The sequence below is a fragment of the Miscanthus floridulus genome, chromosome 1 (genome assembly GCF_019320115.1).
Source record: "Miscanthus floridulus cultivar M001 chromosome 1, ASM1932011v1, whole genome shotgun sequence".
NCBI classification, from domain to species: domain Eukaryota; kingdom Viridiplantae; phylum Streptophyta; class Magnoliopsida; order Poales; family Poaceae; genus Miscanthus; species Miscanthus floridulus.
In genome coordinates this window covers 190,225,823-190,297,911 of record NC_089580.1, presented here as the reverse complement: position 1 = coordinate 190,297,911, position 72,089 = coordinate 190,225,823, and the positions used below count along the sequence as shown (strand labels likewise).

At 44.3% G+C, this 72,089-nt stretch overlaps 2 protein-coding genes, 1 long non-coding RNA gene and 2 pseudogenes across 3 annotated transcripts; 2 read left to right on the top strand and 3 right to left on the bottom strand.

The window, feature by feature from the left end:
- Positions 1-400: 400 nt before the first annotated feature.
- LOC136551887 (uncharacterized) lies at positions 401-4,589 on the top strand. The gene is made up of 4 exons (XM_066543424.1): positions 401-833; positions 1,059-1,097; positions 3,666-3,750; positions 3,846-4,589. Exons 1-4 carry the CDS (start codon positions 474-476, stop codon positions 3,926-3,928), a joined length of 567 nt encoding a protein of 188 aa, XP_066399521.1. The 5' UTR covers positions 401-473; the 3' UTR covers positions 3,929-4,589.
- A 51-nt stretch (positions 4,590-4,640) lies between these two features.
- Positions 4,641-7,909, top strand: LOC136551899 (uncharacterized). Its single transcript, XR_010782690.1, has 3 exons — positions 4,641-4,942; positions 5,455-5,556; positions 7,357-7,909. It is a non-coding gene; the product is annotated as an uncharacterized lncRNA (long non-coding RNA).
- A 121-nt stretch (positions 7,910-8,030) lies between these two features.
- Positions 8,031-10,812, bottom strand: LOC136551877 (cyclic dof factor 1-like). Its single transcript, XM_066543415.1, has 2 exons — positions 10,407-10,812; positions 8,031-9,399 (listed from the first exon to the last, which is right to left on the bottom strand). Exons 1-2 carry the CDS (start codon positions 10,497-10,499, stop codon positions 8,251-8,253), a joined length of 1,242 nt encoding a protein of 413 aa, XP_066399512.1. The 5' UTR covers positions 10,500-10,812; the 3' UTR covers positions 8,031-8,250.
- A 10,227-nt stretch (positions 10,813-21,039) lies between these two features.
- Positions 21,040-43,130, bottom strand: LOC136468688 (uncharacterized; annotated as a pseudogene).
- Positions 43,131-57,739: 14,609 nt separating this feature from the next.
- On the bottom strand, positions 57,740-60,589 carry LOC136468681 (probable glucomannan 4-beta-mannosyltransferase 4; annotated as a pseudogene).
- Between the last annotated feature and the right edge of the window lie 11,500 nt (positions 60,590-72,089).

Genomic DNA, 72,089 nt, shown 5'->3' with positions numbered 1-72,089 from the left:
GATTAGCTTCTGGTGAACGGAGAGGATTAGCTTCTGGTGAACGGAGAATGAATAAGAGAGGAACGGTGAGCGGTGGACTGCTTTTAATGAGATGTGGGTCTGCATTCGATGCATCCAGACGTCAGGTAAGCAACATTATCGTATTTAAAAAAGTACATGGCTCTCTAAACTTGTAACGCACCCACCCTGTGACCTCCGCATACACAGGTTTCCCATTTTGAATTTGGATCACTGAAAAAAATTTTAGACCCAGAAATTCTCAAATAAAAACTGAATTGCCATTGAAACTGATAAATTTGTTATTCCAAAAGCGCCATTCCAAAACGCAAGTTTCAAATCCATCTTATCCGGAAGCCCCACTTGGCAGCATCTCAAAAACTCCGGACGCCTTGACCGCAAGTCCGCAAGGCACACCCCCGAGCGGCTGCGGCTCCTCTACTAGAGACTCTCTCATCTACGACAACGAGGTAGCAATGGTGGGTCGGAAGCCGATGCGCCGCCGCCGAAGTGATCGGCAACCGCCGCCGCAATCCTTCGGCGCCACGGCTTGCGCAAGTTCCCCACGCTCGTTCGCCTCCACTCCTGCCTCCGCTGCCGCAGTCGCCGCCGACCTGGACGAGCTGCTGCTGACGGCGCCGCCGCCGTCCGCGTCGGAGCCCCGGAGCTTCTCGTACGCGGTGAAGCAGCAGTGCTGGGAGAAGGCGGAGCGGGTGCCCGGACGCGACACGGAGAGGTGGCGCCGCGATGCGCTCGGCAACATCGTCTTCCGCAAGCTCGTGGGGTGCCCCGGCTGCCTCTGCCACGACTACGACCACATCGTCCCCTACTCCAAGGTCCCTGATTCCAACGACAATCCCAAACCACGTTCCGACGCTTTCCTTTGGTGTTATTTTTTTTTGTGGAGATTGATGCAAAAGCCTGGGAACCTAGCGGCTCCTGGACAGCAATGAGACACACTAATATCTACTCTTCCAAATTTTAGTGCTTTTAGATGGTATATATGCTCTCTTTTTTTTGGCCATAGTATCAGCATATCACTGATCCTGTTAAATTGACAGGGCGGGAAGAGCACATTGGAGAATTGCCAGGTTTTGCAGGTACATCATATCTGTTCTTCTATACAAAGTCTTCTCATCGTTGTTGTTTTGAGAATCATTCCATTGCCCGTCTGTTGATTAAAAAACATATAAATGAGATAAGTCATAAGTGAGAACAAAAGCTTCCCGTACTCTAACCAATATTTTATTAAGGGATCATGATTATCTTTAGGCAGAAGAGCTATTTTCGTCTTCCCCCAGCTTTTGCCTGAGGCTTGGTTTCCTCCCTCAACTATGAAAATGACTGTTTTGGTCCTCGAATTTTTATTTTGGGCTTAGTTCTGTTCTTCAACTATGAAAATAACCATTTTGGTCCTCAAATACATGGCACCCCACGTTGCCACACCTGAAGACCCATAGGTTTTCATGATGGCTATGTGGACACAAGTAAAATGTCGCTTATACCCCTCCCTATTTAGCCTGTTGCGTGTTGACATTGCTCCTAGACGTGGGCCCACATATAGGGAGATAGGAGATGAGCCTAGTATGTGGGACCCACATGCCGGTGCCATGTCATCGTGCAATCGGTGTGCCACATTGGCGGATTAGCTCAAGTTAGAGTGATTTGGACCTCACTTGACACGATTAGTAAGTTTAGGGACCTTGATGTGCATTTTGGAAGTTTGTGGACTTGCATTGCACCTTGAGGCAAGTTAAAGGACCGGCGGTGCATTTTACTCTTTTATTCTTTTTTTTAAGAAACTGAAGGGCTGGCCTGGTGCAAGCGGTAGAGTCTTACCGCCTGTGACTGGAAGGTCCCGAGTTCGAGTCGTGGTCTCCTCGCATTGCATAGGCGAGGGTAAGGCTTGCCACTGACACCCTTCTCCAGACCCCGCACAGAGCGGGAGCTCTCTGCACTGGGTACGCCCCCCCCCCCCCCCCTTTTTTTTTGAAGAAACTGGAGGGGCAAAAAGCCCCTACAGGAAATTTATTGAATAAAAGAGATTAAAACAAAGTACAACAGGACAGTTACAAGACCGAAGCTTAGGAAACAAAGAAAGAAAGAAAGAAAATGAGAAACAAAAGGAAGATTACAACAGATTTGTATCCATAAGTCAAAAGTATCAGAGAGCCTAGCCTTAACCCTTAGGGAAAGGATCTTCATTTCTTTCAGAAAAATAGCTTTGGCCGTCAAAGGGTTTGGAGGGAGTCCCTTGAAAATTAAATCATTTCTCACCGTCCAGATGACCCAACACATTAAGGTTACCACCAACAGGAAGAAAACATGATGAGATTGATCCCTGATTTGGTTGACAGCTTAAAAATGTCAATATCAGCCTGAATTGATATTCCAATTAGATTCCAACAGTCCTTAGCAAACTGACAGTTCAGGAAAAGGTGTTGCATTGTTTCCTCAGCTCCATTCTGGCAGAGCACACAGTTTTTTTTCAAGTCCACAAACTTTTGCCTCGAGGCAAAACTGACCAAAAGTTTTATTTTAGTTAGCATACATATCATTCGCATTGTGCAGCTGAATGCGGATACAACACTGCCAAGCTTCATTTGATAAACAACAGGTCTTTAATAACCCTTTGGTCTCTACGAACACAATCTTGGTGTATTCAATAGTTGAAACCACAAGACTCCTTGACTTGGGAGCATGCCAAGAACCTCCTTCCTGTGTCTGAGCCTGACCAATAGGAATATAAGATTAGGTACATGACACGGGGGCATCTTAGCCCAATACCAACCTCCATGTCATTTGTATTTATTCAAGTAACCGTTCAAGCAACTTTTGGTCCCAACTTTTGGCGACGGATAGGGGTGGAGGCGAGGGCATGAGATGGGCTTGGGTGACAAATTGGGCCAGTGGGATTTTGGTTCGGTGCATGTTCGAGGGAATGAGTATAGTAGGGACAGGTAGAAGGGACATGGTGTTTCTGCATTGTCATCATGAAACTGTAGGAGTCTTTGGTTTTTGCTGATAAGGCTTGGCAACGTGGTGTGCCATGTAGGACGAGGGACGAGATGATCCCAAAAATAAGAGTTTGAGGACCAAAATGGTCATTTTGATAGTTGAAGGATGAAATTGAGCTCAAAACAAAATTTTGAGGACTAAAACAGCCATTTTAATAGTTGTTGGACGGAATTGAGCCTTGGGCAGAATTTGGAGGACTAAAATAGCTATTCCGATTATCTTTACATCTATAAGAAAGCACAGTGGGTGGTGATTGTTGGATCTACATGAGGGTCTATGCAAGAAATGGTCTGTGTATAGTGTGTGCCACATAAAGCATAGAGGGCCTTCCACTTTTTTACCTATTCGGTTTGTGGCTTAATTCTACACGTGAAATCCTGATAAAGATAAGATTGGAACAATGACCTCAATTGCTAGAGCTTATGGCATTAAATACCATTTTACCAGAAATCCATTGCAGCTCAAGGCAACCGACTAGTGATTTGCCATGGTAGTAAATTAAATAATGTGTGATTGAAACACACCAGTGTCATAGCTTGCTGGTTAAACAGCGTGGCAAGCAGTATGTATGACTTAGTGTGATGGACCTGTTTGTTTTAAGAAGTCACAAAACCACAACAGATGACTGATGTAGAGTTTTATGCTTGAAGGCTACAGTGAATCGATCTAAAGGCAACAAGACTGAGATATCCAAATCTGAGCTCATACAGAAGAGTGCATATTGTAGGGTTTCAGGTAAATAATATCTGTCTTAAAACATTCTTTGTTTTGGAGGAGCATTAGCGATTCAGGTTCTCAGCTTACTGAATAACCCTATTTGATATTGGCAGGACGGGATATGGATCTTGTTGAACTCTCTGCCTATGGAAATGTCCGGCGAGGGCCAGATTCAGGGGGCTGCAAAATCCAATGAAGTAGATATATCTGAGGAATGGCGTCAATCAGTTCGAAGTAGTTGCCTGAACCTGAATGGAGAAAGCTTGATTAATTGTTCTGTCAAATATCTCCAATCATGTTTGTACTATGTAGCTTAACACTTCAAGTGATTTACCCAAGAAAAGAAATCGTGATATATTTGAATCAATGATTGTCTCTATTCATACTCAGTAACCCCAGTCCCACCCGCCCTGAAAAACTGGACTGCCAGCGACGAATCTCCAGTGAAAACCACATTTTGATCTCCATCCCACTAATGACAGGTTGAGTGGGTAATTTGTCTGGATATTGCGAGATTTGAAAACATTAACACCTGCGGGCTGTGAGTCTTAAGATGACTACACCAACTACCCAATGAATGTACCTTTTCTCTTACCATGCAGCACGGAGAATTTACCATCATGGATCATCTGGAAACACTAATGACAGTACGAACTGTACCTAAGTTGTAGGTTCAGTTAGTTAATGTTGGGATACTGACAGATAACCAATAACTCGTGTGCTCAGTTTAAATGTTCTGGTGGTACTGTATATTCTTATAAGCTCCTATGTTCGCTTTATTTTTGCATTAATATTTCACTGATTTTGTCAGTATTCCAGAAGCTTCTGCAATCGTTGCCCACGTTCCAGGGATTGACTATCAAGGACGTTATGTAAGTTGGGTCAGCTTAGTTGTGCTGGACAGGATCATTCTTTTTGACTTCCATGCCCAGGTTCAAAGTGTGGTCAGGCCAAGCATGTAGAAGTGCATTTTGCTTCAATTGTGACATCACAATTGATCCCATTTCTTGCACTTTTCTGAATATTTTGTTTTGTAGGAGTGTGTACATGGATACTGCATTTTTTCTGCGTGAATTGACTGATCTAACATTTGTATCCACAGATGTATTAGTGGATGAGGACGCATGGAGCTGTATAATATTAAGTGGCAACATGCAGAGAAGCAATATCGACATCAGCCATGATGATGCCAATGAAGCGACAATGACTGGTATAATTGTGAGATTTTCAGCATGTCCTGAAATCTTTACAGTTTTATATTGCCGTTCAACTTTAAGAATGGATAGATTTTTTTCCTGAAATCTTTACATCTTTATATCGTTGTTCAACTTTAACAATGAGTATGATTCCATGCTTGCCCTGAATCATATTGTACTGTATAACAGATCTCATGTTTTCTGTCATTTTGAATAACACAGACCTGTATTGTATTTCTGTCATTGTGTGATAGTGTGTACAGATCTATGCTTTACATGTTAAGGCAGTCAACTAATCACGGCAAATGTATTTTGTAAACTTGAATTTTGTTGATTAACCAAATTAGTTCAATAGAAGTCAGTGTTGTTGACATCCATGAGACCATACCAGATATTTTTCGGTATGTGAAATTGAGATATGAAACTACATGCTAATTATCTTAAAAAACAAAATCTACTATGACATTATCCTCAGAGTTTATGCCACTAATGTGTGCTACATAGTGCTTTTATAGTTGTGTTACAGGTGCTGTGAAGATCAGCTGAGCGGTTTGGCGTGCCCATTTCCATATTACTTGGCCGGTACCAGGATTAGATAAAAATACCAAGGTCTCCAAGTTATAGCCAGGTTACAACCTACAACTTTCCCAGCCAAATTTTAGAATTGTCCCATATCTTATGCCCGTGGAAAATCACAAACCACTTACAGAATTACTTTTATGATATGTTGTTCAATTCATTGCCAAGATCATTTTAAGGACTTGGGAGTAGCTTAAAAATGGGAGTAGCTTAAAAATTGTGAAGGCAATCTGATGTCTTCAGATTGGAAGCCTTCAGGATTGATTTAGTTTTATTTTTATTTTTTATACATAGACAAGGATGGAATTAAATATTTGCCAATTGCATACTCTGGATTTTTCGTTGTAGTAAAAACAACCAATAGAGTTATCTGCTTAGACATTTCCTGTTTTTGAGGATGACGTGCCCACTGCTCTTACTGTGTCCATGGTGGATTCGTTGAAATCTCATTGTCATCTATCTTTTTCTCTTTTTTCTTTTCTTTAGTTAATCTTGACTTCATACATTAAACAATTTTCAAAGCAACCATGATAAATTTGTTAAATACTTATTGTGGACCAGAAGGTAGGTACTCTCTCAGTGACCATAGCATTCTAGTGCAACTTTTGTGTTACGTGCCTTTGATATGAAAGTGCACTAAAAAAGTTTGCCAAAGTTTATGTCCTTAAGGTTTTAAGCTGCCAATGGTATGTAGACACCAAAAGGCAACTGCTTATTGGGTTTGACCTTTAGATGTCAAAAGGGATCATTCACTTGTTTCATAACACGGCCGAAAGTCGCAACAATAGACATGGTGTGCGTCCAATACTTGCGAAAAAGTATGGTTTTACCCTATCATGCTGTATTGGTACAGTACAGAAAGTATCTCATCACATTAAACATGTTTTTCACATTGTTGAGACTTGAGATGAATAAAAGTCAGAAGTGTAGTCTAATTAGAGCAATGCTTAGTTAGAAAATTTTTATCCTTCATGCTTTAGACATGGAACAAAAACACAGCAGTTTTAAGCACTTTTCTCTTTCCTAAATCCAACTTTGTTTTTTTAACATTATTCTTTACCCACGGTTTTTCTTTGTCTGCAAAATTTGCATGTTCTTGTAATAAGTAGATTGGATATCAGATGGACATTGGAAGTTTCGATTTAAGGTCAAACATGCTGGCCTATTAAACTGGTTGACAATGGTCTAAGTGGAGTTGCCACTACCAGATGTGAATGAGTGAAAAAGTAGGATGAGTGGTGGTAATAATGCATGCTATGGAAATATTCTAAAGGGTCGAGTGTTACCTAACAAAGGGGAAACTTTATTTACTAGTAGTACCTATCAGCATATGTTTCATGATGAGTACCAAGATTTTGTTCGAATTTATGGATCCCAAATTTCAAGTTTCAGCTTAAGATAATTACTGTTGTGTCATACTGTCATATCAACATGCACGGAGCAGACCCAATACAGAATATCATTTTTTCTCCATACAAATACAAATACAGCTTCTTTGACATTTTAAAAAATTAGAGTCAGGCTATGTTATTGTTGATTTTTAAAACATAAAGACAAGGACAAGTGTGCTCTGTGCTACCAGTCAGTTAAGAAAAAGGTCAGCAATTAGGCTGAAGTACACTATAGTTATCAATTTGGGGGGGGGGGGGGGGGGGGGGGGGGGGTCAGAAGCAGCCACTTTATGCCTAATTAGAGACTAGACTTTTTTGCAGAAGCTTCTCTTTCTTTCAGATCGCATGGTGGCATGTTGAATACCGGTCTAATTTATCAGATAGTCAGACGAGAATTTGGTGTGAATTTTAATATTTTTTGTGACCCTCTTTTCTTATTGGTTCGATTTTTTCTGCAGGACAGTTGGCAGTATCCAGTTTGTGTGAAGGCAGAGCAATAATTTATTCCTCTTTGGCATTTGAGGTCAGTGGGACATTCAGTAGTTGTCTATCGCTTTCCTACTTTCTTCTGTGCCTTTGTCCACTTTTTGTATCACTTTCATGATCCTTTTATCTCAAATAAAAGGAATAAAGAAACAAAGGATAAGGCCGGAAGGAAAGATACTGACAACGAGGAGAGAATTGCACCGGAGGCCCCGGAACTTGCTTGATTATCTCACCAGCCCCTCAAACATGAGACAGTTTTCTTTCTTGCTCCCCCTTGAACTTACACGTTATCTCACCTAATCCCCCGAATAGGGACAAAATTTAAGCAGCCTCGGTGAGAGAACCAAGCAAGTTTGAGGGGCCTGTCAAGCATGCAAGCTCATGGGCTAGTGGATAACTACACAAATTCACAGGGTTAAAGATGCAAATTGTAAGTTCGGAGGTCTAGTTCAGACAAGTGCGCAAGTTTAGGGCCTATGGTGCAATTTTCTAAAACAACGACTCAGATATTGTTTCTTCAGCAGCTGACAACCGAATATATGCTAAAAAGTATCAAATTTCCAAGAATACGGTGGACCACTTTTGTCCACTGAAATGGGCCAACAGCCAATTGTTCAGAACATCTGATGCTATTGCTGAAAAACAATTTTGCAACCAAATATTTCAATCTTTATAATATTATTTATTATATCCACAAATAAGGAAACTTGCTCTCCTTATCCATCCCCGACCCATATATATGGTGAGCTATGTTATACACCCCTCCATTGCCCACACCTAGATTACTTACAATCCTCTAATGTACAAAATTTCAGCTGTGCCGCACTAAACGGCTCGTCTTAACAGAATTGAGGTTCATGTGATGTTCAAGATCCCTCCTGGAAGGTCAATGACCGTGAGAGCGCAGCTGGATTCCCCTGCAAGAACGGCAAGCCGTTGATGACTGAGTGAGTTGCCGTCCTTCCCTCTTCTTTCCGCTCAAAAACCCTTGCAAGCTTGCACCCTGTGCCATCTTTGCCAGCCTTGTCGCCATTGATCCCGATTAGCGACAAGATAGAACTCCTGGCCACCTCATCCACGTCATCGATTCGGATCGTCTTTGGCACCCACACCTTGCCATTTCCTTTGGTATCTCCTTCCTCGTTGCAGTCTCTAGGGCGCTTTCCTGGTGTGAAGCAATTGGACTTCGTGGATGCTGGAGAAGTAGTGCTAAGGGTCGAACCCATCTCGGACGGGGAGTGAGGCGGCCATGGGGCATTCCAAGCTCCTGGAACCATGCAACCCCAGTAGGCAGCAGCTGCTGGGTAGAACGGAATTGCTATGCTGCCTGGGGTGTAACAGGCAGGTGGTGGTGCACAGCTAAATGGCCACATGGCCACCCCGTTCATGCATGGATGCTGAACAATTTTTGCAGATTTCTCTGCTGTAACATTCTCCTTTTGGTTTGAGTCTTCTGCCTTCGCAGGTCCTTCAGTGCAAGAGCCAACTGAACGTTCATCGCCGTTCTTGATCCCCGCTATTGGGATGAGCTTCTCCTTCAGGTGCTTCATCTGTTCTGTGAGGTCTAAGCTGGACATGTCAGAGCCGAAGCTGAGCACCGTGCCATTCGTCTTGGCTGCCGTGCAGAGGGGATCGATGGGCAGAGCGGCCCTGACCCTCTGAAGGAAGTGGGAAGCGGCTGACGCGCTCTTGCTCTTGCGCCGGCCTGCACCCACAGGCACGTTGCGCATGGCACCGCCAGCAGTCCAGTACCTTTGGCAGTTCTTGCAGAAGTGGCGTGGCTGCTTGATGTTGTAGTTGTTATAGTAGCAGAACTTGGTGTCCATGCTGTTGCACCGGGGGCACGGCAGGATCTTGTCAGGCTTCTTGAGCTTCTCCTTCTGGTTGGCCGCCTCGCCCTGCTGTTTGTCTGCCGAGGAGGTCTTGGCAGCCGACGAGTCTTCAGTGTCCGCAACCTCCTGCTGCGCTTGCCCCTTAGGATCAGTGGTGCCGCTGCTGCCGCTTTGTTGGATGTCCTGCAATCATGCAGATAAGCTTGCTGAGTTCTTGGCCTACTGAAGTTCTCGCAAGAGTTTAAGTTTCAGCTTTATTGGTGAAAAATTAGAAGTTCACATCCTAAAGGGTATACAGGAACGGTTGTATCAGTGAATTTTAATGTTATTTATTTCCTTTTTAGCTCTTGATAGCTACCAAAACAGCTGTTGATGGTGTGATTTTAACACTAAAGCATGGTGATGTAATTGATCCGTATCATATGGCGCATGCATGATGTTTTGAATTAGAGCTCAAGAAACAAATTAGTGATGTTGCAATCGGTAGTGGTTGATATAGCAGCTTCTGGACCCAGTAGTAGTGTAATAAAAGATATTTGGTGGCAAAATCCTTGAAAGCAAGGGAAAAGCTAAATCCTGCACCACCTCTGAATAAACTACCAAGTGTTTCTTCGGCTGACATAAAACCATAGCCTATGTTGGACGAAAACAGCAAGAGCACTGCTGTTAGAGAGAGAGAGAGAGAGAGGTACCAAAAAAAAAATACGGTAAAATTCGCTTGCTAATGGAAGCCAAAAGTGGTAAACATGGAAAAAGGAAAAACAGGAAGAACAGAAAACCACCATCCTAAATATATATAAATCTTATTAAGGGAGCAACTGCAACAGAAAATCATCAAATCGTCTAGTACATGAGTTGCCACGGTGGAATCGTCTAGTTTGCCACGGTGGAACCTAGCAGGCAGTGGCGAAGCCACCGCCCGGCGACCCCTGGCGGCTCGCCGATGAAGTGCAAAGGAAAATATTTCCTTCTGTATGAACGAGGAATACTCTATTTTTCTAGATAAAATATTTTCGATCGCCGAGGCTCTTAAAAGTTTGTAGGTGGAAAACAAAATTCTGATTGCCCACTGATCACTGGGGGTGTTCAAGCAAGCACTCACTCCTACCGTTGGTTCCAATTCAAACATGGCTTTCTTTTGCTTGGGAAAGAGAGATGTTGGGAGGAGGGAGAAGAGAAACGAGACCAACCTTGGCAGCCTCGCCCACGGCGGCCGTCTCCGGCACGGGGATGGTCTTCCCGAACAGCTTGATGAGGCCGTCTCCTGCTCTGCCCTCCCCCATCTCTCCCTCCCTCCCTCTATGCTTCTCGTCTCTCCTCTCCGAAACTTCTTCTCGGAGTTCTCGCCTACTGCGTGCGTTCTCGAATAATTTCTCTTGGAGTTGGAGCAGCAGTCTTGTTTTACTGCACCACCACCACCATAGCAAAGCAGCAGCAGCGGCGGCGATCGGTCCAGGAATGAGAATTTATCTCCCTGGAGGCCTGGATGGACGGAAGTGTGGGCGATCGAAGGATGGATGGATCGATCGGAGCGGACGGGGAATTGGGGATAGTTTTAAGGGAGCGGGAGGCGGGGGTGGGGGCCACGTGGGCGAGCGGGCGGTGGCCGAGAGCCACAAGCTTGATTTGTGGCCTCCGGGGTGCGGTATTTTGATTCTCCCCACTATCTTGCTTTTGCCCCTAGCTCCCTCTCACCCCACCTGACTTGGCAATCAATTCAAACCCCCCTTCGCTGCTGACGTCGACGTCGAACACTAGCGCTTCTCCTTTGCTCACTATCACTACTACTCCTTTCTCGTCCTGTTTTTTTTTTTTTTTTTCTCTTCTTTCCCCAAGCTTCCATTTTCCACCCGGGCTGTGAGTGCTGCCATTGAACATGAAAAGGCCAGGTCCATGTCCATTTTCCACCCGGGCTGGCCTCAAGTGGAGGGGCCGAGCTTTCTTCAATGCGTGGCAGAGCTGCATTGTAGCCCGATAGAGACTGGCGTGCTGAAGTTGCGGTGCAGCAAGATGTGGTTGTCAACCAAAGAGGGAATCATGCTCACGGATTTATATTTTGAACTCTCTAGCTAATAAACTCCCTAGAAGGAAAGAAAAACTCGTGTGTGTAGATTGGGTCAGGATGAAGTTGGTTACAAGGAATTTGTTCGTGTTCACAGAGTTAGCGTGACTTGTTTTATTTGCTTTCACAAAAAGCAACCGGTTTTCCCTTAGAGGTAGCATTAGAAAAAGTTGGGCTTTAAAAGAACAGTTGCGGCTTATGCCATTTGATAAAACTCATACATCTGTCATCATATGTGTGTGCCACTTGATCTCTGAAGGCGATGTGCCTTTTATATTCAGGTGGAGAAAACATGAGAATGGCAGTGTTGCAATGTGTTTTAGTTTCCACTTGCATCGTCATCATCTCCTGTTTGAGCATTTTTCGGCTTAACAATAATAATTTGTTTTCCTTTGTAGTTTAGGTGCCTCTGCAGGTTTGGTTAGTTCCGTTTATGCGAAGGACAATGTGAGTGTGATGTAATTGCTATTGGAAATACTTGCACCTACATTTATAGTAGTCTTGGGTCTCCATTCTGCCAATGAATATCCAAAACCTATGCGATAACACACATGCTTCTATGATAATTACTCCATCCGTTCTAAATTATAAGTCATTTTGATTTTTTTTTCATCCATTTTACTATATATCTAAACATATTATTATATCTAGATGCATAGCAAAATGGAGGTACCAAAAAAATCAAAACGACTTATAATTTAGAACATAGGGAGTATGTGTCAAATGTCCCTTGTTTGAAGCAACGCTTTGCATCTGAAAGCAATTCTACATTTAGTGGCAGGAAATAGCATAGCAGCTCAGTTTTCTTATTAAGTCTATTACAAAACACTAACGCATGCATCTTGGCATCTTGGGAGTATGGGACCTAGACCCATAAGCTATATGTTTTGCTTTATGATTTGGGAGCGCTGTCTATCACTAGCTAGGCTTCAACTTAGATGGCACTACATAGAAAGTGACTCTGGCTCAACTTATTAGGGTGAGAGATATCGTGTGCTTCCCTACCAATATGTTTGGGTCTTCCTCAACTCAAATTTTGGTGTTTATTTGTTTCTTAGGATGTGTTTGGGAAGGCTCCGATTACACGTGCTCAAGTATCGGAGCCAAAGCCCCTCAACGGAGATCGATTTTGTGGCTTCACCTCTGTATGATAAAAACGGCTCCGGCTCCTCTCATAAGTGTTTGGTATGGCTCCATCGACTTCGGTGCACGAGCTGGTGCTGGGGCCATGCAGGAGCCGCACCAAACAAGACCTTAATGAAAAACTATCTAGCTATTAGTTTCTCCTGTGATGGGTCTTGTTTCTTTATAAGCTGCCACTGCATCATGTAACTTGCATTGGCAACGCCAATATTAATTTGATGTTGCCTTGCCGTTGCTTTCTAATTTTCTATACAGTCATAGATATATGATATGGAGAACTGTTACATCTCATATAATATACAAACAGGCTCATCCGGGGATCGTGGTCCCTGAGGCCATATGTTCCGTACGTGTGTGTGTAACACTCTTACATTGTACTGTTTTTGCTAAAACACTGTATGAGCATATACTTGTTTGTACATGTGTGTAATTTGGAGTATAAATTAAATACGGCACTTGAGACGTTTATCCGAAACGTGAAACAAATGTTACATTTCATGTTGTTTAATATTGTTTAGTATTCGGAGCGAATTTTTTTATCAAGCGAAAATGCTATAGAAGTTTATGTGAACTTTGATAAAGTTGTAGTGCGTACTCCGTAGTCGACAATGAAACAAGTAGGTTGGAATTGGAATTCGACGTGAAACCGTTCGAAGTTTAAGTTATTTCGCGTAAGTTAAAAACGGGTCGACGAAGCTACGTTTGGCAGTTTTTGTAGAGAAATCGGCTTAAGAAGTAGCATGGTGTCGTGGCATTGGTCGGTAGTCCTACGTACCCGCTTGCGTCTAAAAGAATTGGTTTGGCGTTTGGACCTTCGGAGAGGGTTTTGCGTCTGCTTTAAAAAACGTGCACGTCACCTACCTCGAACAAGTGCTGGGCTGGCCGCGGTCACCACTCCTGCCTCGGCTGCCTGCCACCGCACGCAAGCGCACTGCGCACGGGTCCTGTCAGCTCTGCCTCGCCGTCGTGCCGCGTGGTACCTTGGTCGCATTACACGCCATTCATCGCCGCGTCCGGCACTGGTCCTGTTGACTTGCCGTGGCTGCACTCGCGTGGGACGACCGCCTGCTGCCACCGTCACTTCGGCGTCGCGTCGCGTCCTGGTTTTCTTTGTCTGACGGCGTCCATGGTGACGCAGGTCCGTGTTCGTCAGTTTGTGGGTTCGGCCGTGCGGACAACCATCTGGAGCGCACCTCACTGTCCCTGTCGTTTGTGTGCGCTGGTATTTTGCGTTGATGACCGTGGCTGTGCTAAGCCAAGCCGCCATGACTCCCCTGTCTCCACTGTCGTTTTGGCCGGCGTGACCGTGTCCTTCGGTTCACCATCATGGCAGCATCGTGACCCAATTAATCAAGTTCTCAACTCCGCTAGACAGCCAGCAGCGCAACCGTCCCCACCTCGTCGCTTGTAGCGCCGCACTGTGCCTCAATTTTGGAAGTGCAGCTCCGCCTGCTCCATAAGACTAGGGTGGTCTACATCGTCATCCAGCCACGGAACTAGAGCTTGCCATTTCAATTCATTGCACTACTAGCCTTTCCTTCAGCTGCTCATCGCACTGCCCACTTCATTCAGAACTCCACCACCGTATAGAGTCTTCTCCGCGGCCGGCGAACCACGCGCGAGCAAAGCAAGCAGAGTAGCCGGCGGTGCGTACTGTTGTTATTAGCTTGTTGACGTCAACATGATGTCATCCCGGCGTCACTCGTGTTTTAGGGCCATTTTCGTGTAGGAAAAGAAATCCGTGAATACATTGAATACGCCACTTAGTGCTCTGTGGGCAGCATCTGCACGCCCGCCTGGGCCAGCTCGCGCTTGCGCCGCGCCCCTGCCGTGGGCCGGCCTGCCCGCCGTGCTAGGCCACGCTGCTTCCGCTCGCCGCCTGTAGGGCCGCATTCGCGCCTGCGTGCTGGCCGTCCGCGCGCTCGCGCCCGCTCGCGCCCGCTCGCCGCCTGTTGGGCCAGCTCGCGCTCGCTGCGGCCTGCGCTCCCGCCTGGGCCGCGCTGCGTCTGCCGCGCCGCGCACGCCACGCTGGGCCGCGCCCGCGTCCACGCTCCTGCCTTGCTGGGCCGAGCCGAGCTGAGTGGGCCACGCTGTGAATGCATTTGTTTCAATTTCCAGTAAATTGCAAGTGTTTATTCAATAAAGATTTTAGCTAAACTTTGGTAATTTGTAGTAAATTGTGTAGTGGTCGAAAAATAATGAAACCAAGTTTGTTAGGTTCACAAAAATACCATCTATCTGTTAGTGTAGTTAGTTTGTAGTTAGCTATTATGATGATAGGCTCATAAATTCTAATTAGAAAACTTAGTATTAGGTAGATTAATATTTGTAGGAATTCTTGTGGCAAATCGGTAATAGTTTTAGCTTTGAAAATTTTACAGTAGGTTTCCTAGGATATTATGTACTTGCTGTAAAATTTATAGGCTTAGAACGAGTTGCTAAATAAAGTAGTTATTACCCTTGCTTTATCGTATATAGCATTAGGAGTAAGAATATCTGTAGTTGCTATAATAATAATGAATATCATATTTTAGATAGCTTAGCACCGTGGTCGGTAGTACTAGCTTAGTAGTTAAATTGATGTACTATTATTTTAAGAGTTGCTGTTGTCATATTCCTAAGCATTGCACCGTCATTTCATGCATGTAGATCACGAGCTGGTAGACTTCATGCCCGTCGGCGAGCCGGAGTACGACGAGGTGATTGAGGAGTACGAGGAGGAGATCCTCATGCAAGAGGGAGCCCAGGAGCCTGTTGGTGCTGACCCTGCTGACTTGGCGCCTGCCCAAGGCATATATATATATATATATATATATATATATATATATATATATATGTGTGTGTGTGTGTGTGATGTGCATTTAAGTTATATGCATTTTATGGAAACTACCTGCATAAACATACTTGCCCATGAGTCATATTAGTACAGGTCGAGTAGCTGCTATGCTCAGGATACCGGTAACGTGAGTAACCTGCCGTTACTCGCAAATAGGTAATAAAATATGAACACTCATGATAAAATGGTGGAAAGAAAAATGGTGTCCGAGCAGGGATATGGATTGGGTACTGGTGGGTGTAAGGGGTTGTGTCCTGCGGCCAACAGGGCATGACCCGGTTACACTTTTCCCTATCCGTATCGATTAAGGACCGGTCGTTGCATATGGCTATAGGCAAGTCACAGATTTATTGTCCCGAGCGCATACTTGGGTATGGGCGTAGGGAAGACTTGTTGCTCTCTTGTCGCGGATCCGTCTCTTTTCGGACCGACTGATTGGAGACGGGGATGGTGGAGGTCCTTGCAACACACGGAGTCTGAGACTCAGGATGTGGGGGCTTGGAGTCTATGTTTGGACGGGGACCTGGACACCCGGGACAGGAGAGTGATGGGTTGGTCCTGCTTGTGCCTGGGGTACAAGCGGGGCGTGTGTTTTGGGGCACCCAGCTGGACACATTGATTCACGAATCACCAAGAAATCCGGTACGACTTGTCTGCGATTTAGCACCGTAGTAAGAACTGAAAGTGGAAAGGAGAAGAAATATAACTGATTGCTCAACTCTTGCTTGAAAATAGAACATGTGCTTATATAGACTGGCTAGATGATAACTTAATACGACTGTTAATAATAATACATAAATAAGGACTCACTATTAGTATTGCTTTCTGCTAAAGAAAACCAGCAAACCATAAAATCTATCATATCCCTTGGAGTCGGGAAATTATTCCCACTAGTTGGATAAGTCTTGCGAGTACATTGTGTACTCAGGGTTCATTTACCCCTGTTGCAGGTGATGCTTGAAGAGTATCCTTGTGTGGAGGATCCTTCTGGTGGGCTCAGACGGAATCCTCGCCCCTACCGCTAGATGTTATTTTTAAATTCCGTTGTTATCATTCCGCACTCTGGTATTTGGTATTGTAATAATGTACTTTTTAAGAAACTCTGATGTATGAAATGAACTGGTATTGTAACTCGTTCTCATTATTGGATCCTTAGAAAAAATATGGATCTTTCGGGTTCTCCCTCGGGGTGTGCCCGATGGACACCGCTCGTTGTAGCCTGCTTTCGAGGTGCTTAGTGTCTGGTGAAAGACGAGCGCCTCCTTAAGTATGTTATTTCGGACGATTCTGCCACAGTGTGTATTTTCATGTCTCTGTTCATTTGGCAAAACTTTTCGTTGCTACTTTTGGCTAGGGCACATGTTTCGTTTTAGAGCCATATATACAGCACAGGGAACTAGAGCCTAATATCTGTCTTTTGTGTGCTAGTGTGGTTCTTAGCCGTTCGTTCCATACCAACCTATATGAACTGCAACTTGGTACCTCCCGAGTTCCATCAACTTTAAAGTTAAAGATGGCAGCTGAGAAAAAGGCTTATATGCTTTCTCATGATACCTAACAACTTCATGTGTTGTGGCCAGATATCTCCTTGCAAATTCCATGCGTCGAAGACAAGTCTCAGATGAGAAGAATATATATACGAGACGCTGCAGTTTGCATTAGCAGAAAAGGTTTAACGAGTTTTTATGCTTTATGTTGACGTCATTGACGAGAAGGGGTCCATAAGAAGGATTGACAAGAGAAAAATCTTCTAAGTTATTTGTGTTAAAACCATATGTTTCATGGTACAAAAATGGAAATACATGTCCATAAGATACATACTCTAGCTGGTGGCGGTGTACCGTGTATCGATGCTTTTAATTTTCAGCAATTAATTTATGGACTGTAGCGTGTCCGTGCATTGCTACGGGATAGCTATCATTTTATACTAAAAACACACGGATCGCACGATAAGATAACAATACTGTAAAAATTAAATACCAACGTTAAAGTGACATTTAATCCAAAAAGCAAAGTTTATGAATTTAACACAGTCACGGAGTGCGCGGCGTCGCAGGCTCACAAACTCTACTTTATATACATTTTCGTGATGCGGCTAAAATAATGTTTTATATTAACAGGAAAAAATCTCCGATATCCATTTCTTCATGCTCACAGACTAATGACCCTGGTGCAACAATGGAAAATACAAAGGAGCCATCCTCCTGAACGAGCGGAACCAACGCCACTACGATTGTGCCATCCCACGACCACTGGTATGATGTTGTTTAACACTATTGTTCATTATTATCGCTACCTTGTTTCGTTGGTTTTATTCAAGTAATTTATGTTTATAATTATGCAGGTGCTAATTCGATTGATCCCATATTGGCACATGAGAAAAGTGGGGAAAGTCAACAAAACTCTTAGTTTTAAGAACATACTATGTGTAATAGTTACGAATGGTTACAAAACGAAATATTATGAACAAAACACTCAAAGTGTCATTTTTATAGCAATAATATAACACATGTTCAATTTTTCATTATGCCATCACACAAGTGTGTATACAACATCTCCGTGTAGAGTCTGATAAACCATTTTAAATACCTAGGAACAACAACAAATATGGCATTAGTGAGATATTATTTGTACAATATAAATTGAATGGAAAAAATGCATTGTATGCGTTAGTAACGTTCTGTTACCTCGCCTATGGCGTTAAAACCTCCTTAAATATAATATTCTTCGTGAAAGTTCCATCCGCTATTGGGGTCTTCTTATCCTTATCTTTTTTATTTGACGCATTCTTATTTTTTTCCCTCGGCATTGTTTTTAGCATTTTTCTTCTCTATCTTTTTGGCCTCCTCCTCTTGTGCCTCCGCATCAGGCGGGAGGGCAAGAATCTTAATATTGGTTCTTGACGTGGCTCTAGACATCGCAACGTACAACTGATCGTGAGAGAACACTGGTGCGGGTAGGTACACACCCACGTTCGGGATAGTTTAGCCCTGTGACTTGTTGATCATCATGGCAAAGCTCAGCCTGATAGGAAACTGCTTCCTCTTAAACTAGAACAGGAACATTTCGTCATCATACGAGCATAGCGGTATTCGAGGAAGGAATACCCGCTTCCCAGCATGCTGCCCCACCACGATTTCAGCGTCGATTATATTTCTTCAGAACCCCTGCACCACCAGCCTTGTACCGTTGCATAGCCCATTGGCAGGGTCAATATTCCTAAGCAATATGACAGGACACCCAAGCTTGAGCTTCAAGACGTGTGGAGGCAGCTCGTTGGGGGTCAAACTGTTAAGGAACTCTGATGGATAGTAGTTCTGTGGATCATCTACCGTGGAGTCAAACCTGTGATACACCGTCTCGCCGCCCTGGAACATATCAATCATTTTCATATTGATCATGTCCACCCAATCATTACGTGTAGATAAAATTGCTCTAGTGGTGATGTAGTCTTTGTTCGCCATGTTTGCATTTAGATCTGGAAAGATGATATCGATCAATGTATGAAGATCTTTCTCAGCATCTCCAGAGTACAGGACACATATCTCATCTAGAATACGTACATTGCCATCTTCGTTAACCTCTTCCGTTCCACCACCAATGCGCAATAGATAATCTACAAACCACGGGTCACTCTGAGCCCTCATGTTGCGGACGAGCTTTAGGTGGCGCATGGATTCCCAAAGATACGACCTTCGTAGAGAAGCACCGACTATTTGAGCTCTGGATCCTTTCCGCACAACAGGGAGGACCTATCTAAAATCCCCACCAAGAACAACAGTCTTTCCACCAAACGGTTGGTTTGACCAGCCCATTATATCCCGTAGGCTGTTGTCTAGTGCTTCCACATTTTGCCTCTTTGTCATAGATGCCTTGTCCTAAATTATGAGAGCTGCTTGCTGCAGCAACTTGGCAGTACCACTCTGTTTCGTGAAGCTATAACAACCGCCCTCTTGAAGAGTGAGGGGTATCTTGAAACATGAGTGGGCCGTCCTCCCACTTGGCATTATGGCTGCTGTGACTCTAGATGTAGTTGTAGCCACGACAAGCTTGTCCTAGCTATGTAGTTTTGCGAGAAGTGCCCTATACAAAAATGTATTTCCCGTCTCGCCAGGTCCATCCACAAAGAACAACCCACCTTGTTTGTTGCAAACAACGGCCATTATCTCATCATAGACAGACCTTTGCTCAGCGTTGAGTGAGTCGCACAATAACACATCTTTGGGATTCTGCTCGACGCTAGCTTCCTCAAATATCTCATGAGGAATATGGCTGGCATCGTCATATGAGTGATCAATATCTAGAAGAGGAAATGACCTTATGTCCTTCCCCATAGACTGCAGCATGTTTCTAATGTCTATCAAAACCATTTGTTGCACCAGATCTGGGGATGGATGATTGCGGCTGTAGTCCTCTGATATTGCATCGTAGTGTTTTTTCCACAACCCCATCACATCATGCGGCTCACAGAATACCAATATTGTTGCAAATAGCCTCTGCATAGAGGAAGGCATCTAGAATAAAGTCGCTTCAGTTAGACATTCATCCAGTGTATTGTCTTCTTCAATTAGACCCCTCCTTTCTGTAGCTTTATGGAATGAAGGTAGTAGCACGCCATCAACCATCCTTTGATGTTCGTATGAGGTAGCACCAGCAACATTGTTCAAGAGAACACAAAGAAAGTAACATTCTCCCTTAGTAGGATGAGCCGAGATGACTCTTCCTACTTGAAAAATGGTGTTTTTCCTTTTCTGCCAGAATTTACCATCAGGCTGCAGGTAAAATGCTCCGAGAAGTCCCAATACAAGATTCCGCGGGCTTCCTCATGATGCCTGTTTGCATCAAAGTATGCTGTCAGCATTGACTCTTCTACACCTGGCCTATTAACGATCCGTTCGACCTTATACTATTTATGAAATGCCAGCATGTGCATGTCGGGTAGATGAAGCTGCAACTGCTGTACTGGTGGATGGTTCTAGCTCAAGTCAAAGCCATATATCCTCCATAGTGCTTCTGGAGGCATCACCCATCGGGCATCTCTATACTGCTTGATCTCATCAATGTTCCCTTTCTTGTCTGCTTTGTCGGTCTCCCTCATCACCACCGATGCCATATCATGTCCCTTGTATATGTATTTGAATAGATACTTTACTGATTTAATGCTCCCACATGCCTCAACATTGATATGGCAGTTGAAGGTACGTAGCAGGCAAGGGTTGTAAGGCATGACCCATTGATTGTCCAGGTAATGGCCTCAAACTTTTAGCATGCAACCATCATTGCATCGCCGATAGATGGGGTATGAATCCTTTCCCTGTGATGTTGCCTCACAGAATGGGCACGGGTAACGGTTCTTGCATGACCCACGACCCACCGTGCATGGACAGTATGGATTTAGCGTCCTGCAGGGACCATGCATCATATGCTTCGTCACCATCTTGTAGAGCTCAAGGTACTTCTTCTTGTTTGGTAGCTCTGCACTGATAATCATGTCATATTGCTCGGGACATGTGAGCTTGTACTTCCGTTCCATTATCAGCAAGAAGTGTGCATTCGGCAAGCCCCTCTTCTAGAACTCCACTACATATATGTAGGCCTTCACCTTCCTAAGTATGTCTTTCTCCATCAACATTTTCCTCGTCGCCTCTAACTTTGCTCTGAAGACCCGTGTGACGAGATCTAGGCGGTCCTGTGGTGTCTGGCCTGGATAAAGTTCATTCTTGATCTCATCCCAGTTAGGGTTGCACGTCATTGTGAGGAAGATATCAGGTTTACCATACTTTCACACCAGAGCCATTGCATCCATGTATCGGCACCTCATATCATGGGGTCCTTCGATGAATGACGAAGGCAGGACAGTACGCCTTCCGACATTCTCAGCAGATCCTTCACCCGAATGCATGCTATCCACCAGGCCTTGGTATAGGCTAGCCCTCAAAGTATCTTGATTGTTCCTCATGTAGTCTAAACATGAGCTCTCAATCTTGATGTAGGTGTCGACGGCGAACTGCTAGAAAAGACACCGGCCATAGAGTATTGGATTAAATATCCCTGGCCGCATCTGGAACTTGTAGCAGTAGTAGTCGCGCACTGAGACACATGTATTCAAAATAGGTTCTACAGGGAGACATTGTTCGAATTAGTATCTTGCGTTAATAGAAAAGAGTTTATATTGCATTATTGAAAAGAGTTCAAGTTACCTCCATCATTATCGTCACCATTCTCAGCACGCTTTTTGCGGATTGATCGAGCTCGATCAACTTGAGCCATAGTCACACCCACTTTTGGAATGTAGTTGTGCCACCCGAGCTCACCCATTAGAAAGAACACCAAGTATGATAGTGGGTCGTAGCATGCATTATCTGAGCAGATGCCATGTATAGACCAATCCTTCCCTTGCAGGAGAACACTATGCTCAAATTGGCCATGACGCTCACTCCCCTCAACCAAGATGATGGCCACCTCTGATGTCAATGGCACATTATATGTTCTCTAGTCAAGCCGCTGGTCAAGGTTCAACTCGACCTAGTAATCCTCGAGGTTTTCAATGTGTCCCATACTCCTTAGTTGCTGGGAGTAGGGATTCCCATTAAAGATACTAACCAATTGCTCTATAACTTCTCTATCTTTTTGGGTGCATTGCTCACGGCACTTGCTCATCCGATGCTCGAGGGACGGATCGTCGTCATAAAAATAAAGCTCGAGGTGTCTCTTTTTGACACCATCCTCTTTACCAAATGATCGTATGTTATGATAAATCTGGCCATGGGCACGGAATGTGTAGACACCATAGATTTGCATGTTAGTGGTCACACGATCTAGGTGGTGGTACAGAGAAGTGAAAGAGAAGTGGCCATTGAAATATCTGATGTTTACACGAAAGTGCCTAGCATCAGCGTTTGAGCTTGACCACAACCTCATGAGCTCTGGTGGTGTCTCAGGAGTTGAAAGATGAATCTTTCCACCCTGACAATAGAATCCGGGCGGTTCACCCTCGAATTTCTTTGTGTTGTAGTGCTCACAGTTCGGCACCGACGGTAGCATGTGTGACTCAGACGGGACATTAAAGTAAACCCTATCATATGGATCTGGGACATTAGGCTCACTATTCTCTTCCTCATCCATGTCGAGAATGTGCTCGACGTCGGTTCCCTCCTTGTCATCTTCTAACAAATGTTGATGTGTTACGCGTTGAAAGAAAGTTTATGAAATAATGTTTTGACTATTACACGATGTACCTTGCTAGGCGAAAAAGTACGCCTCGTTCTCTTCCTTGTCCTCCTCAAATATGACATCCTCATCATAGTCTGTGCAACACAGCCACATATATGATGAGAGAAACATAATGGCATACAAAAAAACAAAAAAAGGACAAATTTAATAAAGAAAATACCATCCTTGGCCATAGAGTCTGGCGTATTAGCTTGTGCACTGTTTGGAGGCATTGAAGAGGTACCGTCAACTACAGACAGTTGTGTCTGCGTACCTGTGCAATTATTAGGTGGTGGAATTGGAGGTTCCTAGGTATGGCAGAACCGCCCGAAATAGCACACTTACGGAGGCGCTCGTCTTCCATCAGCACACCCCAAGGGAGAACCCGAAAGATCCACATTTTTCCCAAGGATCCAATAATGAAAACGAGTTACAATACTTGTCCATTTCATACATTAGAGTTTCTTAAAAAGTACATTATTACAATACCAAATGTCAGAGTGCGGAATGATAAACAACGAAATTTAAATAAACATCTAGCGAATGGAGTGAGGATTCCGTCTGAGCCCACCAGAAGGATCCTCCACACAAAGGTACTTCTCATGCATCACCTGCAACAGGGGTAAATAAACCCTGAGTACACAATGTACTTGCAAGACTTATCCGACTAGAGGGAATAATTTCCCGACTCCAAGGAATATGATAAGCTTTATGGTTTGCAGGTTTCTTTTGGCAGAAAGCAATACTAATAGTGAGTCCTTATTTATGTATTATTATCAGCCAGATTAAGTTATCATCTAGCCAGTATATATAAGCACATGTTCTACTTCCAAGCAAGAGTTGAGGAATCAGTTCTATTTCTTCTTCTTTCAACTTTCAGTTCTTACTACGGTGCTAAATCGTAGACAAGCCGTACCAGATTTTCCGGCGATTCATGAATCAATGTGCCCAGCTGGGTGCCCCAAAAACACACGCCCCGCTCATACCCTAGGCACAAGCCGGGCTAACCCATCACTCTTCTGTCCTAGGTGTCTAGGTCCCCATCCAAACTTAGACTCCAAGCCCCCACTCCTACGTCCCGGACTCAGTGTGGTGCAAGGACCTCCACCATCTTCGCCTCCAATCAGTCGGTCCGGAAAGAGCCGGATCTGCGACAAGAGAGCAACAAGTCTTCCCTACGCTCATACCCAAGTATGCGCTCGGGACAATAAATCTATGACTTGCCTAGAGTCATATGCAATGACCGATCCTTAATTGACACAGACAAGGAAAAAGTGTAACCGAGCGATGCCCTGTTGGCCGCAGGACACAACCCTTTACACTCACCAATACCCAAACCATATCCCTGCCCAGTCACCAATTACGTTTACACATTTTTGTCATAAGTGATCATATTTATCACCTACTTGCGAGTAACAGCAGGTTACCCACGCTACCGATATCCAGAGCATAGCAGCTACTCGACATGTACTAGTAGGACTCATGGGTAAATATATTTATGCATGTAGTTTCCATAAAATGTCTGTAACTTAAATGCACATCACACACACACACACACACACACACACACACATATATATATATATATATATATATTCAATGCTTATTAAAATAGGGGTTATGCACTAGGGCTTGCCTTGGGCAGGTGACGAGTCAGTAAGGTCAGCACCAACAGGCTTCGGGGCTCCGTCCTACACGAGGATCTCCTCCTCGTACTCCTCGATCACCTCATCATACTCCGGCTAGCTGACGGGCACGAAGTCTACCAATTCGTGATCTACATGAAATGATAATGCAATGCTTAGGAATATAACAACAACAACTCTTAAAATAAAAGTACATCGATTTAGCTACTAAGCTAGTGCTACCGACCACGGTGCTAAGCCATCTATTGTTACCGATAACAAGTTTGAAATATGATATTCATTATTATTATAGCAACTTCAGGTGTTCTTACTCCTAATGCTAATTTACGCTATATACGATAAGGCAAGGGCAATAGCTACTCTATTTAGCATTCTATTCTAGGACTACGAAATTTACAGCAAGTACATAATAACCTAGCGAGCCCACTGTAAAATTTTTATATCTATAGCTATCACCAATTTTTCACAAATATTCCTACAATATTAATCTGCATAATATTAGCTCTCTAGTTTTTGAATTTACGAACCTACCATTTGCACGGCTAACTGTAATCTAACTGCACTAACAGGTAGATGAAAAAATTTGCGAACCTAACAAACTTGGTTTCACTATTTTTGGACATCGAATTTACTACAATTTATCAAAGTTCAGCTCATAACTAAATTAGATAAGCATTTCTATTTTACTGGAAATTGAAGAAACCAATTTCTAACACGCGGCCCAACTCGCGTGACTCGGCCCACAACGGTGCGACGCGCGTGCGCAGCGCGGCCTAGCCGGGTGACGGCCCACGGCGGGAATGACCCGCGCGCGTGCCACATTATGCAAAAGAGCCCTCGGGTTCCCATCAAATGACAACGCAGTCCATTCCACTATTCCCTCCTCTCACTGACTCTAGCACTTAACCCCTTCATTTACTTCAAATTCACGTCGCGACGCCCCTATGAAAGCTCTAGTTTTGTTTTGGTTAATTGATGAAACCCTAAGTGCTAACCTAGTTTATCAAAGTGATTATGAGATAGGTAGCACTACTCCAAGTGATGAAGCAATGACGAAGATCATGACAATGGTGATAGCATGGTGATGATCAAATGCTTGAACTTGGAAAAGAAGAAAGAGAAAAACAAAAGGCTCAAGGCAAAGGTATAAAATGTAGGAGCCATCTTGTTTTAGTGATCAAGACACTTAGTGAGTGTGATCACATTTAGGATAGATAGCCGTACTATTAAGAGGAGTGAAACTCGTATCGGAATGCGGTTATCAAAGTGCCACTAGATGCTCTAACTCATTGCATATGCATTTAGGATCTAGTGGAGTGCTAACACCCTTGAAAATATTTGTGAAAAAAGGCTAACATATGTGCGCAAGGTGTTTGCAGGGTTGAGATGGGTTTGGGTCCCTCTCTCCCTCCCGCCGAGCTTGCGAGGTGGGATTCGGCGCTTTCGGGAAAATGAAATGTCTATTTTCTATTGCGCCGGATGCAAAATTCTTGGTGGTTGGCACACTTAAGCAAGGGTGAAGAAGTTAGAGTTGAAATGGAGTTGGTCGAAATGATGCTGGCATCGGTCTACTGACCGGACGCTGGGTCACTCAGCGACCGGACGCTGAAGGGCTGCGTCCGGTCAAGCTGTCAGACGACACAGTCGCTGGGGTTGAGCACCGGACGCTGGTCTGCGTCCGGTCAAGGTGGACCGGACGCGTCCGGTCGAAAAAACATGCCTCGGGGAGCTTACTGGAAACGACCGGATGCTGGGGCTTCAGCGTCCGGTCAGTTTTATCGGACGTGTCCGGTCATGCTCGGGAGCTTACTGGAAACGACCGGACGCTGGGGCTTCAGTGTCCGGTCAGTTTTGACCGGAGCGTCCGGTCAGCTTCGTAGCCGATTGAAATCTGACGAACAGCGTTTGAAGCTAGTGACGCGTGGCGTCCATCGGGCGACCGGACGCTGAGGGCCAGCGTCCGGTCGGTATGACCGGAGCGTCCGGTCAGAGCGTGTTTTGCCCAGTGAAGGGGTACAACGGCTCTATTTGATGGGGGCTCTATTTATAGCCCCATAGCCGGCTCAAGGGACAACTCTTGCACATTTTCATTGACATAGCAACCTTGTGAGCTTAGCCAAAGCCCTCCCACTCATCTCCATCATTGATCCATCATCATTGTGAGATTGGGAGAGAATCCAAGTGCATTGCTTGAGTGATTGCATCTAGAGGCACTTGGTATTCGTATTGCGCTGCGGATTTCGCTCGTTTCTCTTGGTGGTTGCCACCACCTAGACGGTTGGAGCAGAGGTGGAGGATCGGCACGAGTTGGTGATTGTTCGTGGCCGTCTCCGGTGATTGTGAGGGGAGTTGTACCTTCCCCGGCGGAGCACCGAAAGGTAACTCTAGTAAATTGCTCGTGTCATTGAGTTACCTCACTTGTGGGTAGGTTCTTGCGGTGTCCAATCGTGTGGATGAGGTTTGTGAAACACCTCTTAGCCGCCGAACCACCAAGTGTTGGTCGACACAACGGGGACGTAGCGTGTTGGCAAACACGTGAACCTCGGGAGAAAATCGATTGTCTCTTGTCTTTGGCATTCTCCCGGTGATTGGCTATATATTCATCTTGTGATTGGTTCATCCCCTATACGTCGGTATAATCACCTTACTCACTTATTTACATTCTTGCAAACTAGTTGACACAAGCTCTTTAGTGTAATTAGAATTGAGAGCTTGCTTTATTATTTATATTCATCTAGTTGAGCTCTTTAGAGTAGCAAGGTTGAGAGCTCTTAGTGAGTAATTACATAGCAAGTTTGTGTGCCTAAGTAATCATTGCAACTAGAATTGTTGGATAGGTGGCTTGCAACCCTTGTAGAGCTAGAGCAAGTTTGCATTACGCTATTTGTCATACTAATCAAATTGCTCTAGTTGATTTGTAGATTTTTAAATAGGCTATTCACCCCCCCTCTAGCCATATTAGGACCTTTCACCCTAGATGGACTTAACAGAGCCGCGACCTCACTGGCCAAACGCCGGCGAGCACCGACCACGCCGGCACACACCAGCATCCACATGCCATGTGCAACGGATTGAGGTAACACACGCTCAGAATGGCGCACCACGCAGGCGTGGCCACACGTCGTGGCGGTGACAGGCCGCGGTAGCCCAATGCCGGTGAAATCACCTATTTGAACGCCTCAAGTACTACTCGATGACCACCAGTAGGCTACGTTGAACAAAGTAGCAGTTCTAATTGGTTTGCTACTACCTTCAAATGCGTTGGCCATGAAAACGGCGCCTACCTACATCCACCGAGGATGGCCACGCGCTTCGATGCACTTCTGCCCTAACCAGGTACTCTAGGAGGAAGAGGACCTCACCAGCGGTGTGACGGATGGACTGGGCGAAGGCACGGGGCTTGGCAAGATGGTTGGCCATGAACACGGGGTGATGCTGGTTCCCAGCAAGCACAACGACGGTGTCTCTGGTGACCCGCTGCTCCACCGACGAAACCACTGCACGATTGTGATAACCAAGTCAACTATTACTCAAGGCATAGCCTAATTGAAACAGAGAAGCACCCCACGAGGCATTGGTCGTGCACCCACTCAGGCGGCCATGGCGGACCACCGTGACAGAAACGCCTCGTCTCACCTCGCTGAAGGCCAAACGAAAGTCAGGACAGCTTCACTCACATGCTAACTATTTGGGCTCATAGAGGGCACGGTTAATTGGAAAATGGTGGAGTTGTTGAGGCCAGTTTTAGTGGTGACTCCTAAGGACTTATGGTGGCCAGTGGTGATAGAATTCCAAATTGTCATCCTTCCCATGTACCACCGCCATAGTGACCAGTTTGGCATGACGCCATCCTTCCATGCGACCACCACACGTGCACAATACGTAGGAAAGGGCTGCACATCGATTTGGTTGCTTGGTGTGGCTTGGCTGGCCGATGACCTTGCAGGCAAAGTGACTGGCGCCTTTGGCATGGCCTTGAGCGCAAGCGCGAGAACGCGACAAGCTGGACGAGCCCACGCGCGTGCACAACCGACGTCAACAGGAGCAGTACCAGGATGGCAGTGCCAGACGGCACGCAATGCGAGCAACGCGACACGAGCAGTAGCCACGGTAGACGCGCTGAAGGGGAAGCAGAGCCACCAGGACCCGAGCGCAGTGCGCTTACATGTGTGTAAGTGTCGGGCAGATACATCCACCCACAGCAGTAGTGTGGGACCCGGTGCACATCCGGCCAGAGCAGGGCAAGGCGCGGGTGGCGCCCTGGACGCAATGCATCAGCCACGACAACTGAATTGCACGCCAGCATGTGGTAGCAGGCAGCCGAAGCTATAGTGCCAGGACCATGCGCGTGATGTGCTTGCACAGGGCGATAGTGAGGACACGGCCGGTGCTACAGCGCGGGCTCTGTTGGAAATAGGTGATGTGCACGGTTTTTAAAGTTGTCGCAAAACCCTACCAAAAGGTCCAAACGCCAAACCAATTCTTCTATATGCCAGAGGGTATGTAGATCTATCAATCTATGCCACAACATCATGCTACTTCTTAAGCCGATCTCTCTACAAAAATTGCCAAACGTGGCTCCATCGACCCGTTTTCAAACTTACGCGAAAAGACTTAAACTTCGGACGGTTTCACGCCGAATTCCATTTTTCGAGCTTCTTGATATACTAGCTAGCAAACCTCATCCTCGACCGTACATATTTCATCGTCGCCTATGAAGTATGTACTACCAACTTTTATTAAAGTTCGCATACACGTTCTACAACATTTTATTCGATAAAAATTTGCTTTGGATACTAAACGATATAAAGCGACATGAAATGTAACATTTGTTTCTTGTTTCGGATGAATATTTCAAGTGCTATACATTGATTTATCTTTACGTTACACACATTTACACATAAGTATGATGCTCATGCAGCGTTTTAGCAAAAACTGTATAATGTAATACCGAGGGTGTTACAAATCTACCCCCTAAAATAAAATCTCGACCCAAGATTTCATGTGCCTAGTGTGAGAAAGAGGTAGGGAATACATTTTTGGCGCAACAACTAACTATTAGAGTTGGTGAGAAGGTGGGGGTAATGCTACAATAGGTATCTCTCTCATTCCCATGTGGCTTCATCCTCTGAATGGTTTCGCCACTGCACCTTGTAGAACTTTACCACTGAAAGCTCTAGTTTGGTTTTGGTGAATTGATGAAACCCTAAGTGCTAACCTAGTTCATCAAGTGATCATGAGATAGGTAGCACACTTCAAGTAGAGAAGCAAATGAAGATCATAACATGACAATGGTGATAGCATGGAGATGATCAAGGGCTTACACTTGAAGAGAAGAAAGAGAAAAACAAAAAGCTCAAGGCAAAGGTATAACTTGTAGGAGCTATTTTGTTTTGGTGATCAAGACACTTAGAGAGTGTGATCACATTTAAGTTTGATAGCCGTACTATTAAGAGGGGTGAAACTCGTATCGGAATGCGGTTATCAAAGTGCCACTAGATGCTCTAACTCATTGCATATGCATTTAGGATCTAGTGGAGTGCTAACACCCTTGATAATATTTGTGAAAATATGCTACCACATGTGCACAAGGTGTTTGTAGGGTTGAGATGGGTTTGACACACTTGAGCAAGGGATGAAATGTCTATTTTCTATTGCGCCGGATGCAAAATTCTTGGTGATTGGCACACTTGAGCAAGGGTGAAGAAGTAAGAGTTGAAATGGAGTTGATCAAAATGATGCTGTCATCGGTCTACTGACCGGACACTGGGTCACTCAGTGACCGGACGCTGAAAGGCTACGTCCGGTCGAGCTGTCAGACGGCACAGTAGGCTAGGGTTGAGCACCGGACGCTGGCTGCGTCCGGTCAAGGTGGACCGGACACGTCCGGTCGAAAAAACTTGCCTCGGGGAGCTTACTGGAAACGACCGGACGCTGGGGCTTCAGCGTCCGGTCAGTTTTATCGGACGTGTCCGGTCATGCTCGGGAGCTTACTGTAAACGACCGGACGCAGGGGCTTCAGCGTCCGGTCAGTTCGAAGGAGCAGCGTCCGGTCGAGGCTGATGACCGTTGAGTCTGGACACGTGGCTGACATCGAGCGACCGGACGCTGAGAGCCAGCGTCCGGTCAGTTTGACCGGAGCGTCCGGTCAGAACGCGTTTTGCCCAGTGAAGGGGTATAACGGCTCTATTTGATTGGGGCTCTATATATAGCCCCATGGCCGGCTCAAGCTCATACTCTTGGCCATTTCTATTGACATAGCATACTTGTGAGCTTAGCCAAAGCCCTCCCACTCATCTACATCATTGATTCATCATCATAGTGAGATTGGGAGTGAATCCAAGTGCATTGCTTGAGTGATTGCATCTAGAGGCACTTGGTGATTGTGTTTCGCTGCGGATTTCTCTTGTTACTCTTGGTGGTTGCCACCACCTAGACGGCTTGGAGCAGCAAGGATCGTTGAGTGGAGGAGGTGATTGTCTCCGACTCCGATCGTGGTGATTGTGAGGGGTTCTTGACCTTTCCCTGGCGGAGCGCCAAAAGGTACTCTAGTAAATTGCTTGTGGCTTGTGTGATCCTCATCTTGTGTTGGTTGTGCGGCACCCTATTGAGGGTTTGGCGAGTGATGCCAATCAGCGCGTGAACCTCCAAGTGAGTGAATCGCCACAACGAGGACTAGCTTGCCGGCAAGCAAGTGAACCTCGGTAAAAATCATTGTGTTCATCATTTGATTCCGAGGTGATTGGTCTACATTGGTATTCATCATTGTGATCGATTGGTTCCTACCACTACACGGCGGTATAACTCTCTTGCTCACTCTTACATTACTGCAAACTAGTTATCAAGCTCTTTAGTGTAGTTAGTTGTGAGAGCTTGTTTGTTTGATTAGTGTTGCTCTTTAGTTAGTCTTTGAGAGCACACTAATTTAGCTAAGTGTCATAGCTATTGTGTGGATATACACTATTCAAAATAGAATTGTGGTAGGTGGCTTGCATTTTAGTAGGCTAGCGCAACACTCGCTTCGCCGTATAATTGTCTAACATATTTTGTTAAGTGTTGTTGTAGAATTTTATTAGGCTATTCACCCCCCTCTAGCCAGTAGGACCTTTCAACCACTCTGTTCCTCATCACTCTCTCCTTCTCATCCAAGATTTTGATAGGGTGACCCACATAAGTCAAATCTGGCTGTAGGGGAAGCTCTTCAATTTCCATAGCTTTCTCAGGAGCACGCAGACATTTCTTTAATTGCGATACATGAAACACATTATGTATCGCAGATAAAATATCAAGAAGCTGGAGACAATAAGCAATGGGGCCACACTGTTCCAACACCGGGTACGGGCCCACATACCGAGGGGCTAGCTTGCCATGGACACCAAACCGATGCACCCCTCTCATAGGAGACACTTTGAGATACACATAGGCTCCAGCTGCAAACTCCAAAGGCCTCCTTTGCTTGTCTGCGTAAGACTTTTGTCGGCTTTGAGCTGCCTTCAAGTGGCTTCAAATTTTGTTTACTTTCTCTCAAGCCACTTTTATGAAATTAGGCCCAAAATACCCACGGTCTCCCACTTCAACCTAGTCTAGTGGCGTTCTACACTTTTGCCCATATAGAACCTCAAATGGTGCCATGCAGATGCTCTCTTGGTAGCTGTTATTGTAAGAAAATTCAGCCAACTTCAAGCACTTGTCCCAGTTCTTAGGAAAAGAGATGGCACAAGCCCTCAATATATCCTTGAGCACCTGGTTCACCCTTTTAGTTTGACCATTAGTTTGTGGGTGGTATGCTGAGCTTCTAAGAAGACAAGTACCCAGACAGTGCTGCAGTTGCTCCCAGAAATGAGAGACAAGGATTGACCCCCTATCAGAGATGATAGTAAGGGGAACTCCATGAAGGGTCACAATCTGATCGAAATATATCTCAACATACTTCTTGGCTGTATATCTAGTGTCCACCGGGACAAAATGGGCAGACTTGGTGAGACAGTCCATAAGGACCCAAATAGAATCAAAGCCCGTGGATGTGCAGGGTAAACCCATAATGAAATCCATAGAAATATCCTCCCATTTCCAAATAGGAATGGGCAAGGGCTGCAAATATCCTGGGGTACGCATATGATCTGCTTTAACCCTACCACAAGTGTCGCACTCCACGACGTGTTGGGTGATGTCCTGCTTCATGTTAGACCACCAATACAAGTGGCACAGATCATGATACATCTTGTTGCTGCTAGGATGAATAGACAATTTTGAATGGTGAGCTTCATTCAAAATCTTTCTTTTCTGCTCTTCATTGGATGGAACCACCAATCTATCCTTATATCTCACTACTCCATGTTCATCAACACTAAAGTGAGGGCCACACCCTTCAACCATCAACTTCCTAATGTGTGGAATCTCTTCGAGGTCTTCCTTTTGCTCCTGAATAATCTGCTCCAACAATTCTGAGGTCAATGCAATGTGAGCCAATACCTCTGCATGGTTAAGAGACAAAGGTGCTTCCTCAACCTGATGTGACTTTTGGCTCAAAGCATCAGCTACAACATTGGCCTTTCCTGGGTGATAATAGACTTCCAAGTTATAATCCTTTATCAATTCTAACCATCTCCTTTGCCTCATGTTTAGCTCAGACTGAGTGAAAATATACTTGAGGCTCTTGTGATCTATAAAGATATGCACTTTATTACCCAACAGATAGTGCCTCCAAATCTTTAGAGTGTGGACAATAGCGGCCAGCTCTAAGTCATGAGTGGGGTAATTCACCTCATGCTTCTTTAGTTGGTGCGAAGCAAAGCTATCACATGCCCATCTTGCATAAGCACACACCCCAACCCTGTCTTCGAGGCATCACAATATATATCAAAGGGTCTATCAATATCTAGTTGGGCCAACACAGGAGCAGTGGTCAGAAAAGTCTTTAGAGCTTGGAAAGCTTCTTCACAGGCTGGACTCCAGTCAAACTTGGCTTCTTTTTGGAGCAGCTTGGTCATTGGCTGGGCTATCTTTGAGTAATCAGGAATGAAACACCGATAGTATCCAGCCAAACCAAGGAACTGACAAATCTAATGCACAGACTTGGGAGACTTCCAATCCAATACATCTTGCACCTTGCTGGGATCTACAGAAATGCCTTCAGGTGTCAACACATGCCCCAAAAACTACACTCGATCTAACCAAAATTCGCACTTGCTAAATTTAGCATACAACTTGTGCTCCCTTAGTCGAGTCAGTACTATCCGAAGATGTTGGGCATGCTCTTCATCATTCCTAGAATAGATCAGGATGTCATCAATAAAAACTACCACAAACTTATCTAGATCTGGCATAAAAACTGAATTCATCAGGTACATGAAGAAGGCAGGAGCATTTGTGAGACCAAAAGACATCACTAGGTACTCATACAGCCCACACCTAGTAGAAAAAGTCATCTTTGGTATATCATGTGGCCTGATTTTGATCTGATGATAGCCTGATCGGAGGTCAATCTTCGAGAACACCTTAGCACTAGCTAATTGGTCGAACAAAGTATCTATGCAGGGCAAAGGATACTTGTTCTTAACTGTTACCACATTAAGAGGGCGGTAATCCACACGCATCCGTAGAGTACCATCCTTCTTCTTCATGAAAATAGCTGGGCAACCCCATGGTGAAGAACTAGGACGGATGAAACTTTTGTCCATCAACTCTTCCAGTTGCTTCTTCATTTCTGCTAGTTCCCTTGGAGCCATGTGGTACAGGTGTCTGGTGATAGGGGCAGTACCAGGCTCTAGCTCAATGGAGAACTCTACCTCTCTATCCAGTGGCAACCCAGGAAGATCTTTAGGGAAAACATCTAGGAACTCACATACTACCGGAATGGAGGTAAGATCAAGAGAGGCTTCAACATGGGCAGCAACAGGCAAGACTAGATCTGAGGGTACAATAAGAGACATCCTATCCTCAGAAGAAGGAAGCCGTAACTCCACACTTTTTCTCTTCAAATCCAAAACTACCCCATACACCCACAACCAGTTCATTCCAAGAATAGCATCAATTCCTTGCCCAGGCATGACCATGGACTGTAGGCGGTAAGTGTGGGTGGCTAATACAAAACTTACTGTATCTGTACGAGTATTAATGAACATTTGTGAACCCACAGTATGGATCTTATAGGCATAAGATATAGCCATAAGTGGTAAGTTGTGCCATTCTACAAACCCCATCCTCATAAAGGAATGTGATGCACCAGAATCGAACAACACATAAGCTGGATGGTTGTCGATGGAAAACAGACCAGCCATCACCGGCTCCTGCTACAAAATTTGTTCAGCATCTATGAAATGCACCTAATCGGATCTGCTGGGCACTTTCTTCTTGATTATAGTCCTCTTGACAAGCCTGTAGTTCGCTGATGGTTGAGCGGGCGGAGCTGGCTAGTTCTGGGGACAAGCTTGGGCATAGTGGCCATCTTTGCCACACTTGAAGCAAGCACCTAGCTTGTTCCCAAACCCTAGATGAGGTGGGACCTGTTGTCGCTAAGGCTGCTAGGGCTGCACCTACTGCAGGGGTGCACAGTACTATGTGGAGGAAGTTTGAGAAGTCTGCTAGGGCTGCCGAAACGAAGGCCCGCCTGATGACTGATAGGGCCCCTGTCGGATAACCTATACCTTCTGAGTGTGAGGGTGACTAGAAGATCCAGCTACCACCCACTTCCTCTTCCACTCTGCCTGAGACTCTCGCTGAAAACCCTCCATGGCGATGGCGGCGTTCATCAGCGCCCCGAAGGTCTAATAGTTCGCCGTGTACAGCTTCTCCTGAAGGATGGAAGAGAGACCACGAAAGAAGCAGTCCTTCTTCTTGTCATCGGTGTCCACATGAATGCCAGCATACTAGGCCAAGTGATTGAACTTATTCACATAGTCCATCACTGTCATATTCCCCTAGCGTAGCTCTAGGAACTCAGTCACCTTCCAATTGATGACACCAGCAGGGATAAAGAACTCTCGAAATGCGGTGGTGAACTCCTACTAGGTTGCCGGCAGATCAGGCTACTCCATGGCATGGAAGATATCCCACCATGCACTTGCAGACCCCAAAAGTTGTTGCACTGCAAAGCGCACCTTCTGCTCGTCGGCCACATCGAGCAGCAGAAACTTCTGCTCTAGAATGCGAAGCTAGTGCTCTGCATCTAGGGGCTCATCCGATAGGGTGAAAGTGGGTGGGTGAGTCTTGAGGAAGTCTTGGTAAGAGGACGGTCCCTCAGGATGGCGAGCACCACCCCTGTTCCCACCGTTGCCCCCATGGCCTTCGCGGGCGAGGCCCACAACAGCTTGTGCCATTATGTCCATGGCACGAGCTGACTTTTAGTGAGTAGCTAACAACTCCACCATCATCTTAGTGTGGGTCATCGGAGGCGGCGGTGGCGGAGGAGTCAGAAGTGGAGCCCCATGGCTCTCCCTGTTGGGCTCATGGGCCCAACCACTCTCGCCGTGGCCCTCGCCAAGACCGTGAGCCGCCCCCGCACTGGTGCTCCCGCGTCTAGACCTTAGATTCATCTATAAGAGATATGAACCATCCATTAGAACACCCTCCCGATTAGAATGAAGGGATTAGAGAAATGATAGCACAATTACTACAACATTCCTTTAGTTAGTCCTATCAATTTACTAACTCAATTATACATGAAGGGGATTCCAATTTGAGGAAGTTGCTATTATTATGATGCATGCTTCGGCCTATACGTTCACTCAAGCCAGAATATAGCGGCATTCGTAAAACTTTTTGGCACATCGCACACTCACTTTCCATATACTAAGCGATTTCTTACGCAATGTAAGTCAATGTACCTGCAGAAAATCGTTAAGATAAAACCAGTGCCGCTATCCTAGATAGACCATATTGCTAGGGCTTAACTTATTTAACTTAACTTAATCTCATCCTACTTTTCGCAAAGCTTTTGTTGGTCAAATTTTTAGTTTTGAAACAAAAATGATGAAACTCGTGACCATTATTGGCTCTGGTACCAACTATGGTAGAATCTCCCGAAATAGCACAATTACGGAGGCACTCGTCTTCCATTAGACAATAAGCACCCTGAAAGCAAGCTACAGCGGGCGGTATCCGTCGGGCACACCCTTAGGGAGAACCCAAAATATCCACATTTTTCCCAAGGATCCAATAATGAAAACGAGTTACAATACTTGTCCATTTCATACATCAGAGTTTCTTAAAAAGTACATTATTATAATACTAAATGTCAGAGTGTGAAATGATAAACAACAGAATTTAAATAAATAGTAGAGTGCACCAGCGGTCCCTAAACTTGTACCGCTATGTCATCCCGGTCCCTAAACTCGCAAATCGACCATTTAGGTCCTCAAACTTGTTCATCTGTGTCATCTCAGTCTCTAAACTTATTCGGCTATGTCATCCTGGTCCCTAAACTTGCAAATCGACCGTTTAGGTCCTCAAACATGTTCAGTTGTGTCATCCCGGTCCCTAAACTTGGTTTTGAGTCTCATCTGAGTCAAACAATCTTGGATATTGAAATTTGAAATTATCAAACAATCTTGGATATTGAAATTTGAAACAATCTTGACTCAGATGAGACTAAAAACCAAGTTTAGGGACCAGGATGACACAACTAAACAAGTTTGAGGACCTAAACGAGTGATTTGCAAGTTTAGAGGCTGGGATGACATAGTCGATCAAGTTTAGGGACCGAGATAACACAGATGAACAAGTTTGAGGACCTAAATGGTCGATTTGCGAGTTTAGGGACCAGGATGACATTGCGGTACAAGTTTAGGGACCACTGGTGCACTTTACTTTTAAATAAACATCTAACGAACGGAGCGAGGATTCCGTCTGAGCCCACCAGAAGGATCCTCCACACAAAGGTACTTCTCATGCATCACCTGCAACAGGGGCAAATAAACCCTGAATACATAATGTACTCGCAAGATTTATCCGACTAGTGGGAATAATTTCCTGACTCTAAGGAATATGATAAGCTTTATGGTTTGCTGATTTCTTTTGGCAGAAAGCAATACTAATAGTGAGTCCTTATTTATGTATTATTATCAGCCGGATTAAGTTATCATCTAGCCAGTCTATATAAGCACCTGTTCTACTTCCAAGCAAGAGTTGAGCAATCAGTTCTATTTCTTCTCCTTTCAACTTTCAGTTCTTACTACGGTGCTAAACTGTAGACAAGCCGTACTAGATTTCCTAGCGATTCGTGAATCAATGTGCCCAGCTGGGTGCCCCAAAAATACATGCCCCACTTGTACCCCAGGCACAAGCCAGACTAACCCATCACTCTCCTATCCCGGGTGTCTAGGTCCCTGTCCAAACTTGGACTCCAAGCCCCCACTCCTGCGTCCCAGACTCAGTGTGGTGCAAGGACCTCAACCATCTTCGCCTTCAATCAGTCAGTCCAGAAAGAGCCAGATCCGCGACAAGAGAGCAACAAGTCTTCCCTGCGTCATACCCAAGTATGCGCTCAGGACAATAAATCTGTGACTTGCCTAGAGTCATATGCAACGACCAGTTCTTAATCAAAATAGACAGGGAAAAAGTGTAATCGAGCGGTGCCCTGTTGGCCACAGGACACAACCCTTTACACCCACTAATACACAAACCATATCCCTGCCCGGTCACCAATTACCTTTACACATTTTTATCATAAGTGATCATATTTATCACCTACTTGCGAGTAACAACAGGTTACTCACGCTACCGATATCCTGAGCATAGCAGCTACTCGACCTATACAAGTAGGACTCATGGGTAGATATATTTATGCATGTAGTTTCCATAAAATGCTTGTAACTTAAAGGCACATCACACACATATATATATTCAGTGCTCATTAAAATAGGGGTTATACACCGGGCTTGCCTTGGGCAGGTGACGGGTCAGTAAGGTCAACACCAATAGGCTCCGAGGCTCCCTCCTACATGAGGATCTTCTCCTCGTACTCCTCGATCACCTCATCGTACTTTGGCTCGCCGACGGGCACGAAGTCTACCAGCTCATGATCTACATGAAATGATAATGCAATGCTTAGGAATATAACAACAGCAACTCTTAAAATAAAAGTACATCGATTTAGCTACTAAGCTAGTGCTATCGACGATGGTGCTAAGCCATCTATTATTACCGATAACAAGTTTGAAATATGACATTCATTATTATTATAGCAACTTCAGGTGTTCTTACTCCTAATGCTAATTTACGCTATATACGATAAGGCAAGGGTAATAGCTACTCTATTTAGCATCCTATTCTAGGACTACGAAATTTACAGCAAGTACATAATAAGGGCCTCTTTGGCAGGGCTCCAGTGGCTCCGGCTCCCGCACCTGTCAGCCGCCCATGGGCCGATAGGTGCCAGGCGAAACCAGAGCCACGGAGCCTAAAAAATGAGCTTCTCCGGCTCCGCCTCTATCTGTGAGAGAGGAAAGGAGGAGAGAGAAAAACAGCTCTGGTGAACAGTAGCCCCCTATCGGCCCATGGGCGGCCAACAAGTGAGGAGGGGCGGGAGCCGGAGCCACCGGAGCCCTGCCAAAGAGGGCCTACCCTAGCGAGCCCACTGTAAAATTTTTATATCTATAGATATCACCAATTTTTTACAAATATTCCTAAAATATTAATCTGCATAATATTAGCTCTCTAGTTTTTGAATTTATGAACCTACCATTTGCACGGCTAACTGTAATCTAACTCCACTAACAGGTAGATGAAAATTTTGCGAACCTAACAAACTTGGTTTCACTATTTTTGGACATCTACCGAATTTACTACACTTTATCAAAGTTCAGCTCATAACTAAATTAGATAAGGATTTCTATTTTACTGGAAATTGAAGAAACCAATTTCTAACACATGGCCCAACTCGCGCGATTCGGCCCACAACGGCGTGACACGCGGGCAGCGTGGCCCACGCGCGGGCGCGGCCTAGTCGGACGATGACCCACTGCGGGACTGACCCGCACGCGTGCCACAATATGCAAAAGAGCCCTCGAGTTCCCATCAAATGACTACACAGTCCATTCTACTATTCCCTCCTCTCACTGACTCTAGCACTTAACCCCTTCGTTTACTTAACAGAGCCGTGACACCCCTAGTCGAACTTAATAGAGCCGTGACCTCACCGGCCAAATGCCAGCGAGCACCGACCATGCTGGCACACACCAGCATCCCCACGAGCTTCCATGTGCCACGCGCAACGGATTGAGGTAACACACGCTCAGAATGCCACACCACGTAGGCGTGGCCACACGCCGTGCCGGTGACTGGCCACGGTAGCCCGACGCCAGCGAAATCACCTATTTGAATGCCTCAAATACTACTCGGTGACCACCAGTAGGCTACGTTGAACAAAGTAGCAGTTCTAATTGGTTTGCTATTACCTTCAAACACGTCGGACATGAAAACAGCACCTACCTTCCACCGGGGATGGCCACGTGCTCCGGCGCACTTCTGCCCTAACCAGGTATTCTAGGAGTAAGAGGACCTCACCAGCGGTGTGACGGATGGACTGGGCAAAGGCACAGGGCTCGTCAAGATGGTTGGCCAAGAACACGGGGTGACGCTGGTTCCCGACGAGCACAGCGACGGCGTCTTCGATGACCCACTGCTCCGCCGATGAAACCACTGTACGATTGTGATAACCAAGTCAACTATTACTCAAGGCACAGCCTAATTGAAATGGCGAAGCACCCCACGACGCTCTGGCCATGCACCCGCTCAGGCGGCCATGGCAGACCGCCATGAGGGAAATGCCCTATCTCACTTCGCTGAAGGCCGAACGAAAGCCAGGATGGCTTCACTCACACGCTAACTATTTGGGCTCGCAGTGGGCACGGTTAATTGGAAAACGGTAGAGTGGTTGAGGCCAATTTTAGTGGCGACTCCTATGGACTTATGGCGGCCAGCGGCGACAGAATTCTAAATTGGCATCCTTCCCATGTACCACCGCCCTAGTGACCGGTTTGGCATGACGCCGTCCTTCCACTCGACCACCACATGTGCACGATACACAGAAAAGGGCAGCACATCGATTTGGTAGCTTGGCGTGGCTCGATTGGCCGATGACCTTGCAGGCAAAGTGACTGGCGCCTTTGGCGTGGCCTTGAGTGTAAGCGCGAGAACGCGACAAGCCAGATGAGCCCACGCATGCGCACACTATCAATGGGAGCAGTATCAGGATGGCAGCGCCGAACGGCACACAATGCGAGCGACGCGACGTGAGCAGCAGCCACGGTGGACACGCTAAAGGGGAAGCAGAGCCGCTAGGACCTGGGCGCAGTGCGCTTGCATGCGTGCAAGTGCTGGGCAGATACGTCCACCCGTAGCAGCAGTGCGGGACCCGACGCACATCTGGCCAGAGCAGGGCAGGGCGCGGGCAGCGCCCTGAACGTAGCGTGTCAGCCGCGACGACTGAACAACGCGCCAGCGCGTGGCAGCAGGCAGCAGAGGCTGTAGCGCCAGGACCATGCACGCAATGTGCTTGCACAGGGCGATAGTGAGGACGCGGCCGGCGCTGCGACGCACGCTGAGCGAGCCAGCAGCGGTCCCAAACCGAGCAACGGTGGTGACCGCGGCCAGCACAGGCTCTGTTCGAAATAGGTGACGTGCACGGTTTTTAAAGCTATCGCAAAACCCTACCAAAAGGTCCAAACGCCAAACCAAGTCTTCTATACGCCAGAGGGTATGTAGATCTATCAATCTATGCCACGACATCATGCTACTTCTTAAGCCGGTCTCTCTACAAAAATTGCCAAACGTGGCTTCGTCGACCCGTTTTCAAACTTACGCGAAAAGACTTAAACTTCGGACGGTTTCGCGTCGAATTCCATTTTCCGAGCTTCTTGATATACTAGCTAGAGAACCTCGTCCTTGACCATACATATTTCATCGTCGCCTACAAAGTACATACTACCAACTTTTATTAAAGTTCGCATACACGTTCTACATCATTTTATTCAATAAAAATTCGCTTAGGATACTAAACGATATAAAGCGACATGAAACGTAACATTTGTTTCTTGTTTCGGATGAATGTTTCAAGTGCCATATATTGATTTATACTTTACGTTACACACATTTACACATAAGTATGATGCTCATGCAGTGTTTTAGCAAAAACTGTATAATGTAATACCGAGGGTGTTACACTGGGTGACACCACCTGTAGTAAGAAAAGTTATGAGTTTTTGGAATAGAAGAGCGAAGGTGAAAGTACCAACAATATATAGTGATCAAGGCTAATTACCATTGTAAACCACACTTGGTTGAGTTGGGTTGTTCGAATCATTGCACTTTCAATCCGCACACCCTCTAGCCTTTCTTCCTATGTTTGCTTCAAAAGCCTGATTGCGGGATAGAAGGGCATTTCTCTCTCTAGTGGTCACTCGCTGCCTATGTATGGTCAGTGTCGTAGCTAATTTAGGGGTCTAGACTTTTGGATTTTGAAGTACAGTCGACGCGATGTCAATAGGTGTGCCCCTCGATTTGGGTATTTCCATATCGTATGAAGACGCTTCAGACGATTGAGGTGAAGAAGGGAAAATAAGCTGAGGGTTAAACTGAGGGCTCTCCATGGCGATTGAGTCCGGATGCAGATTGTTAGCTCGGTGTTCTCTCACCGCCGTATTGTATTTTTTGTTGATCTCTTTTCGTTTCAACTTCTTCTCTTGTGGAGTCATTTGCAGTTTTCTTGCAGCATTTTGTGTTGCATACAAGTCACGCTGCCTCTTGTTTATTAGCGTCTTTTGTTCAGGAGACAGTGCAGCCCGTCGTGCTCTATCTAGTTCACGCTTACGCTCTTTTAGACACGTGACAATATTGTCAATGGAATTGGATGCATTTACAACACCTAAATGTAATAAGAAAAAGTACGGTCTCAATGTCTCATCGATGAAGGACACACAATAATTCAAATTGTGTGATAATAAACTTTACACAACAGTGTCAGGTACAATGGTGTTCAAACTCCTTTAGTAATTAAAAACAAAGCCACGATTCTATAAAGGCGTACCCGTTTCATGAACAGTGTTGATATCCATCTCAGTTAAACTATCGTCAATATCACAAGGAGGGGGTGATTCCTCGTTTCCTCTGATGCTTAAAGGGATATGACCGTCTAAAATTTTATTGATATAATAAGTATCATACGGCACCACGGAAATTTTTACCATAAAGAAATCAATAGTTTTGCTATACCTATTGATTGGCAAGTCTCCTTTGGAGTCATTTGTAGCATCTTTGTAGACTTTTTATGCCTTTTTTGTGCATACAATTCACGTCGTCTCTTATTCAGTAGCGCCCTTTTTTCAAGAGATATTGTAGCTTTTCTTGCTCTATCACGATCACGCTTACACTCTTTTGGACACGTGACAAGCCGGTTGATGGGACTGGGTGCATATCTGGAACCTATATATCATGGAATGACATCTTAATCAACACACACTAGGACGGTGTCTAAGCACACCCGTAAGAAACAAACACATGCACGATTCACAAGAATATCAGGCAAAGGATATAAAAGTGTACCTGTTTCATGAATAGTACTGATATCTTGCTCACTATCAATGTCATGCACGTCATCAGCGCCACCAATGCAACTGAAAGGTTCCGTACCGTCTACAAATATAACCATATAATTAAAATTGAACCATACGATAAGCAAACTATGACGACACGATAATTTCAGGCGTCACACCAATAAATACTTTTATTAGCAGAATAAGTAACCTGATAATTGTTGTAAGCCATTACTATAGGTTAACTGCCTATAGAGCCAGTCACTATTTTCGTCTGTTTCATTATGTGTATTCGCATCTGCAAGTTTAAACATAGTAATTGTTATTAATTATAACGCGTATGGCAATTAAAATGACACTCAGCAATACCACCATACCTGTTGAATTGGCAGCCATATTGTTTTGAAGATCAACATTCTCTTGGTTACTCATCTTATACCTCTGACGGGGTTTCTTGTTTCTTTCACCCCCTTTTCATCAGACATTGTTGCATACCGTTCTCTCTCCCGCTGCCTCTTTTGCTCATTACGATCCCTATCTAGTGGCACCAACACCGATTGGGTATGATTCCCTTCAATAAAGTTTGGACAGGAGTTGAAAACATATAAACATAGAACATGTAGGGAGGTTGTAAAAGTTTATATACATTCATATGTTGTATTTGTAAGGTACCCGATAACAGGTTGGCCTTGGTGTGTCCATCAACACTACCCGTCACTTTTAGCACCACCCCAGATTAGAGAACACTAGTTAGAGAACAAATGGTTAGATACATTTATGTTTATAATGTTCAATATACCACCAACCAGAAAAAGGGGTATACATTTATGTTGCTAATGTTCAAGATTTTTTTCTTTCTTTTTAATTTTTCCAATTAGAGAACAAATGGTTGGATAGTTTCGAATACTTGCCTTTCAGGTTAGGCTCTTGAACCAAGGACGTATTATCTCTACAACTAAAACATTTATAACTATTCCGTCCACAGGTGCGACACCAAAGCCGCTCCATGTGATTAGATCAGGAAGGCAACGCGCAACCATGAGATCAGCTCAATCCCCATAACAACTGCAGCAAATCAGGAAGGTAAAAATCAATTCCCATAACAATCGCGCACACAAGGAAAGCCCGACGTCTGATAGAAACCTCCCTCAAAATGCCACTATTGGATTTATTGACGCATGAAATAAATGGATATTGAAGATTTATTCTTGCAGATATAAAACATTATCTTAGCCGCATCACGGAAAAGGTCTATACAATAGAGTTTGTGAGCCTGCGGCGCCGCGCTCTCCGGGATTATGTTAATGTCACAAACTTTGTTTTTTAGATTAAATGTCGTTTTAACGTTGCTATTTAATTTCACAGTATTGTTATCTTATCGTGCGATCCATGTGTTTTTAATACAAAAGTTTAGTTGTTCCGTAGCAATGCACGGGCACGAACCTAGTAATACACTTATTTAAATAACAATGGTATTAATTTATTTACCATAATAACTTATATTATTATTTACACATAGATTTAGAGTTATTTTTATTTATTTTAAAAATATAGTACTGTATGGCATAATATTTTAGTGGACATGTAATAAAATTATTTAAAATGACAATGGCTATTAATTTATTTGTCGTAATAATATTAGTATTATTACATCGACGAGCAGAACAATTACTTGATCTTGCTGAGCAGGGAAGCGCCTCGACGAGCAGAACAAGTACCTGATCTCGCCGAGCAGAGAAGCTCGTGATCTTGCCGTACAAACCTCACCTTCAAATTCTGATTTCGCCGAGCTGAGCAAGAACCAAATCTTCTTGCCATACACACGATCGACAAGGTTAGCTTTCTTACTGATTGTTCTGACGGCCGCACGCCGCAGCAGGTACTACGCGTTGCTCTGTATAATTCTGAATATACATACTGCCCCACCATGCATGCCATGTTAGGCTGTCAGCACTACGTGTCCCGTGTCTTGTGTGTCCTGCAGCGATTTCGCTTCAGCTGTCGCAGCAAGTTGGTGTGGTGCTGTTCCGTGCGATTTGCTTGCATTGCATACGATGCTACTATTATGGATTGTTAATTTGCATGTCAAATTGGATATAACTGGCTCATTGATGTGTTTACTCCATTCAAATTGGAGCTAGAATCATATTAACGCTGGACTGCTAAAACGGGATGGCAACCTTAAAGTACATGAAGATGGAGACTTCGTTACAAGGATTATGAAAAATTATCTAAGCCATGACATGGTAACAGATTTCTCCATATTTTACATGTTCCGTTAAGTTTAATATATTCGCAGGCTTCGAATCCTGATCTCGCGGAGCTGAACAAGTTCAGAAGTTCCTCATCTCGTCTTTGAATCCTGTTCTCTCCGAGCCGGACAAGAACAAAAGCGGATCAAGCAAGGTTTGCTTCTTGGTGTGGCTATTTCTTCCTCTTCACTGATTCTTTTGATATTCCGCTGAGTAGTATTATGTTTTTTTTCTGCTCTTTTATAGCGACAAGAGTAGTTCTTGAAGAATTTTGAAGATTTTAGCATATAGAAGTATACCGAGGATTTGCTAAATTTGGACATCCATTGTAGGTTCCATGCAAGTAAGCTGTTATTCCTCGATCAGACGCTCCTTTACTTGTACAAGTATGGAGGCAGCAAGCATGTCAGCATGGGTGCTGAGAAATGGCTTGACACTGAGATCTGGAACTCACCTGCAGAATGTTTCAGTTTGGATCTGAAAAACAAGGCTGCATAGCCTCCTCCACAATCATGTATGTAGCTTTCTTTCTCATTTTCTTCAGAAAGCACAGGTTACAAATTCTTCCCCGTTTTCCAAAATTATTAGGGTTCCTGTGGTAGGTTCCAAATTGGCAGCCTCGAGGTCATGGTGCCCACTGCTGTGTTGCCTGGCATCAGCTTCCATCCCCTGCTTTGGACTTCAGAGGGGTCTGAGTCTCTGAGATGCTCATAAAGGTGAATAACTGGATGAATTTGTGTTGTTGGTATTGTTCTCTTTTCTTAGAAACAATTATTGGTCAAATTTATGTCCTAATTGATTTTTTTCTCAAAGGCGAAAACTGTTAATGCAGGTTGTCCATTCTGTTTTCAGTTTGCAGGCTACCAATGCAGCTCGAATTAATTATCTATTTTCTGATCCATATACATGTGCGTACCACGTGAACTTTTCCCTTTAGAGGGAAATTTTGGGAAGGGCCTGGTATTAACTACAGTGTTTAAAACATGCAAATCGGTAATAGCACTTGACTATATTTTCACAACATATACCTGTCAAAAAAAAATTATGATGTTGGGTTCTATAGATCAGATGGTTTTCTTTTTCTATTCTTTTCTGTTGCCGATCTTTATATGCTTATTGAGAACTGCCTCATTGGCTATGGGAAGTGACTTTACCGTGCATATTCTGTAAGTGTTACTTGTCAAAGAAGTTACTGTAAACTTCATAAAGAGAAATATTTGTGGATTACAAATTTTGCTATGTGATTACAATATACTATATTACCTTTGTTTTTTTTAACGCAATGACAAGAGCTATATCTTTCAATTAAGATAGAGAAAGATAGTTTATGTACAAGCAAGATACTCGAGATGAGGGCTTCAAACCCCCACAAGCATGTAAAGGAGGGAAACGCACGGCCCAAGGGGGGGACAACAGCTAAACATAAGCGAGTGCTCTCTTCCTTTGCTTTATGTCTTCCTTTATCCTTGTGGCTACTTGCGGCACCGTTTCTATCTTGTTGTTAAAAATTCTCATATTTTTCTCTTTCCAAATATTCCAAAAAGGTGTAGATTAGTACCCCGTTAAGTCGTCTACGCTCAGATCTTGGCACTTTCCTTGCCGCCTCTTCCCACCATGACCTGATATGGACGTGGTCTACCTGGGGTTGCTGTTGAAGTTGAGTGAAGTTTTTCCACGAGAGGATTTGATCCAAAACCGTCTTAGCAAAAGGGCAACATAGGCATAGGTGGAGGCCGGTTTCTAAGGGACCGTTGCACAGCTCGCATTGTTGTTGGTGTGGCCACCCTCTCTTTTGTAGGTTTTGCGCCGTTAGAATTTTATCTTGCACTAAAATCCAGGCGAAGATTTTGCATCTGTTCTCCATATGCGCTTTCCAAATCAATTCCGTACGGAAGAGGACGAGCGAGCCTTTGAATTGAATTTTGTAGGCTGAGCGGGTGGAGTAAATTCCATCCTTGGTCCATCGCCAGATGATGGTGTCCTGGACGCCCTGTTGTAGGTGCACATTCTGTATTTGTATCCAAAGGGACACAAACTCCTCTATGTGGACATCCGAGGTGATTTTCCTTCCTAGCTTGTGTATCCAATTGTTGTTCTGGAGCTCTTGTTGCACCATTCGGTTTCTCCTTGAAACAAGGCGAAACAAGTTCGGGGCTAGGTACCTAGGAGCTTGTCCATCAAGCCAATTATGGTGCCAAAACCTAGTCTTTGCACCATCCGCCAAAGTTATAATGATTGAGGAGTTGAAGATTAGACGATCATCGAGCTCTGAGCCGCTCCAAGACTTGGAGACGTCCACCCATTCTTGCCAAAGCCAGTGCAACCGGAGGGCTCTCCCAAATCTATCAAGGTCAGGAACGCCTAAACCACCAAGGTCCTTTGGTCTGGTAACTGTTGGCCAGTTAACCAGGCAGTGTCCGCCATTGGCATTCTCCTCCCCCTTCTATAAGAAAGATCTCCTGATTTTATCGATTTTTTTCTTAGCCCATGCCGCCAAAGGAAACAGTGTTAGGTGGTAGGTTGGCATGGAGGAGAGGACAGATGTTACTAGAGTGAGGTGTGCCGCTTTGTTTAGCCATCTACCTTTTCATTTGGGTAACCTTTGTCCAATACGGTCAATGAGCGCACATGGACCCTTTGCAGTGATCTGATGTGGAGTTGCAACCCCAAATATTTGCATGGGAAGCCCCCTCTACTACCGGTGAAAGGTGATAGGACTTGGTCTAGGTCGACGTTTGCACAACTGATTGGATGCACTGAGCTCTTTTGTCGATTAATATGGAGTCCCGAGAATGTGCCAAAAGCCTGTAGGATGATTTTGACAGCTTCTACATCGTCTTTTGTTGGGCCGATAAAAATAGCTGCATCGTCTGCATACATAGAGGTTCTCCATTTTGCCGCCGTGATGGGTAAGGGGGTGAGTATCCCATGTTGGGTTGCTTGGTCAAGCAAACGTTGCAGAGGGTCCATAACTAGGATGAATAGCATGGGTGAAAGCCTATCTCCTTGCCGGACGCCTCTGGCATGGCTAAAAGTGGCCCCCTGCCGCCCATTAAGCAAGGGTGTTGAGGTGGATGTACATAGGAGGATAGAGATCCATTCACGCCATCGTGGTCCGAAGCCCAGAGCCTACAGGATCTCAAGCAAGTACCCCCAATGTACCGTATCAAAAGCTTTGTGGATGTCTAGTTTCATGAACAAAGCTGATATCTTTTGCTTGTGTAGCCTTTGTACCGCTCCCTGGACGTAGAGAAAATTATTATGGATGCTTCTCTTTTTTATAAATGCGCTCTGGCAGTTGGAGACGAGGGAGTTCAGTCGAGGAGCAAGTCTGTTAGCTAACACTTTGGAGAAGATCTTTGCAATGCTATGGACGAGGCTGATGGGTCTAAAATTTGTAACTCTTGTTGCCTCTATTTTTTTGGGTAGAAGGATGATGCAAGCCGAGTTTAGCTATTCAAAACCCTGGGCATTCAATGTGAATAAGCTGTCTTTAATGATTTCCCAGCAAGCTTTGAAGAAGGCACCCGTGAAGCCATCCGGGCCTAGCGCTTTGTCGGAAGGCATGGAATATATAGTATTTTTTACCTCATCATGGGAGAAAGGCACCTCCAAATCGGAGAGATCATGTTGATTGTAGCCAAGGGATTGCCAATTGACTGTCGAAGTTCTCGGAACCGCGAAGCCAATGTTATTTTTAAAATAATCTCGTATCACCTTTTCTTTCTCTTGATGAGCCACCGCAATCCCCCCATCCGTATGAAGACAATGTATGTAATTCTTTCTCCGGCGTGCATTGGCTCTTCTGTGAAAAAATTTGGTGTTAGCATCTCCACACCGGATGTATGTGAGCCTCGATCTCTATCTGATTCTTGATTTTTCAATGGCTGCGAGCCCAGTGCTACGGGCTTTGAGGCGCCGACATAGGTGAAACTCCATGCCAGTGAGCAACCTATGCTCTTGGGCAGCTTCTAACTGTAACAATACTTCTTTCACTATGGTGAGCTGCAGCCTCGTATCCCCTATCTTGTCTTTCTTCCAACGCTTGATTCCTTTTGCCACACGCGCCATTTTGATATGCAATCGTTTCATAGGAAGAGCAGAGACGACCGGCCTATTCCAAATGTTTTGGACAAGATCTTGGAAGCCTTCCATCTTAGTCCAGTAATTTTCGAAGCGGAAGGACGTGCTCTGATGGTGGTCAAGCTCTCCCTGGAGTAGCAGCGGGGTATGGTCCGACATGAGCGATGGAAGGGAGTGTAAGAAACACGCGGGGAAGAACAGTTCCCACTCGGGGGTACATAGTAGTCTATCAATTCTAGTGAGCGTCGGGTTCTCCTGTTGATTGCTCCAAGTGAAGCGGCGTCCATTTAGCTTGATTTCTTTGAGCCTCAAATGATCGATCGTCGCTCTAAATGCCCCCATGAGGCGCCGGTTTAGATTGGAGTTGTTCTTGTCTTATGCCTGGTAGATGAGATTGAAATCTCCTAGGATGAGCCATCTATTGTGTTCCGGCGGCGGAATGTTCTTCAATTCTTGGAGGAATTGAAGTTTGGCTGCCTCTCCTTGCGGGCCGTATACCACTGTAATTTGCCACCTTGTTCCATCCGCCCTCGTGTTGATTTGCGCGGTTATAGTGTTCGAGGTAAGTACAATGTCGGAGAGGTCGAAGAAGTCTTAATTGACAGCAAGGAAAACGCCTCCTCGAGTCTGTTCCGCCGGGAGCACAATATAGGAGTTTACAAATTTCGCTCCTACTGTTTGGCGCACCACATTATGATCCATAACTTGCATCTTCGTTTCTTGTAGACATACAATGTTGGCACCAGTGGTTCTCACTAACTCACTCACCGAGTCTTGGCGGGCGCCATCATTCAAGCCCCTGACGTTCCAGTTAAGTATTTGACAATTCAGCTGTGCCATAAGGAAACCAATGGACCCCTATTTAAGATTAATCTGTGGAGGGAGGCAAGCAGGAAGCCATCTGGGGCTGTGGTACTGGCAATAAGAACAAAGATAATCACACAGAGATACATGGTCATGAAAGCAGCAAATTGGAGTCGCCGATACATTTGAATGCCAGTGGCTGTCGTATATTACCTTTGTGATCTAGAGAAGGTGATTCTTTACAGTTTCCTGAATGAACTGGATTCATATAATTTTATGAATGCTGCAGACAAAGGCCACCATGCTGTTCGCACAGCTCACGTTTCTTCAGGTAAGAAATATTGCTTGGTTGCTTTTGACCAGGACGCCAACATATTTATTGTGCTCCCCTCCCAAGCTCCTATTATAGGACAGAAAAAAATGATCATCTTGTGGTTAGGTGTATGAAAAGTATTATTGCTTCAGCCAGCCCTAATTATTCGACTGGGGCTTGTCTCGTGCTACATGCACCATAGGGGATCAGCTATGATTTTATCCCACCACTCGAAATTCTTTGTCTGTTGCTGTGCTGGACGAGTGGGAAAACGAACTTAGCTGACTCAAACCTTGGCTTGATACGATGAACTATATAAAGAAAGCAAAAATGTTACCATCACTCACATCCTCTCCTTATGATTAGCCAGACTAATGGCTTGGTGTTTTCTCTTATCGATTTCACTCAAGTAACTTGGGTTTAAAACTTTTTATATCTTCTCCTTACTATAGTTTTTGCTGTTGCTTGAGGAGGTGAGATTTGAGTGCCATCCTTACCAGGTCAGTTGATTATTATCGGCCACCTGTTTACGATATTTTTCTTTCTGTTGTTCTTGATAAAGCTGGAATGTTAGATATATGTTCTTTAAGTTTCATACATTTATCTGGTTATTCACATATTCAGTTTGTAAGTTGAATTTACCAATCAATCTACCACTGTATCTTCAGAGAAAGATGTCCCTGCACACATATGGGATGAGGAGAAATTTGTCTAAGTTAGCGTCTCTTGGCCAAGCAACTGGAGTATGCAAACTCAGCCTCTACATGATATGGTTTTTGCTCATTATAATTATAATCTTATTTATTATTACCAGTTAGTTAAATTTTCTTATGGACAGAACACTTTTTTGTTTATTGTTAAAGTAATAGGATAACAGAATAGAACACTATACTCATTTGGTCTGTTGCTGTTCCTGTACTAATTAGTTCAATTTGTGAAGACTGGCTTTTACTCCATTTGGCTTGCAGGTGAAAAGGTCGTTGAGCCAGTTCGCTGCTGCACAATGGGATAAAGATCAGTGGCATCCTTTCATGGAGCCACTGTGGTTCATCAAGTCCTGTTCCTATGTGTTGTCTTCATGACCGTGGAGCTTAACATATTCTTCCTCAAGTTCTGTCTATGAATCCCTCTAAGGAATCCCTTGGTCGTATAGATTGAACCTCTGGTGGTTAGCTGATTGCTGTTCCAACCATCCGTGAGTACAACTCCTACTTACAAGACGGGTTAGCCTAAGAATACTACTCAGTCTGGATTACTTCTACCAAGTCTGGGTTTTCATCACAGCAAACCAGTCAAGAAGTTTGGAGCCTTTTGTTTGTTGTCTGTGGCTATATATGCAAGAGCTTCTTATCTCAACATCTGCATGGCAGATCATCCTTCAGAGAAAGCTTGGGATTGCACTTGTCATTTGTTGCTTTCATGGTCATGGAGGAGTCACAAAAGATTCAGGAGAAAGAGACTGTGATATATAAATTTCGGGCCATTTCAAACTCATCTTTCTCTCTCTTTTTTTTCTAGAGGTGATATACATATATATTTTATATGTGATGTAACTTATGAAATTTTAAGCAATTCTAATCCCTTTTCCACCGGAACTCCCTTAACTATATCCGCTTGTAGTTTGTTGTTTTGGGTAGAAACAAATGTGGTAACTTAGCTTTGTTCAATATAAATATTTAGCAATGGTTATACTGATATCTTACTGGTTATCAGTTGGACCATATTGGATGGCCACGCTTAGAAAAGCTTCCAACTGAATTGAGACATACATACGTCATAGGAATTTTATTCCTTATTAAGAAGTACTTCCCCAATTTGGCTCTTCAATTATACGTACGTTGACTTACTACATCTGTTGTGCAAGCTGACACTTATTGGAGGTTGAGGTTTGATAACCTTTTTTTCTCCGGTTGCCATCGACAGAAATTTAAATTATTCTGAGAGTACAGAAAGCTTGATACGGTTGATGCAAATGATTTGAAGTGAAAGCATGCCCAATTAAACCTTTTTTTATATCACAATTGCTTACTCGATTTACTGGAAATCAAAATCCATTTTCTACAAAATTTATTTTGGCTGTACTAACATTCTCCTAGCAGCATGATTTCAATTTTCCTTAGCTCTTCATTTTCTTAGCCAAAACCAATGTTTAAAGACCAAAAGGCTCAAACTAAATAGATCTACTCTGCACACAACCAAAGAACTCAAACAGAATTCGAGCAACCAACAAATTTTTTTAGATGGGGTTACTCCATTTTTTTAGTAGATCGGGATTGTGCAGACGTTCTGCCAGGTGACTTACCGGCAAGGTGCGACGTGGGTAGCCACGGAGCATGAGGGCGAGGGGTGGTCGGCGGTCGAGGGCTGGGGCAGTCGTGGTGCTTCGACGTCGTCCAATTGCCCCGGGCGGCGACGCTCTCTTGCGGCAGCGGTTCGGCAAGGGCGGGGGCAGTCGTGGCGCGACGGGATCTCCGGCGGCGTTCGACGTGGCGAGGTGCTGATGCAGGCGTAGAGTGGTCTCCGGCGCGATGGAGCGGTCCTCCTAAGCATAAAAGTCCTCCTAAGCCTCCCTTTAATTTAGTACCCATGGAAGCTTAAAAGGATGGATTAGAGATGGAAGATAATGGAAGAAGCCCTACCTAACCTATTTTGTTGGACCCGCCACTGCTAGAGAAGAAATGACTAATCACTAGTTTCGTTATGTCATATATATTTAAATTTCTAGTGTCTTAGACTTTGAAACATAGAATACCTTGTTAAATTATGAAGAAAATGGGTTTTCTTTAGTAATAATAATGAACATCTCTGTAAATCTTTGTTTGATGCAGTGGCTAGGATGATTTATTTCTTTATGAAAAAAATGCTACCCACTTAGAAAAATAGAGTTTAGAGCGGGTGTAGTGGTATTGCCACTATCTCCATGAACTGCCAAGATTATTTCTTTTCACCAGCGGTCCCTAAACTTGTACCGTTGTGTCATCCCGGTCTCTAAACTCGCAAATCGACCGTTTAGGTCCTCAAACTTATTTATTTGTGTCATCTCGGTCCCTAAACTTGTTCGGCTGTGTCATCCCGATCCCTAAACTTATAAATCACCTGTTTAGGTCATCAAACTTGTTCAGTTATATCATTCCGGTCCTGAAACTTGATTTTGAGTCTCATCTGTATCAAAACAGGGTGATCTAAAAACTTTATATCAAAAAATAATTCATAACTTTTTTCATATGAACTATAACTTATGTCAGTTATGTCACTTATGTCAGTTTTGATTTATGAAGACAAACTTTATATCAAAATTATAGCCCTCGACGCGATCTACGGCTTTGTAGTTGAATTTTTTTTTGAATTAAAATTGTTTAGGGTCCCAAATATTATTGTATGTTTATAGATTTTGAAATTTAAAATTAAATTTTAGGACACTAAATGACTTTAAACAATAAACTTTTCAACTACAAAGTTGTAGATCGTATTGAGAACTATAACTTTCATATAGACCATATCAATATCCAAGATTGTTTGATAATTTTAAATTTCAAATTTTTAAATCTATAAACATACAATAATATTTTGAGACTCTAAACAGTTTTAATTTAAAAACGTTTTAACTACAAAGTCGTAGATCACGTCGAGGGCTATAATTTTGATATAAAATTTGTCTTCATTCGAGTTCATATGAAAAAGTTATGAATTATTTTTTGATATAAAGTTTTTAGATCACCCTGTTTTGACCTAGATGAGACTCAAAACCAAGTTTAGGGACCAGGATGACACAACTGAACAAGTTTGAGGACCTAAATGGGTGATTTGCAAGTTTAGGGACCGAGATGACACAGCTGAACAAATTTAGGGACCGAGATGACACAGATGAACAAGTTTAAGAACATAAACGGTCGATTTGCAAGTTTAAGAACCGGGATGACACAGCGGTACAAGTTTAGGGACTGCTAGTGCACTTTACTCTTTCTAGAATCCTTTCTCAAAGTGGTGGTACTCTGTTTTAATTGGTTCATTCACCCCGGCCCTCCAATTATATAACCGATTGCATGTTTGTCAATTCTTTGGTAGAAAGGGATGTTCTGGGTACTTTTGCTTCTTTTTGTTTTTTGATGAGAACAGGAGGGACTCGCCCCTACTGTGATTTTATTAAAAGAGTTATGAAAGAAAAACTTACAAACTTACAGAGCTAACAGGGTTTTGCTTCTTTTGTTCTTATTATCATGGCTTGGTTTAACTAAAACACACAAAAAAAGACTACTTTTCATAGTACTTTCAAAAAATCCTTCATAGTATCCTAGCAACATATGATCGTGTTATGTGACATACATCAAATGGTGTCTATGTTAGACGAAAATTACTGCAAGGCTGATTTATAGTAGTAGTTAAACAAATTGAGGCGGGTTCTGGAAAATCGTTCCAAACAAGAAAAAAATTTGAAACAAGAGGAATCTGTGAGCAGCTTTATATTCCCTCTCGGTCATTCCATTTGGCATATGCATGGCTTTTTGGCGAGGTGAGCCAATACCCTCTCTCAAAATTACTGATATTGGAGTCGCAAGTTTCAATCAAAGTGACATGATTGCTGGTTTTGTGGTCGACACGCATGTATCAACTTACGGAGTACACTATTAGTATGTCGTGTTCGTGTCTTTCATTTCTTGTTTAATGATTTTGTTTTATTTTATTTATATTATAAGCCTAATACCAACTTTGGTCGGCGGATTTAGGGTACGTGAAACTTAATGTATCGCAAGTACCTTTTATTTCAACGTGTCAAACGTTGACGATGGACCTTTTGGCGCTGGGCCTGGACCCAGATTTTTCTTACGAAAGAAAACGTCGAAGATATCTTCACAGAATCACAGGGCTGATGAGGATGTTTCAAAAAAAAAAACGGGGCTGATGAGACGAGACATGTCCTAATAAAAACGATTATCCGGACTCGAAAAGCTCCCGCACACCTGTCCCAGGCGGGCGCAGCATATCCTGACACGCGTGGCGGGACCCACCTGTCAGTGACCCTGCACCGTCCGATCGGGCCGGTGACGACGCAGATCAGGTCACGTCGAGACCGCGCTGGTCGGCCTCTTTTTCCACCTCTGCTCCTATTTTCTTGCTCTCGTGGAGTACGGGAGAAAGAAACGGCCGTGGAATTGTGGAAAGCGACGAGAGGGCGCTTGGATCGCAGGCATCTGTAGAAAGCGGGGAATCCTCCGCGAAAAAAAAAACTGGAGGACAGGTGTCCATCAGAACAGGCGACCTCATCATCTCGTAGCAGAAGAGTAGTACGCCTTCGTTGAAAAAAGAGCGCAATTCTGACTCTGTTCTTTCTCGGTAAACTTTCTAAAGCTTTGATTAAGGTAAAAAAATCAATATTTATTTCATAGTACAAAATACGTACTCCAACGAATTAGTAAACCAGTTTTTTTTAAGACTATGAAGTCTATGTTAGTAAAAAAATTTAAATGGAGGGTGATCCCACCTCATTTGAAGACATGAGAAGTGTTTACTCGTTTAAATGGCAAGAACCTATGAAAGTTGAAATGAATTCGATAATACCAACGATGTTTGGGACTTAGAAGAAATTCTTAATGGAGCCAAAACAGTAGGCTATAAAAAGGTCTACAACACAAAACATGACTCCAAAGGGAATGTAGAAAGATATAAAGCACAATTTGTAGGAAAAGACATTACGCAAAGAGAATGAATAGATTATAATGAGAGTTTTCTCTCCAGTCTCATGCAAGGATTCTTTTAGAATCATAATGGTGTTCATGGCATATTATGATTTAGAGTTACATCAGATGGATGTAAAGACGACATTCCTCAACGGGGATTTGTATGAAAACGTTTACATGGCACAACCCAAAAGATTTTGTCATAGAAGAAAAGAACATATGTGATACCGTCTATAGAAATCCATTTATGGGTTAAAAGTAAGTCTCTAGACAGTAATATTTGAAGTTGATGAAAACAATAAGAAAGTTTAGGTTTTAAAGAAAATGAAAAGGACAATAGCGTTTATACGAAGTTTAAGAATAGAAAATTCATTTTCCACATCCTGTGAATAGATGGCATTCTACTCACTAGTAATGATGTTAATCTATCATTGGAGAAGAAGTTTTGTCCTTAAGTTTCAATGTGAATGATCTTGGTGAAGCGTCATTGGTTCTAGAAATCGAAGTTCACCAAAATAGAAGAAAATAGGGTATTAGACTATCACAAAGGCATACTTAGAAAAATTATAAAGAAATAAATTATGCATGCGAGTAAATCTACGCTACTCCCATAGTCAAGTATAATAGATTTGAGTATTTTTAATGTTCTAGGAACCGATATGAGATAGATCAAATGAACATAGTTTCATATGCTTCAGCTTTTGGAAGCTTAATGAATGTACAAGTAAGAACTTACCCTGACGTAGCTTACGTATCCGGGATATTTTAGCAGAAGTCCAGTCCAGATATAGATCACTAGAATGGAGTTAAGAATGTCTTGTAATTTTTACAAAGTATCATAAGCCTCATGCTAAGTAAGAAAGAACAAGTACTCTCAAATAGTTGTGAGTACAAATGTTAAGTTTTGGTGAGATGTATAGTAAAATTCACTGTAGTTGCTAACAATCGCAGTTGGAGTATTATTATGGAAAAGCTCCAATGAAACAGTTGTGGTGTCATCAATGATGCATACCATAGTATAGCTTGTCATGAGGCCTCAAGAACAGGCAAAACTGGTTAAGGGAATATGTACCCGGATTTAACAATAGTAGTCAATAGTAATAACAATTTAAAGTAGTTAACTCCTAACATAATAGGTCAAGTGTGCTGCCAAACACATTGACATTAAGTTATATGTTGTAAAGAAGAAAATCCAGAATCATTTTGAAAGCATTGAGCATATAAGTACCAAGCAAGTACTTGCGGATCCGCTTACCAAAGGCTTACCACCCAGTGCGTTCAGAGAACACACAGTCGGCATAGGTTTATGGAAAAGCCTATGATTTCTGGATACTAAGGGTCTAGTTGAGTATTTATTTCAAAATAGAGAGGTGCATTGTAGCTGTTAAATCTAATGGCAACTGACCGTGACGATGAGGCACGCTCTATGCAATGATCTGGGATGGAATGAGAAAAAGAAAAAAAAAGTTAAGTTTAAGTCATAAGGTGAGATCAAGGGAGAGAATGCTAGGTTGATTTCCACCAATTGGTCCAACGGTCAATTGGGCCTTTGATCCGTACTCTGATCGGGGGCGCTCAGCCTTTCTATTGGCTGATGCGCCTCTGTCGCGCAGCGTAATAAATAGGAGGTGGAGGCTGGGGCTCGAGACATAAGGTTCACCGCAGCGGCCAGCCCCTCACCGATGTCCTATCCTTAGACCGATCGAGAGGGACGCTCTAAGCGACGGGAGGCTCCATCGCCGCCACAGCACTGCGCTTACACTGCTGCTACCTACGACGACCTAGCAGGCGCGTCACGGCTACCTCTACTCCGAGTCTCCGACCCGCTGTGGCTACTATTTCACCGGCGTCTTGGCCGCAACACGGTTTAGTGAGGTACATCAGCAAGTCATCTCATCTAAATCAAGTTTTACCCACTAGATCTGCACATAGAGATCCAGTAAATCCTATCAGAAGGTACTTGGGAGTTCACTCTTAACCTGTACAAAATTGTTACAGGAATAGACAGATATAGGCAGATGCATATGCGTATCGAAACATCACCTCTACTACAAGCGTGCAGAGAGACGCACCCTTATATCACCAACATACAGGAATTGCCATCCCTTGAGGGTTGCTCGCACAGCAAGTCCATGTCTTCCACAGTGGTGCGATCCTTCCATCCTCCTGCTTCCCTAATAGCTGATACCCGCCACACACCAGCCGTGCCTGTAAAAGCTTCAGTCAGATATGATTGCAAACTCACATGATTGCTTTTGACATAGGTTCTTACGGTCGTACCGTTGAAACCAAAGAAGGCATGCATAGATGAGCCTGATTCCTGCTTTACCTTGAAATGATAATCTAGTGACATCTTCTGTATCCTTGTCAGTAGGCAAATATTGTAGTTCACTGCAAAATTGCCCGGCAAAGGCCAGGTCAGGAACATCCTGTAATCAGAATGAACATAAGTTCTCACTTCAAATTATAGACACAACCACATTACCCTTCGTAGGCAGAGCAAATTACATCCAACTATTAGCAGTAATGAGCCTAACTCAATGTTTTGTAGCTAAAAACTGTACGTAGTCTCACATTACAGAACACAAATGGAAAGCTTGCTTACCAAACTCCCAACGTGTCTGTACCAAAGCAATCTTCGGGTTATGCACAAGAAATGGTATAGTTCTTAAAAGGAAGTCAGGATCAGGCTGAAAATCTGCATCAAAGATGGCAACAAAATCACATTCTTGGGCATAACTATGTTCCATGCCCTTCTTCAGGGCTCCTGCTTTGTATCCCTTCCTACTTTCCCGAATTTCATATTTTATGTTGATTTTCTTGCTGGCCCAATCCTTGCATTCAAGCTCCACAAGTTCCTGCATTTCATCAAAATTGATAGAAACAAAGAAAACAGTCAATTCAATGAAAACTAACAGAAAGCTTGTAATAAGCTAAAGAAAGATAAATGGGGTCTTTGGAGTTTGCTAGGCAATAACTGATTATTGATTTTACAGGAAATATTTTGGAAAAATCATATTGTTAACTGATTTCGATAAGGGTCTACTCATTGTACGGTCGTGGCTGCTAATTAACTGAGTCCTGTTTGATGAAATTAATTTCTTGCAGTTGAAGTAGAGAACAAGTTCCAGGAAAAAAACAATTGACTTTTCAGATAGCAGCCTTCACTATGAAACGTATAGCAAATTGCTCCACTTCCTTACAGCTTGATACAATTGCACACACACTCTTGCAATGCAGTTCATTAATGCTACCAGGCTACCACCGAGTTGTATTCTCCAGCAACAGTTAGCTCAAGAAAAATACGAGTAAGCAGTGCTAAGCACACATATATGATCTCATCATATGCTTACCAAGCTGATCCAGTGTTTTATTTATTTTAGGAGAGTGTTTATTTATTTATTGATCACGAGAACTACTAGGTAGTACCTGTTTGACATGTTGCATCACATGAATGCATGAACTACATCTTAGATTCAAAACCTTCGTATAGCACATGTGTCTTTAGAAATGCTTGGATCAGTCAAGCAAAAAAAAAAAAGAAAGAAAGAAAGAAAAAAAAACAGCTTATCTTGCAGCAGTTTGGGTTACCATAATGAATGGATCGGTGGAATCATCCAAGACTTGGATTATAATACGGTCAGGCGGCCATGTAAGGGCACATGCCGCTCCAATAGAGATCTTGTAGACCTGCAAAAGAAAAAGGTATACACATCACCTTCATCGTCATATGCTCTGTTTGTATGAACATATTGTCTAAAAAAATTGTTTGTATGAACAGGCTGACCCCCCGGGAATAAAATTAGGCGCATGTCAGGCAGGAAACATGGCGACTGAACATTCTGTCTTTCACACGGTTCCACCTATCAGACGCAATCGTGGGCTGCAGCTTAACATATTGTCCAGGCTTACCTGGGACATTGCTGAAGACAATGTGCTCTGCATTTTTGGCATGTTAGCACTGTGGGCCCCGCAACAGTTTACAAACTAGCAGCAGACACATCGTTGACAAAACTCCACATCGAAACAGAGCCCCAAGTTTCCCCACCACGAAAGAAAAAAAAAACACAAGCAGCTTGAATATAAGAGAAATTCGGACGCGGAGCACCACAGAAAGTTAGAATCTCCGAACTCAATCTAGAGCTAAAAGCAGTTGAACCTAGTACCGTCGCATTTCGAATATAAGAGAAATTCACAAGAGCTAGAATTGAAGCAATGCTTGCATGGCTGAGTGCCGTCGCATTTTGAATGTGAAACCTCTTAATGAGTTGGTTGGATGCATCTCTTCATACAGAAGCGGGTGGCGATCGATAATGAGATTCACGGGGGCGGGGCCTCACCTCCCTCTCGTTGTGCGTTGGGATCTGCACGAGCACCATCGAGTACGCCTCGCCGCCGCCCAACGCGGCCTCCTCATCGTCCTTCTGGCCCCTGGTGGTCCCGGTCGCGGAGGGCATGGGCTCCCAGCAGTACTGCCGTTCCGGGGTCCGGCGCAGCAGGTTGACGGCGACGAAGCTGGCGACGCTCATGTAGCACACCTCGAGCACGAGCATGACCGACATGGCGAGGCACGCCCACACCGCGGCCTCCAGCGCCGGCGCCACCGCGCGCGCCCGGTCCCACTCCCATGGCGCGGCGGCGGAGGCCGCGTCGTGCAGCACCCGCGCCCACAGCCCCTCCCACTCCCATGCTGCAGCTGGCTTCGGGCCTTGGGCTCTCGGCTCCAGCCTCCACTTCGAAATGGGGGGATGCTTTGCTTTGCTTGCCAGGTAAGCTGAACCCAGACCGGATGCGCGAGCACGAGGAATAACGCACATGCTGGGCTGGGCATTTTCATATGCTAGAGCTGCCGAATAAACCCTCGCCCTCGGGTTTTTGCTTGCTCACACGGGTTGGGGATTAGCGAAGCGAACACGTTGGTAAAGGGTTGTAGAGTAATTATTAAGCGTACAAAGCTGTGGATTATCTAGAGCTAATGACCGGGCTCTTCCGGATTCTCTAATCCGAGGGCCGGCCACGGGCGTCAAGAACCAGAAGATGGCTGTGGGCCTGTGGGAGAGTGGGGTGGGCCTGTCCCAGTCCCAGTCAAGGGGGTGTTTAGTTCGCGAAATGAAAATTTTTAGATGTCATATATGATGTTTTGGAGATGTCGGAAGGGTTTTCGGATACTAATAAAAAAATCAATTACATAGCTCGCCTGGAAACTACGAGACAAATTTATTAAGCCTAATTAATCCATCATTAGCGCATGTTAGTTACTGTAGCACTCATGGCTAATCATGAACTAATTAGTCTTGAGACAACTAATTAGTCTTAAAACATTCGTCTCGTAATTTCCAACAAAACTGTGCAATTAGTTTTTTTTCGTCTATATTTAATACTCTATACATGTGCCGCAAGATTCGATGTGATAATTTGGGTGAAAAATTTTGGGAACTAAACCGGGCCTAATCTGATGTGGGCCTGTGCTCGTTGTCTGGTTGACTATCTGTCGGACATACTTGCCATTTCCGCGCCGCGCCTGGGCCCAAATCCAGACGTCTCTGTGATTCTATAATGTGATCGCATGCGCCCTATTTTATATTGGGGCGCGTTTAGTTGGCCGAAATTTAGATGTGCAAAGTTTATATAGTGCCAGATTTTTTACTGTAGTATTTCGTTTGTATTTGGTAATAATTGTCCAATCGTTGACTAATTAGGCTCAAAATGTTCGTCTCGCAAAGTACAACCAAACTGTGCAATTAGTTTTTAATTTCGTCTACTTTTAGTATTCCATGTATGTACCGCAAATTTGATGTGACGGAGAATCTTCTTTTTGCATAGTGTTAAAGTTGGGAACTAAACAAGAGCTTGGAGTAGATGTTAATTGTTGTTATAGGTTACGTTATGTATGCATAAACACGAGTATTGTAGTGGTATTTAGTAAATCAGTATGTGATACGCGTATTTTTTTCAGCACACACTGTTGTCACGCTCGTTCCACTTGTATTAGATTATTGGCGTGGCTAGCGCCGGACGTGTGGACACCAGCCCCCGGTCCGGACACCCTAGCTGTTGCCGCCTGTCTCGCCTGTTGCATGCTCGCGTGCCTACGCACGCCATGACGCTGCGCATGCACGTGGGGACTGCCTCTATATGCGCTCATTTCCTATGCCTGCTAATGAAAATGCTTGTAACATAAAGTACTTGCTGCAATATATATATACATACGTCTGAAACAGGTAAAACATTTGAAATATGCGCTTGCAACATATGTATATAGCCACTGCAACATATGCAACATCCAGATAAAACACTTACAGCATACTCCTGAAACAGCTGAAACACACACTTACAACATACGTGTATAACCACCGCAACGTATGCAACTTCTAGATAAAACACTTATAACTTGCAACATGAAATACTTGCTGCAATATAAGATTGAAACAGATGTATTTAGAATATACTCTTGCAACATACGTGTGAGACATATGCAACATCCAGATAAAAAACGCTTGCAAACATATGTCTGAAACAGATGAAACACTTTTTAACAAATGCTTGCAACATTCATCTGAAACACTTGTAACATCCCGATCTACTTTTACAACATCCATTTGAAGTTGCAATGTATCTCTGAAACATGTGAAACACTTGAAACATATGCTTGCAACATGCGCTTTCAGCGTAGCGCAACATCTCCTTGCTGCTTTAGAGAATGCAGGTTCGTTGGTGTGTGGAGTTCACCAGAGGCAGTGGCCCAAAGGCGCTTGTAGGTTACGGGCCGGCGGCGGCAGCAATGCGGCGCGGCAAGGAGGCAGCGCCCACACGACTGTGGGAGAGTGAGCTAGATCCGTCGGGGAGCCAGGGTGCCGGGCCTGCCGCGCTGGTCCGCCCGTGACAGGGGCCGTTGGCGACATGCGCCTTGCCGAGGGCCACTCGGGCCTCCACGTCGTGGCCTGCTCGTGCTGAGGCCACGTCGAGAGAGAGAAAGGCGGAGGTAGGGAGCCACAAGAAAGAGAGGAGCGGTGGCTCATATTTTTTGTGGCACGCATGCGAACGAGAGAGAGGAACAGGTGGCTGATATTTTCTAAGGCACACAAGACGAACGGATGTCCTCAGCCTATCATTATCGTTAGACTATAAGTTCAGACAATAAGATGCATATATGATATATAAGGGCGTCCGCAATGGTAATTTGTAAATAGCTAGCTAGATGAGGCATAGAAATAATAAAAAATGAACACCAGTGAAGAGTTATGTCAACTGTGAGAGAGGTATTTATGGGAGATCGTGCTAGATTAGCTATTTGGAAGTCGCTGTTGGCCGGCGGCATTGCATCGACGACGGACGACGCGGCGACGATAGCGATCGATCGGTTCATGGGGCGGCACTGTTGGCCGGCGGCATTGCATCGACGACAGACGGTGCGGCGGCAATAACGATCGATCGGTTCAGGGGGCGATGGCCGCCGTGCTGTGACAAGGAGGGCGTGAAGAAGGGGTCGTGAACGCCAAAGGAGGACTTGGTCCTCGTCTCCTACATCCAGGAGCACGGCCCCGACAACTAGCGCGTAGTCCCCACCAACATAGGTGGGTGTGGGTGGGCACACTAGTTGTTTCGCTCGACGTCGTACGCTCGCCCAAATTTTTTATTTTTAGCCCTTTTTTGAAAATTTTTCACTAATCTGCCCCTAGAGGTAAGATTTCAAAATCTGGACCCTTAGCTCGGCACCTCGGCGCCATCGTTGTTGGCGCCGAGCTCTAGGGCTCAACGCAGACATGGCGGTGACATGACAGGCAGCTTGGCGCTAGAGACCCTGGCACCGAGCTTGGCGCCATAGATATAGGCGCCAAGCTGCCTTATGTATAGGTCCTCCTTTCCTTTGTCTCTTGCTCTCCCCCTCTCTATAGCGTCGCCGCCCACGCCTGAACCAGCGCACCGCCGCTGCCCGTGTCGCCGCCCGTGCCCTCTCCCGCCCCCGGTCGGCCGCGCCCGCGCGCCCTCGTCCTCACCCGCACCCATGCGCCCTCGCCCTCGCCCTCGCCCGACCGCCCTTCCCGGCGCCCTATGCCCGTGTCGGACCATGCGCCCGCGCCATGCCACCCATGGCCGCCCGTCGTGCTGTGCCGCCCGAGCTCGGCCTCGCCCGCGCCACACTGGCGCCGTGCCACCACCGGCCACGCCCGCCATGTGCTGCACTAAAACTCATACCTCCATCCACCGACGTCTTGAGCTCTTGTCTATTTCTTCAAATCCCTCATTAAACCTATGAGCCATTGTCTACCTTCTGCATTTGATACGGTTCTGACCTGCTCTAACTTTTTCTGAAAGTACTTGTCCTCAAGTAGTCGAGCAACCTCCTAGAACATATCAAAGTTGTCCTTCACACCATTCTTCCGGAGTAGATTCTCGGCAAGGTGCTAAGTACACCAACAATGGTGCTAAGTACACCAACGATGGTGCAAAGGTGCATACCCCTCTATCTGCTCTCGCATGACATTAAGTATGCCCCGGTGCCTATTAGATATGATGCCAACCTCCCTGCCAGGCCCAACCACATGTATCTAGAGTAGCCTCAAGAACCATCCCCAACTGTCATTGTTCTCCTTATCAACTAAAGCAAATGTCAAAGGAACCAACTTGTTGTTCGCGTCGCAGGATATGGCTATAAGAAGTGTGCCTTGGTATTTGCTAATCAAGAACATACCATCAATGGAGAAGATAGGGCGACAGTGCCTAAAGGCCTCGACACACTGAGGGAAGCACCAGAAAGCATGGAAGAATATCTGCCTCCCATCCTTTCATGCATTTGGTTTTGGGATATACTCATAATACATGCCTGGATTCACCGCTTTGATTGCATTGAAGAGTACTGGCAGCTGCTTGTATCCATTCTCCCAGTCCCCATATATCATCTTCCACGCTCGTTGCTTAGCCCTCCAAGCTTTACCATAAGTTATCACATAACCTCCATACAACGTCTCAACGGTCTTGATAATTGTCCTAACCTTCATGTTAAGTTCTCCCTATAATATTCCCATCAACCGCTTGGCAATAAGGGTAGATGTCAACTGCCGATGCTTCAGTGTTAGCTCATGGTCAGCACAATTGTGTGGTCCGACAACTTTTGTGATCTTCCACTTTTCGGTGACCTTTTGCTTCCTTACACAAACCCTCTATGGGCAGCGTTCCTTATCACACACAACTGTGTAATGGCGCTCCGCATATAAATGCAAGACCTTGTAAGGTCTCTTTCGTATCACTACAAACGCCTACAACCACCTCTTCAATGCAGGGAGGTCCTTGAATACCCTCCCATTCTCAATTACTATGTTAGTGCCAGCCTCAGGAGCTTCTAGGAGCTCATCATCATGTCCTTCTGCATGCGCCTGATCGGAATGAGCAAGATCGCTAAACTTGTAAACTCTTGGATCATGGCGGTCGGAAAAGATACGCCTCAGTATCTCAACATCACTCTCTGTTAGCTCTCCAACAAGGCGATCATCATCAGAATCAAGAGCCCTTGCCATCTCATATGGCTCTAAATCATTCATAATTTCAACACTATTGGAGCCACAGAATCCATCTCCACAGTGCACTTGCGTAGCAATAGGGGGCACATCCACATTCTCAAGAATATCTCCTGCAACATAAGTAGAGAAATGAGGAAAGAATGAAAGAAATGGATGTAAGGAAGGGGTAAGCTCTGAAAGCTCTAGTTTGATTTTGGTTAATTGATGAAACCCTAAGTGCTAACCTAGTTTATCAAAGTGATTATGAGATAGGTAGCACTACTCCAAGTGATGAAGCAATGGCGAAGATCATGACGATGGTGATGGCATGGTGATGATCAAATCCTTGAACTTGAAAAGAAGAAAGAAAAAAACAAAAGGCTTAAGGCAAAGGTATAAATAGTAGGAGCTATTTTGTTTTGGTGATCAAGACACTTAGCGAGTGTGGTCATATTTAGGTTAAATAGCCGTACTATTAAGAGGAGTGAAACTCGTATTGAAATGTGGTTATCAAAGTGCCACTAGATGCTCTAACTCATTGCATATGCATTTAGGATCTAGTAGAGTGTTAACACCCTTGAAAATGCTTATGAAAATATGCTAACACATGTGCACAAGGTGATACACTTTGTGGTTGGCATATTTGAGCAAGGGTTAGAAACTTCACCAGCAGAGTGCGGATAGTCCGACGATGCCACCGGTGCCCTATACAGAAAAGACAGGGGTTCACAGAGTGACCGTATGCTGGTGGTGCAGTGATCGGACGCTGGGGTTCTGAGTCTGGTCAGTAGCAGCAGTGAGTACGCGCCTCGGTCTTGTGACCAGATGCTAGCGCGAAGAGTGACCGGACGCTGGCAAGGTGCGTCCGGTCAGTGCTGATGTACGCTGACGTGAGGCGCACAGAGGAAACGTTGAGTGACCGGACACCGGGTGAGTCCGATCGAGCATGACCGGACACGTCCGGTCGTGAAATTTCACGTTTGGAACCTTACTAGAAATGATCGAACACTGGGGCCTGCGTTTGGTCACTTTCTAATTGACGTGTCCGGTCATCACTTGACCGTTGAGATCGAGCGATCGGTGTTTGAAGCCGATGACACATGGCAAGCATCGGGTGATCGGACGCTGGGGTCCTACATCTAGTCGAACTGACCGGAGCATCCGGTCACCCCGTGTTGTGCCCAGTGAAGGGGTACAACGGCTTTATTTCATGGGGGCTTCTATTTAAGCCCCATGGTCGGCTCAAGCTCATGCTCTTGAACATTTTGCATTGACATAGCAACCTTGTGAGCTTAGCCAAAGCCCTCCCACTCACCTCCATCATTGTTTCATCATCATTGTGAGAGAATCCAAGTGTATTGCTTGAGTGATTGCATCTAGAGGCACTTGGTGTTCGTATTTTGCTGCGGGATTCACTCATTGCTCTTGGTGGTTGCCACCACCTAGACGGCTTGGTGCAGCGGAGGAGGATTGGCATGAGTCGGTGATTGTTCGTGGGCATCTTTGGTGATTGTGAGGGGATTTGTACCTTCCCCGACAGAGCGCCGAAAGATAACTCTAGTGGATTGCTCGTGTCATTGAGTTACCTCACTTATGGGTAGGTTCTTGCGGTGTCCAAATTATGTGGATGAGGTCTGTGCAACACCTCTTAGCCGCTGAACCACCAAGTGTTGGTCGACATAACGAGAACATAGCGTGTTGGCAAGCATGTGAACCTTGGAAGAAAATTGGTTGTCTCTTGCCATTTGGTATTCTCCCGGTGATTGATTTAATATTCACCTTGTGATTGGTTCACTCCTCTACACGGTGGTATAATCACCCTACTCACTCATTTATATTCTTACAAACTAGTTGTGGTAAGCTCTTTAGTGTAATTAGAATTGAGAGCTTGCTTTGTTATTTTAAGTTCATCTAGTGGAGCTCTTTAGAGTAGCAAGATTGAGAGCTCTTAGTGAGTAGTAATATTGCAAGTTGTGTGCCTAGTAATCATTGCAACTAGAATTGTTGGATAGGTGGCTTGCAACCCTTGTAGAGCTAGAGCAAGTTTGCATTTCGTTATTTGTCATACTAATCAAATTGCTCTAGTTGATTTGTAGATTTTTAAATAGGCTATCCACCCCCCTCTAGCCATATTAGGACCTTTCAAGTGGTATCAGAGCCGTGGTCACCGTTTGATTGAAGGCTTAACAACCTCAGTGTCAAAATATGGCTCAAGTTGTGTTCAACCATGTGGGGGGTAAACCACCGTTCTTTGATGGCACATGCTATGATTATTGGAAGAGAAAGATGAGGATGTATCTTGGTTCAATCAATGATCCTAAGTATGGGAGGTGACCGAGAATGACTATGCTATCATTGATCCCGATGACCCTACCAACCAAGACAAGACCAATAAGCAATGCAATATAATAGCTCTCAACACCATATACAATGCCATTGATTCCAAAGTGTTTGAGCAAATCAAGGATTATGAAAGAGCTAATGAGGTATGGAAGAGATTGGAGGAAACATATGAGGGCACACCAGCGGTGAAGAGTGCCAAGTTGTACATCCTCAAGGATAAGTTGACAAGCTTTAAGATAAAGGATGGTGAGAGCATTCCAGAGATGTTCCATCAGCTGCAAGTAATTGTCAATGACTTGAAGGCTTTGGGAGAGAAGATCAAGGATGATGATGTCTCTCATCGTTTCTTAATGTGCCTACCTCCAAGATTTGAGATGTTGAGATTGCTTATCATAAGAGGAGGATTGAAGGAGATTACCCCTAACCAAGTACTAGGTGATGTCATGACACAAGAGACATACCGTGTGGAAAGGAAAGGGGTTGACAAGGATGACAAGAAGGAAGAAGAAGACAAGAAGAAGAAGAGTGTAGCATTCAAAGCTAGCTCATCATCCAAGAACAAGGGTAAGTCCAAGAAAGTATCAAGTGATGATGAGAATCTTAGTGACATTGATGATGAGGCCATGGCTCTATTTGTGCGCAAGATGGGCAAATTCATAAAGAAGAAGGGGTATGGTGCAAGAAAGAGAAGAGATCACACCAAAAGCAAAGAATATGTGAGAAGATGCTATAATTGCAAGAGCCTCGATCATATTGTAGCGGATTGTCCCTACAATAGTGACAATGATGAGGACGAAAAGAAGAAGCGCAATAAGGATAAGAAAGAAAAGGAGAAGAAGGAGAAAAAGATGACCTTCCAAAAGAAGAAGAAGGGTGAAGGCTATGTGATCACTTGGGATGGTGATGGCTCTTCGGATAGTGATGACTCTAGTGATGATGGCAAAAAATCTATCAAGAAAGCACTAGCAAGCATTGCCATCAACAACAAGCCCTTCATCTTCGACACTTCATCAACATGCCTCATGGCAGAGCTTACCAAGGTAAAATATGATGTGAGTGATGATGATGAACGTGAAAGTGATGCTTGTAGGAGTGATGATGAAGAAGAAGAGTACTCCAAGGCGGAGCTCATGGACATATGTGAGCAAGTGCACACTTGCTTTGAGATGAAGAGAAAGGAGTGCAAAGAATTGAACAAGAAAGTCAAATTTTTTAAGCAATCTCTTGATGAGCTCAATGCCACTCATGAGAGGCTAATGGAAGCCCATGAGAAGCTTGGCAAAGCTCACTCTAAGCTTGAAAAAGCTCACTCCTCTCTCATCGAGCAAGTCAAGATGGATGAGGCCAAGAAGGAGCAAGTGATCGTGTCTTGTGATGTTGGACTAACATGTGATCTTATTGATAAAACTTTTTATAAGCCCATTGTAGTTGCTCCCACTAACACTTCTTATAGCACTACTACTTATACTTCACCTTTGAGTGATGGTCTCACTTGTGATGCCTCACTAATGGTGGAAAATGAGACTCTCAAGAAGGAGGTGAATGAGCTCACTCATGCCTTAGGCAATGCCTATGGTGGAGATGCCCGCTTGCTAAAGTGCTTAGGTAGCCAATGGTTTTCTCTCAACAAAGAGGGATTATGCTATATCTCCAAGAAAGACAAGGCAACCTTTGTCACTCCCAAAGCTAGCTTTGTGAAGGGCAATGATCGGTTTTGCAATAGATGCAAGAAAGTTGGGCATATAGAGCAAAATTGCAAGATTAGCAAGAACAAGCTACCTAATGTATCCTTAATTAAATTTGATTCTTGTTACATGCTTGTTAAGGGTGCCAATGGTGTGAAGGCTAAATTTATTGGTACACCAATTGTGGGCCCAAAGAAGAAGGTCATTTGGGTACCAAAGACTGTGGTAACTAACCTTCAAGGACCCAAGTAAGTTTGGGTACCTAAAAAGAATTGATCTTCTTTTGTAGGTCAATTATAAAGCCAAAGGATGGCATTTGGTGCTTGATAGTGGGTGCACACAACACATGACCGGTGATCCAAGAATATTCAATTCAATCAATAAAAACAAGAGCAATGAGATTGATAGTATCACATTTGGTGATAATGGCAAAGGCAAGGTCAAAGGGCTTGGTAAGATTGCAATATCCAATGACTTGAATATTTCTAATGTGTTACTAGTAGAGAGCTTGAACTTCAATCTATTATTGATAGCTCAATTGTGTGATCTTGGTTTCAAGGGCATATTTGGTGTGGATGATGTAGAGATCATAAGTGTAGATGACTCTAACTTGATTTTTAAAGGATTTAGATATGAGAATCTATACTTGGTTGATTTCAATGCTAGAGAAGCTCAATTGACAACATGTTTGATCACTAAGTCTAGTATGGGTTGGTTATGGCATAGAAGGCTTGGTAATGTTGAAATGAAACAATTGAACAAGTTGATCAAGCATGACTTAGTTAGAGGCCTGAAAGATGTCACATTTGAAAAGGATAAGCTATGTAGTGTATGTCAAGCCGGAAAGCAAGTTGATAACACATATCCTAAGAAGAGCATAATGAGCATATCTAAGGTATTTGAGTTGATGCACATGGACTTATTTGGACCAACCACATACACTAGCATTGGTGGAAACAAATATAGATTTATGATTGTGGATGATTTCACTAGATACACATAGGTGTTCTTTCTTGTTGACAAGAGTGATGTATTTGCAACATTCAAATCATTTGTCAAGAGCATTCACAATGAGTTTGAAACAACTATAAAAAAGTTAGAAGTGACAATGGTAGTGAATTCAAGAACACTAGAATTGATGAGTTGTGTGATGAATTTAGAATTAGACATCAATTCTCAGTCAAGTACACTCCACAATCAAATGGCCTAGTTAAAAGAAAGAATAGAACTTTGATTAACATGGCAAGATCAATGCTGAGTGAGTACAATGTAAGTCATTCATTTTGGGCCGAAGCAATAAACACGGCTTGCTATTATAGCAACTGACTCTATTGTCACCCCATGATGGAGAAGACACCATATGAGCTATTAAATGGAAGAAAGCCCAACATAGCATACTTTCGGGTTTTTGGTTGTAAATGCTACATATTGAAGAAAGACACTAGATTGAGCAAGTTTAAAAAGAAATGTGATGAAGGCTTCTTGCTTGGTTACTCCACTACTAGCAAGACATATAGAGTTTGGAATTTGGCTAGTGGTACTCTTGAGGAGGTTCATGATGTGGAATTTGATGAAACAAATGGTTCCCAAGAGAAAGATGATAATCTAGATGATGTAAGAGGCACACAATTGGTCAATGTAATGAAGAATATGGACATTGGTGATATAAGGCCTAGAGAGGTGATTGATGTTGAAGATGACAAGAATCAAGTGCTCTCTAACTCAAATGTGCAAGCTAGTGGTTCTCATGATCAAGTTCAAGCAAGTGCTAGTCATGACAAAGTGCAAGATCAGCAACAAGTGGCTAGTTCATCATCTCAACCAAGTGATCAATCAAATACAAGCAATCAAGTGTAAGTGCTTCAACCTGGGGTTCTACGTCCGGTCGAACTGATCGAAGCGTCCGGTCACCCCGTGTTGTGTCCAGTGAAGGGGTACAACGGCTCTATTTCATGGGGACTTCTATTTAAGCCCCATGGTCGGCTCAAGCTCACGCTCTTGAACATTTTGCATTGACATAGCAACCTTGTGAGCTTAGCCAAAGCCCTCCCACTCACCTCCATTATTGTTTCATCATCATTGTGAGATTAGGAGAGAATCCAAGTGTATTGCTTGAGTGATTGCATCTAGAGGCACTTGGTGTTCGTGTTTTGCTGCGGGATTCACTCGTTGCTCTTGGTGGTTGCCACCACCTAGACGGCTTGGTGCAGCGGAGGAGGATTGGCATGAGTCGGTGATTGTTCGTGGGCATCTTCAGTGATTATGAGGGGATTTGTACCTTCCCCGACAGAGCGCCGAAAGATAACTCTAGTGGATTGCTCGTGTCATTGAGTTACCTCACTTATGGATAGGTTCTTGCGGTGTCCAAATTGTGTGGACGAGGTTTGTGCAACATCTCTTAGCCGCCGAACCACCAAGTGTTGGTCGACACAACGGAGACGTAGCGTATTAGCAAGCACGTGAACCTCGGGAGAAAAGTGGTTGTCTCTTGCCATTTGGTATTCTCCTGGTGATTAATTTAATATTCACCTTGTGATTGGTTCACTCCTCTACACAGCGGTATAATCATCCTACTCACTCATTTATATTCTTGCAAACTAGTTGTGGCAAGCTCTTTAGTGTAATTAGAATTGAGAGCTTGCTTTGTTATTTTAAGTTCATCTAGTGGAGCTCTTTAGAGTAGCAAGATTGAGAGCTCTTAGTAAGTAGTAACATTGCAAGTTGTGTGCCTAGTAATCATTACAACTAAAATTATTGGATAGGTGGCTTGCAACCCTTGTAGAGCTAGAGCA

What these genes read in the sequence shown, in the direction of transcription:
- LOC136551887 (XM_066543424.1), top strand. Translation starts at nt 474, where the DNA reads ATGGTGGGTCGGAAGCCGATGCGCCGCCGCCGAAGTGATCGGCAACCG. An exon ending in AGAATTGCCAGGTTTTGCAG is followed by an intron (nt 1,098 to 3,665) that starts GTACATCATATC and finishes TTATGCTTGAAG; the next exon opens with GCTACAGTGAATCGATCTAA. An exon ending in TGCATATTGTAGGGTTTCAG is followed by an intron (nt 3,751 to 3,845) that starts GTAAATAATATC and finishes TGATATTGGCAG; the next exon opens with GACGGGATATGGATCTTGTT.
- LOC136551877 (XM_066543415.1), bottom strand. Translation starts at nt 10,499, where the DNA reads ATGGGGGAGGGCAGAGCAGGAGACGGCCTCATCAAGCTGTTCGGGAAG. An exon ending in CCGTGGGCGAGGCTGCCAAG is followed by an intron (nt 9,400 to 10,406) that starts GTTGGTCTCGTT and finishes GCATGATTGCAG; the next exon opens with GACATCCAACAAAGCGGCAG.